General features: G+C 33.1%; 2 protein-coding genes across 3 annotated transcripts in view; one reads left to right on the top strand and one right to left on the bottom strand.

The window, feature by feature from the left end:
• LOC120432313 (sodium channel protein Nach) overlaps positions 1-5,996 on the bottom strand; it is an 11,282-nt gene extending 5,286 nt beyond the window's left edge. The window contains exons 1-5 of the mRNA XM_039597496.2: positions 5,956-5,996; positions 5,787-5,900; positions 5,639-5,719; positions 3,301-3,845; positions 3,118-3,231 (exon numbers count right to left, since the gene is read on the bottom strand). Coding sequence (XP_039453430.1) covers positions 3,118-3,231; positions 3,301-3,845; positions 5,639-5,719; positions 5,787-5,900; positions 5,956-5,996 — 895 coding nt within the window. The remainder of the gene's footprint in view (positions 1-3,117; positions 3,232-3,300; positions 3,846-5,638; positions 5,720-5,786; positions 5,901-5,955) is intronic.
• A 7,942-nt stretch (positions 5,997-13,938) lies between these two features.
• Positions 13,939-56,333, top strand: LOC120432323 (pyrokinin-1 receptor-like). 2 transcript variants are annotated; one of them, XM_039597507.2, is made up of 7 exons: positions 13,939-14,536; positions 19,437-19,575; positions 19,677-19,788; positions 22,127-22,333; positions 29,840-30,158; positions 47,205-47,416; positions 55,492-56,333. In XM_039597507.2, exons 1-7 carry the CDS (start codon positions 14,173-14,175, stop codon positions 56,227-56,229), a joined length of 2,091 nt encoding a protein of 696 aa, XP_039453441.1. In that variant the 5' UTR covers positions 13,939-14,172; the 3' UTR covers positions 56,230-56,333. The 2 variants fall into 2 exon arrangements, with proteins under 2 accessions (XP_039453441.1, XP_039453442.1); XM_039597508.1 differs by having other exon boundaries at positions 55,572-55,741.
• Positions 56,334-60,948: the final 4,615 nt, after the last annotated feature.

Consider the following 60,948-nt stretch of genomic DNA (forward strand, 5'->3'; position numbering starts at 1 on the left):
CATGCAAACATAAATTTGACGTAATTTTTTAACGTAAAATTGAATTTCCGATCGAAAAAAACTTTACCGATTTTTTGATAAAGTGCTCTGTTTTCAAGATATAGCCACCGAAAGTTTGATTTTAGCGAAATATTTGCAGTCTTTCGTTTTTAAAAATAGTGACCATGAGTGACCATTTCTAGAAATATTTTTTTTTGAAAGGTTCAGAAAATTTGCTATACAATTGTCTAAGAGACATTGAAGATTGGACCTCTGGTTCCTGAGATACAGCGGCTTCAAGAAATAGAAACAGGAAAATTGAAGTTTTCTAAGTCTCACCCAAACAACCCACCATTTTCTAATGTCGATATCTCAGCAACTATAGGTCCGATTTTCAATGTTAAAACATGATACATTCGTAAAATTTTACGATCTCATCGAAAAATTATATTTTGATTTTTTTTAATCAAGACTAACATTTTAAAAGGGCGAAACATTGCATATTACGCCCATTTAAAATGCTAGTCATTTATTTATTTTTTTCAAAGTATTCAAAATATTTTTTTTTAACTCGGAGAAAAACTCTTGGGAAAACTTTTAAAAAGCTTGACAGTTCGCTTTGCGTATGGCAACAATTTGAGCTTAAATCGTCTCTTCTGAGGTTAATCATGAAATATCTTTATGAAATTTTCAGCAGTGATTGAAAATCATCTTTTAACTGGATATAAATAAAATCGGTAATATGAAATTTTGTGATTTTCTACATATATGTAACCCCTAAAATGTTGATAGCTTAAAGAGGAAACTTGGAGGAAAAAGATTGTTTCTATTGTTTTTTGCTTGAAACCTTTGATATAATTGAGCTAAATTTTTGATTTCAACAAGCTCTTCAAATTTCTAGAACAGCTCAAAAAAGTACAATGATATCTATTAATTGTAAAAGAAGAAACACATTTTAAATGAAATATTACAGAAACGAATTTTATTGATGTTATTATTTCCTGAAATATTTCAGCTCGAACTTTTCTCCCCTTTTTCATTATACATGTATGAGAACTTCTAGACATAAGAAGAGCTGGCCAAATTGAACATTTTTTTATTTAAAAAAATAATTTTGCTCAATTCTATCAAATGCTATGATCAAAAATCAATCTAAAGTTAAAAAAAAAAATCAAATCACAAAATGAAAAATTATAAATTAAAATTGAAATAAAATTGAAATAAAAAAAGGGGAAGGTGGGTCAAGACGACCATATGGGGCAAGAGGAACAATCGCTCGTACGGCCGTAATTTTTACAATTTTGATTATTTCCAGTATGAGGAATTGTTGCTAGCAATGCAATTAGCCTTTTCTACTACCACATAACCGCCAAAACGACGTGAACGCCACGGGGCATAAGATTTAATGAAGTTTTTTTTTCAAAACCTTTGTTTTCTTATAATATTTGGAAAGTACAAAATAAGGCTTAGGGTTCGTTTTAAGGCTCATTTTATCAAAATGCTATTTTTCCTAGATCAGTAGTGTCCCTTCCAATGACTTGCACCTAATATAAAGTATGGTTTAACTTTTGGTTATTTTTGTTGATAGCTTGTAAAAAATCTTGTTCAGGTGGGGCAAGTGTACCATATGGATTTTTAGTACGGAAAAAATTACGAATTGCTGCAACGACATATTTTATTGCGAAATAAACACATAAAAGTACTTAAAAACTGATAAACAATTTTTTTTTAAATGTCCGAACAAAATATAGTGATATTATGAAAATTTACTATTTATCATCGAAGTAATATTTTTTCCTAAAAACGATAAAATTTTCAGTAAAATATTCTTATTTAATCTAAAAATGAAAGAAACGTTTCAAATACATTCTAATCTGATGTATCTAAGTGATAACAGTTCAATTGTTAGCAAATTAACATGTTGTTTCATGCATTGTTCCTCTTGCCCCAAAGGGTTGTCCGTCTTGCCCCACTTGTTGATTATAACTTACGGAGAATCTAAAAAATTAAAATCATTTTTTTACATTAAAAACAGGATTTTTTAAAAACTTGTTCTATCAAAGTCTTAGTCAAGACTTGGAATAAGATGATTATAATAAAATCCGACAGATTTTTCAACTTTTTAATGGGTTATAACGAGCATTTCCTTAGCTTGTTACACTTGCCCCACTTTCCCCTACTCCTAAATTCCGGTTATCTTTCAGATTTGTTGTGTTGTCGCAAAAAGTGACATTTAATTTGATATGTTAATTCAACAACCATTCGCTACCATTGGTAGGGGAAAAACACGTTTGCTTCCTAGGATTCCTGGAACACTCAATTTTCCGTACCGTCAGTGGGGGTGACTATGGGTCAAAAAACGATACACCTCTCGAAATTTCTTAATAACAAAAACAATTAAAATAACATCGAAAATCTTTCAACGTAGATTTGTTCTTAGATAGTTTACTAACATTTTCCCAAAATATGGTGGATTTTGATGAACACTACCTTAAATGCCAATAGTTTGAAAATTGCCCCAATCTCACCCCTTAGAGGGGGTGACATTGGGTCAAATGAAACTAAAATGATGCTCAAATACAATGATATGGTAAAAACAAGTCATCCAACAGCGTTTCTTGTTCGAGGGAATCGTATTGACACGCTACAATGTTTGAAGTGGAGATTTTCAAACATTTGGGTAGTTTTCGAGCAATTCTAACAAAAATATTAGAAAAATGATTTTTCGAGAGGTCATTTTTGGCCAAAAACGTACCCCAACTTTAGACATCTGCCAAAATAACAGGATTTGTTCTAGGAATTTTTTCAGCGAAGTCATCTTAAGATGTCCCCTACACAACCCCTTTAACAGAATTCAGTTTCATTGAGAATAACCTGAAAAATGGTAAAATCCGTAAAAATTCACTTTGACCCAATCTCACCCCCCAGACCCAATGTCACCCCCACTGACGGTAACAGATTGTATGGAATATTAAACACAACTTCCCTCAACTGACATTGCTGAAAGTTTTGCAAAGCTCCTTCCAGTATATTACTAATTGAAAAGTCTCCAACTGCTGCTGCCGGTTACCGAGTTTGTGTAATTACAATCAGCACTTACTTGAGCCCCGTTCCTAAGAAATCACGTCATTGCCTTACCGTTCAACCGCTTCGGCATCAGGTGGTGCGAGCAGTTACAAAACTCAACTTGTGATGCCAGAAAGCACTCCACGGCACAGGAGGAAAAGCTGTAACTGGCGTACAATTGGGTCCCTAAAGTGGGACGGGCACAAGTAATGATGATAATTTTAGTTACTGAAAATACTGAGTTGCAAAAGTCACCTGAGTCCATCACCTCCCACGGAAACCGACAGTTCCGGCGCGCAACCGGAACTTCCCCCAAGCTCGCTCCGTTCTCCATCTCGACCACTTTGACGATAATCTCCTTGTGCATTCCCCAGAGGACGGTCTCCTTGAGGACGCGGTCGGTGTAGGCAAACGGAACCGAGTACGGGTCGTGCAGAAACAGTTGGAGATCTTCGCGGGCTCGGAATCGCAGCGAACCCGGTCCCGTGTGACGGTTGACCATCAGCGGAGTCGTCGGACCGGTGTTCAGGGAGTTGACGCTGAAGCAGCGGCCAAACTCGGTGGCCAAGGGGCGAAACAGCTCGCAACAGTCGAAACTTTGTCCCAGCCAGGTGCAGTCGGCGAGGAGGGCGGGACAGCCGAGGCGGTAGACGCTGGCCAGGGCGGTGAAGTTGGCCGGACAGGTGGTCGTCGGTGGTAATCCCCGGGCGCAATCCTCGCACGAGTGACACGTGCCACCGTAGAACGCAATTTCACTGATTACGTTGTCCAGGCGGTGGGGGCGGTCGGGGCCGAGGTTGCTGCGTGGAGGTGGGACGGGTTTTTGGGGGGAAGAGTAAATAGAATCTTACTCTAGAGCAATTCCAGCTCAAATCAGGAATTTTTCTTTTTTTGTACCCAACCCTCTCCGATTTCTATGAAATTTCTTAGACATCATAGGTTTATATAAGCCATTTTTGTGTATATAGAGCCAATTGTACTCGAAAATGACATTTGAGAAGAGCGTAGGTTATTTTAATATTTTTGTATTTTGTTTTTAAAAATTACTGTAACTCAAAGCCGTTGCATTATATCAAAAAGTGGTTAGAGACAAACTTGTAGGAAATTTGACGGGCTTCCCGAAAAAAATACACTGAAAGAAAAGTACACGCCACTTCCACGAGATTTTTCAATTTTTAAGTTTAAAAGTTAAGTCACGATTTTTTTTCGTCCAAATTTTTTGAGAAATTAGCCTAAATTGTTACAAAAACACTCACGAAAAATGCAGGATGGTATGTCTCTCCTAACAAAATACAAAAATAATTTACTAAAACTGTTTTTTGAAAAGTGGTCTAAACGTCAAAATTTTTCGAAAACCGATAATGGGAATCGATTCTCCAGTCAATTTTACATAAAAGTCTCGATATTGACCATTGTCCTATGTCCAATCCTTGTGAAGATACAGCGGTTTTAAAAATAAGAATGTTGAAAAAATAGGTTTTTTGATGTTTTTTTTTTTTGCAATTTCTATATGACAGACTTGATTTTTCAGACTCGTAAATACTTTCATCGGAAAGCTCGTCCAATTTCCCATAAGTTAGTCTTTTAAAGCAGCGATTCTCAACGGGGATACCGGGCCTACTTGATTTACATGGTAGGGGGTACCAACCTAGAAGAAGGTTGAGAATCGCTGTTTTAAAGCATTTGAATTGGATGTATGGGCTTTCAGATATGACCTTAATTACATTGTTCATAACTGAGAATAGTATATTTTTTTCAGTGTGGTAGAAACCTGGATAGTAAATAACCTTACGTAAATATAAAAACGAGTCAAATTAAAAAGCTGTCAAAGGCAAACTGATGGGAAATTGGACGTGCTTTCCGGTAAAAATAATTTCAAGTCTGTCATTTAGAAATTGCAAACAACCATAAAAAAAAACTATTTTTTAACATTTTTATTTTTAAAACCGCAGTATCTTCACAAGAATTGGACATAGGGCAATGGTCAATATGAAGACTTTTATGTGAAATTGTCTTGGTAATCGATTCCCACTATCGGTTTTCGAAATTTTGACGTTTAGACCACTTTTCAAAAAAAAAGAGTTTTAGTAAATGATTTTTTTTTAGGACAGACATACCATCCTGCATTTTTTGTGAGTCTATTTGTAACATTTTAGGCTATTTTCTTAAAAATTTTGAACGAAAAAAATCGTGTCTTCACCTTCAAATTTAACTTTTAAACTTAAAAATTGAAAAATCTCGTGGAAGTGGCGTGTATTTTTCTTGCAGTGTATTTTTTTTTTTCAAAAAGTCCGTCCAATTTCCTACAAGTTTGTCTTTAACCACTTTTTGATATGATGCACTGGCTTTGAGTTACAGTAATTTTTAAATAACAAAATACAAAAATATTAAAATAACCTACGCCCTTCTCAAATGTCATTTTTGAGTACAATTGGCTCCATATACACAAAAATGGCTTATATAGGCCTAGGATAACATGTCTCAAAAGATTCATTGGAATCGGAGAGGGTCGGGTACAAAATACCAGAAAAAATCCTGATTTGAGCTGGAATTGCTCAATAACTTTAACGGCAATTTTTCACAAATAACTTACTTTTCCAGCATTTCGGCCATCGTTTCATCGTTCAGAATTTGGCAAACACTCACGGCTGGAAAGGTAGTGTTCCAGTGCAAACTGGGAGACAAAATAACAATTTCAGAAGAATCATTAACCACGAAAAAAAATCCCCCTCCTCTCTTACTAGGCCGTATCGATGGAAAACGATAACGAGTTGTCCAAAAAAGCTCTGACCAAGGATTGAGCCGTGCTGAGCATCATATAGAGGAGACCACCCCCAACCACCAACCAGTACAGCCTGCAAATTTATTCATTAAATTTCACTTTTTTTTTCAGCCAACAATATCATTCACCTTTTTGTATATTTTGCTACCACCACCACCGACACCATCATCATTGACTGTGCAACTGTTTTTGTGCACTTCTGCGGTTCATTTCCGCACGTTTTATTGTGGCAGCAACTCTACGCTGAGGACGATGTTGGTTAGATTGAAAGCATTGATAAGTTTTCCATTGATTGATTTAACGCGCGCTCTAAGCGCCCCGCCTATTCAATGGGGAGTAATCGATGCCCCGTTAAACAAAACAGCTCAATTTGCAGTAATTATGGTGATATTATCGGGGCGTAATGGAGTCATTGGTGCGGAATATTATTTACCTGTAAAGGCTTCGGATTTACTAATGGATCAGATGACGTTGTTTTCATTAATGTTTCTTTTCATCAATTATAATACATAAACCCTATTTCGAACACGGAGAGACCGGCCGGGGCAAATCTAAGAAAATCTTGGTTAATTTAACTAAAAGTATGGGTTAATTTTTTACACAGCTTTTTTTCAACAATGGATTGTTGATTTTGTTAACCCAAAATTGCTGACCACCAGTAACTAAAATTAACTAAAAAAATAGTTGGAATTGCAATTTTTGTTGGTTAAATTGCCGAAAAAAATTCTAGCAATCGACTGCTAGAATATATTTTTCAGAAAATTAACTAAAAATTTCTTGTTTTCAGCTGAAATATTGTGGAATATTCTGTTAAAAACTGGCTGTAACATATTTTCAACAATTTTTCAAAAAAAAATTCGTTATATCAACCGAAATATTTTTGCATGCAGCAAATTATTAGTGGTTTATAACAAAACATTTCTTAATTAGACATAATTTATGTAAGTGTTGATATATATTTTTTTAATTATCTAACGATATAGGCTGGGCCGAATTTCTAGCTATATTTTAACTAAATTCTTACTTGAATACAAAAAATATTCGTACATGTAGTCAATAATTAGCTGTTGTTAGCAATATTTTTATTGAATTTGCAGTAAATTTTATAATAATGCCTCACAAATTAATGCAGAGTTTTTTTTTATTTTAAAGTTAAAATTACTATTAAAAACAAAATTAAAAAGCAATAAAACATTTTTTTTAACTATTGTTATAAAACATGTAAAGTTTGACTAATGTTTTAAAAAATTACATTGCATTAATCTAAAAAAATAATAAAAAAGCATATTACAAATTTCTCGTGAATTCCTTAAAAATAGAAACCGAGTACAATTTTCACCAAGTTTTAAGCTTATTTTTAATATGTTGTATAAAATTTAGTAATGTATTCACTTACCATCACTGTGAAATCATCCGATAAGTCATCATCATCTACAACGGTCTCAGGACACAGAATTTTCACCAAAGTGAACCTTTTGCTGCAAATAGACATTTGGAATTTATTAGTAATTTAATACAAAATTCTTAATTTCGGCTATAAACTGAAAAAAGGAACGTAAATAAATGTAATTATAATGAGGAAAGAAGAAATATCAATAATGCTACTTACCAAGTTTGCATTAATTTAACAATTACTTTTGGCAACACACTTTCACTGCATTTGATTCAATTTATACAACGTACTCCGATTCCTGAAAAAAATATTTTGAGTTTAACTTACCAGTTTATTGAGCAGTCGTATTGCAACGAAACTTTCAAGATAATAATTATCTTCTTTTATATATTTTTATTTTTTGATATTTTACTTCATCTCTATTTTTTATGTTGTCATGTGTACGCATTTCTATGTATTTTATAATTGATGATTCTGAAAAAAATAATGGTTCATTAAGATTTTATCCGTCGTAAGCATGAAGCTTTTAAATGATTCAGTTTTCTAATTAAAATCACAATAGATAAATTGTTGTGTAAAAATAAACCCATACTTACTTGGATTAACCAACATTTTGTTGAATTTGCCCGGGCTGCTCTATCCGTTAAGAGTTGGCCCGCATCTCCCTTCTACTGCCCTCTCTTTCCATCAAACATTCTTATAACGTGTTCAACTCACTCGCATTAGAGGTCCTCATGGCGAAGGTCGTCCTCTTGCTCTTCATAGTTTATCACCTGCAAAGAAGTCATCAACAAACCTACTCTCCAATTCCACCTCCCCAGTTGCAACACTTTTATTTGCCACTTCAACATTAGCCAAATAGTGTTATTTTCACCTTTCACATCCTCTCACTTCATAATTAACAACACAAACTCAACAAATCGACCGCTCTCGTTCGGATCCTGACTTCAAATGACAGACGTAAACAAACCCAAGTTCATCTTTTAAATATTCAACCAATTGTTAATTATATTCAACCAAAATAATTCTTGATTTTTCTAAAACCAAAACTAACAGTCGAGCACGTTTATTCGAGTTCGGGAAATCTGTTAGCTTTTTGCCTGTAGCATTTTCAACAAACAGGTTATTAAATTAATACTGAATTTTGGTTGATTTAACTGAAAATTGGCAGTGACAAGAACGTTTTTGTTGAAATTTACGAAATTAAAATCAACAATTTTATTTGTTAAAAATTCTGGGCACAGTCTCTCCGTGGAAACATCGTAAAAGGGTGTTCTCGTGTAAAAATAATCTCATGAACGCAAAAAATGGTTAGCTTTTTCTTCCATACCAGTTCTTCACGCGGAGGGAATCAAAAAAACATGAACGAACTAACATAAAATTATTAACCAAGAAGAGTTTCGTTCAATTTCAACCAAACTTACCATGAAATTCGCAAAAATGTGTTGTGTTCGAGCAAAAATTTTCAATCAACAAAACATTTAAATAATCTAAAGGGTAGAATGGAACGCCTTGAATACTTCTTGCCATGGTTATAGCTCCACACTTGCCCATTGTTGATCAAATAAGGTAAAGTTATTAAATGAAAGATGAAAAGTTATTTAATATCAGCCTAAATAAGGATGAAACCATTAACACAGAAATATCTAGGTAGTCTTTTGAGTGCAAAACTCAACGCCTCCAGCGATCTAAGCAGACCTTGCTTTGGCCAACTTTTCTCAGTTTTTTTCACTCTCGAGAAAACTTTTCCTTTTAAGGTTTTTTAACTGGGGGAATTAAATTTCCTACAAGAAACTTGCACTTGGACATATTTGAGTGGGAACTGCGCCAACTGCTGGCAAAATTATGAAACGATATTTTTCCTCATACAGTTTCTCGATGATTCGGTAATTTTTTGGGTCCATTTTTCCCACTGTGTCACGGTTTATCTTCAAAATGTTCAAGCAATAGCGCCTTCAATAGATAATGGAAAAAAAATATTTTTTTTTTAAATCGTTACATTCTAGAAACCTGATTGAAATAGCAAATTAAGTTTATTAACATTCAATTACAAATTCAATTCAATTAGTATTTTTACTTGAATTTAACAGTTCAGCTCCAGGATTTTACATTTGCAATTCAGAGATTTGGAGAACCTTTCAATTGAGATCAATTCAAAAGCCTTTGCAGGGAGGGTAAATATTTTTGAAGTTTAGATTTTGCTAGCTGAGTGCTCTTTTAGGGAAAATAAATTTAGACGAAAAATCAATAATATCACAGTTTCAATTACAAATCCTATCGAAATTTGTCTAACTTTTTACTTGATGTATTATGTTAATTCAACAGGAATAAGGTTATTTACAACTCGAATATTTGTGCAATTTATAACACATGTTTCATTCACATTTTGAAACCATGTTTTGATATTAAAATTTTTATATTTTTTTATTTTCATTTTCCATTCGATTGTCAATTCAGTTTTACATTAAAAAGTGTAGTCAAAAACATTTTTGGAAAAAAATCTATTTAAAAAACACTTTTAAAAAAAAAAACATACAAAAAAATAAAAGCTTAAAAGATAAGTTGAGTTGGTTTAAAATTGTTTATTTAAAAATATGAGTTCCTATTTTTTCTAAATACAGCGATTTCATGTCAAACTGGATTTTTTATGGCTATTAGGGTAATCCTATCAGTAATGGGATGGTCCGAACTATTACATTTTTCGTCGAATTTGGCAAAAACAACGTTTTTTTTTTTTCAAAAAATCATATCTCCGGAACGGTTAAACCTAATAAAGAGCACCACAATTCTGAAACGCAACTTCCAAAAAAAATTAGATTATTGCTTAAATTTTCAAGCTATGACTTTTTCGCGTGGCCCGTCGAAAAACCCAGTTTTTATGTTCAAAAATTATATCTCCGAATTTGGTTAGGCCGTTGTTTTAACATGCATTTTACACCGGCCCTGTTGTTTTGCAATTATTAGTTTTTCAAAATATCTAAGTATTGACGATTTTTTTGTCGCCGAATTTTATAAAAAAAAATAAAATATTTACAAACTTTAATATGTTAAAAATGTTAATAAACACAGGGGAATTCCTTTTAAAATGTTTTCAGCTATAATTGTACTCAAAATTTCATGTTCATGTTTTTTGAGAAAATATAAATTTTGTCCCCTGATTTTTGGGACCGACAGTGGGATGCGACATAAACTTTGAAAAATATTTGAATCGGCCTCAATGAATATTCGCAATTTTTGGATATGATTTGTATAATATTACAAAAAATCGTGGAAAAATATTCAAAAAAGTTTTTTACACCCTAAGCACCATACAAAAAAAATACGTGCCTAATTATTTTGGCTAAGGAACTCCCATGCCAAATTCGAGTCAATTTTCATCTGAATTGTCATCATCAAGCTTCCCATGCGCCAGTGCCACCGCACACCGCGGGTTTGGTTTTCTAGCTTCGGCACGAGCCTGAACCCATTATGTGTTGGTATTTTGGTTCATCGTACCAGCGCACCACGACACTCTCGGTTCGTCGCCTCGGTTGTGTGTCTGGCACTCACCCGAGGCATGAACCCAGCGTGCCGTGGTACGCGCCGTGGTATTGAAACCGGTTTGTACCGCCAGCGCGTACCACGGCACGTACCTCGGCTCGTGCCGAGTGAAGCACCTTGGTTCATACGTTGGGTTCATGCCTCGGGTGAGTGCCAGACACACAACCGAGGCGACGAACCGAGAGTGTCGTGGTGCGCTGGTACGTTGAACCAATATACCCTCGGCTCGAGAGAGTCGGGTACGGGTGTAAACCGAACAAAGCAGGCGCAAAGCAAAACCGAGGTACAAGTGAACCGCGTGTACCGCACGGTGCAGGGAAGCTTGGTCATCATCAATTTTTCATCAGAATTTTCAAAAGAAGAAAGGTTTTGCTAAAAAAAAAATTAGGGGCTAGGGGTCATCCATAAACCACGTGGACACTTTAGGGGGGAGGGGGGGTTAACGATTGTCCACGCTCCATACAAAAAAGTTGTCAATAGTCCACGAGTGGGGGGGTTAGATTTTCAAAAAAATGTTCACGTGGTTTATGGATGGTCCCCTAGTTAAGGTTTTGAAAATTGTTTTTTCTCGTACTAATGCAAGCTGACGGTCGTTCAGTAAAAAGAAATCAAAAACAAAACGATCCAGACCTAGATTATAATATTTTTTTACATAATTGGGATTACAATTGAATATAAAGTTTGATAAGTTTTAGTCATATGAAAAAAAAAATAATAATTTTTAAAATGTTTCGATTAACTTTGTCGTGCTGGTAAAACACAACGTATGTCACGGTATCCCGAGCAGGGGTAAATAACACGGGAATACCAAATTTTGGTTTTACTTGGGCAAATAACAGTGACCAAAATGTGCCCTTGGTTGCCCAGTAATAGATGGTAAAATACCATGAAATCATACCAATGTCTTGCATGTGGAAGTGCACAAGGTATTTTCATACCATTTTTAGTGCAGCAGTTGCAGTTAGTGAAAAAAAACGGAAATGATCCATATGCAACAGCCAAATCTACTCACCTGATGATTCCATGTTGTTCTTAGTGATATTCTTCAATACATCGAATGCATTTGTCATTGATGATGTGCTTGAAGTTCTTGAAGCTTCTGAAAAATAACAAGATTGAAAATAAGTGTTATTAAAATGAAACTGGATTGAAATTCACCAAAATACAATAATCTGTCGATTTACTCGTTTTTCAAAGTATTTGGTTATCCTGAATTAGAGAAATTTCAACGTTTAAAAAAAATCTTAGTGGGTACATAAAAAAAATGAAAATCAGCTTTAACATTTTTGGGTTTCAAGTCTTTTTAGCGCAAAATTAATTATCGCGTCAAAATTTATAAAAAATGTCCCATAGTTTCAGAGGAATTTGATGAAACCTTTCAATACCAAAATAATGCCAAAATGTGGCATTTTTTCACAAGTTTCAAGTCATTTCTTTAGGGGGTATATCAAAAATGTTTAAAATCAAGTTTGAAATTTCCGGTTTTCAATGAAAGCATTCGCTTTGAGACATAATTTTAGCACAAAATTAATTATTTTGTTAAAATTTTCTCATGGTTTCAGTGGTTTTTGTTTTAATTCTGTTTTTTGATTCCACATTTTTATCTTGCATAATCCTTAAGACAAATTTTAAGGGTCCAGGAATACCAAAATTTGGTATTGATACCAGAGAAAGGTATTATTACGCATTTCCCTTGTTATTTACCCATGCTCGGGATGGCTGAAGCAAAATATTATAAATCCAGATGACCCATACTACATATATAGTAGAAGGTTGTGTTTTACCTTCCTGATTTAGACTATGTGAGATTCAAAATATTATATCGTTGAAAAATGTTTTTTTTTTCATGAAAAGTACCATGGGAGGAGGCGCCTAGTGGCTCAAGTAAATTTTTGTAATTTGTAAATAAGCTTAATTATTTGTTGTATTTCGAACAGATTTCATTTTTTACTATTATTTACTAAAACATCCAAAAAAAGTAATATTCAATTAATTATATACATTTTGTTCTTCATTAGTATGAAAGAAAACTTTTTTATGATAAACGCATTTTTCACCGATAGAACATTTTGAATTGCACATATTCTCAATCAGGAAGGTGAAACACAACATTCTAAGATTAAATCTCTCAGGAGTCTTCTCGATGCATTATATTTTGCTTCCGTTATACCGTGATGTTCTACAAATTTTCAATGGTGTAAATTGGCTCTTAAAATACTTAAAATTTATTTACTTTGATTTTAATCAAGGTCACACTGATTCGGTAAATACAACATTTGTCGTGATAAGGTGGTTTTTATTAATTTATTTAGGATAAACATAAAATTTCACGGGATTTTAAGGGAAATTTTTAATTTTCGGAGTGATTCAAAGTTTCACGGATTTTAAGCCTTCGTGAAAATTTTCCGGTCCCTTAATATAAAAATAAAAGTATAACCTTGGATAACAAAACATGCCACAAGCCAAAATCTATCGCCTCACCAAATTTCCATTAATTCCATTATTAAATTGAAAGGGTTTTTATCAGATTCCCCCGATCACTCAATTCCAGAAACCATTCGCCAAATTGACACGACATATCGAGGGTCTTTATTGAATCACCGCTGGCGTATCGAACGACCAAATCCAGACAAACACTCTCTGTGCCCAATGACAAGAGACTCAATAAAGTAATTTTTCCAATTTCCACCCATTTCTGTTGCTGCCAGGGCACCCAACGAGGAAATTACCCAGCCTGTATTATCGCCACCGGTAATCTGTTGCTTCAATATTCATGAGCCCTCTCTTAAGCCGCCGAGCCTGGTCCCAGCTCAACGCGGTTCGAGTAAATTAAACCACTTATCATCCATCCATCGCCCATTATTGTCGCGCGTTACCATCAGCATAAGGGCCTTGTAACCGGCGATTGTTGTCTCCGACCAACAGTGACAAAAGCGGCAAATTGATTGAATTTTCAAGAGGGGGACATCTGTCGTCGTTCCGGTGGCCACCTCGCGCGGTTACCCATCTCAACGCTGGCAGCTCCAAACACCAACTGAAGTGACTACGGCGGGATGTAAACATTCCGAGTCAAGGCGAAGGTCGTCCGGCGTGGATCATGCGCACTCCGGATTAGATCGGTTCCGGAGCGGCAGCCGGTTTGGTCGAGATTTGCTTATCAGTTGCCTCCGGACGGCGACCGGACTCAGTCCTTCTAGTGTGCCCGGCGAGGACACTCCGACCCTGGGATTACGGAGACCTCCTGAAGAACTACCTTGAAGAGTGTGTGAAGAGAGAAGTGTTGGTAGACCCATAAAGAAATTGATTAGGGTAATTAAAGCCCATTAAATCATGCCAAAATTGGATTACGCGGCGAAGAAATGGTGAAAGTGTTCCGAGAATAACTGGATACTTGTGCCACCTCTAAGAAACCATGGCCGACCCAGCCGAATCCGGCGGCCTCTACTACGAACGGCTAACAACGGTCGAGTGGGCATTCCTGGAAAGTACGAACCTCACCGACCACCTGCCACCGGCCTGGAACAACCAATCCAGTCCGGAAGACCACCACCACCGGAATGGCAGCGGTGTGCCCTCGCCCATGGATTACGACATTCGGCGGGACCCGCTGTGGATCGTGGTCCCCATTACGATCATTTACTCCACAATCTTTGTGATTGGGGTGGTGGGCAATGTGATAACCTGCGTTGTGATCTCTAGGAATAAGTCGATGCACACGGCGACCAACTACTATCTGTTTAGTTTGGCCGTGTCGGATTTGCTGCTGCTGTTGTTTGGTGAGAAAATTGAAAAATAAAATCATCGATTCAAGTGTTGAAAAACGATGGGAAATGGCGCTGAAGAAGATTGATGATAAACGGGATCGATTTTCCCAGACGCAGACAGATTTGCTTGACAGAGGGAGAAACTCTTCAAAATTTCAATCTCCTTGCGCCGTGCTCGGTGGGGAATGGTTGAAAAATGAACTCGGAAATAATCTTTTAAAAAAGGTTTCCGAGATAACAACACTGAAGAATCATAAATCAGTACGTTGTGCAGAAAAAGTGGAATAACAATAGACAAAAAGGGTCTGATTAAAGAAAAGCTTCTAATAATAAAGTAAATTTATTGAATATTCTAACACGGTGTGTTTGCTAGGCACCATAAACAATAGCTCTTTTCCGACATTTTGCGGAGTACGTCAAAATATTTCTTCAGGAGCATTGTTAAGATTTTTTTCGATTTTATAGGGCTTTTCTTCATGAACATAACCATCAAATTTCTTTAAATAAGACATGAGAGACTCTAAATTACACATTTGACCAATATTTGACAACCAATAAGAACTTTCCGAGCCAAATTCACCAGATTTAAAGAACAGTTTCCAAAACAATTTCCCTTAAAAAAAAGTATCAAATTTTAGTTTAATATAAGCAGAGATATGCCCAATTTCGCTTGAAATAAAGTGAATTGCTTGAAAATTTCTGGATTTAAACCCATTTCACATGAAGAACACAGCCTACTGAGATTTTTTTTAGATTCTAATAAAAAAAATCCATAAATGATGCCTCTGTGCTCTCTTATGCTAACTAGATAGAAATCCAAGCACAGAAGGATCAAAATTTGATATTATTTTTATGTTCTAACAAAATATTATCATCATTACAAATATCTGAGGTCAAATATGTAATTTACAGTCCCTCAAGGAATATTCATAAGAAATTAGACGGATATGTACATGAATCCATCGATTTTCAGCGACTTTCCTGCAGAAAAATCCTCTAAAATCGAGAACACACGATTCAAATCATGTTTAAAATTAAAATCGCTGCAGAAATATGCTTTGTGAGTAGTTTCCATATCCATAAAATTTAAGAGTTTTTTTTAAACACAATTCTTAATGATGGGCCAATTTGGAAGGCGACAAAATCATTGAAAATTATTGGAAGTATCCTAATTTTGACAAAGGACTTTGTCTTAAAACTCTATCTGCGGTGTCAATGCATTTTTTTTCGAAAATGTAGCGTTACCATCGCATGCCATCGGCGTGACATTCTGTTTCTGTTGCGTGGATGCCGTGCCAACTATTTAAGCTAAAAGTTAGCCTCTGGAGGATTTAGTGTCCATCAGACTTTCATCAAAGACGGACCTTACGTTGGTAATTTTATTGCTCACACACACACGCACACGTTGAAAGAAACAGATGGTGCACAAACCTAAGGGAGGTCCAAGAAGATATTGACGGTTGCCATAACGGTCACCGGAATACCGAAATGATTGGGAACAAATTGGTGGGATATCGGATTGGCCACACCCGGAGTGGCCATTACCCTGGGGAAGGTTCTACCGGGAGGACATTTACGGAACCATATAAATTGGGGCAATATGGGTTTCAAAATTTGTGGTTTTCATACTGGTAATGAAAATGGCCATTTTGGCAGGATTGGCCACACCCGGAATGGCCATTGTCCTGGGGAAGGTTCTCCCGGGAGGACATTAATCGAACCATACGACTTGGGGCAATATGGGTATCAAAATTCATGGTTTTTGGTACTGGTAATGAAAATGGCCATTTTGACAGGATTGGCCACACCCGAATTTTTCCGAACCATACTTGTTTTGGCGATATTTTCGTTTTTTTTGGCAATGTATTTCCACAGAGGTGCCAATTATTGAAAACATTAAATTGGAATTAATTATTAATAATTAAATAAATTGGCAAAGAATTAAAAAATATAAATAAAAATGGAATTACTTTTTAGAGTTTTGTACGAAGTTCTTTGTCGTATTGGTCATGTAGAACATAACCACATGCACTTTTTTTTTGATTATTTAATCATCACTTGCGTGTTGTCTTGTTCTGGCCGTTGCAAATTTTTTGTGTTTCTCGACTCTGACCAATGCCGAGGGCGGGGGGGGACATAAACATGCTAAATATAATTTTAAAAACAGGAAAATGAATTAAAAAATGTTTTAAGTTGATTTCACGTCTATTTCAATTAAAATATTGAAATTAAAAAAATCGTCATTAGGACAACTTCAAAAGAGAGGAAGACGGGAGGGGGGCGACATTGAAAAATATTTGCAACGGCCTTATATGGTTAAAAAATATGTGGTACGTACTTCAATTTCCATCGAATATCAAAATATGGCAAAACGTAACTAATCATGCTAAATACGATTATAAACGCAAAAAGTAAATAAATTGACATTTCATGCAAAATTTTGCAATGGCCTTATTTTAAAACTTTTCAAAATGTACTAATTTTTTTCCAAAAAAAAAACGTGTTGAAAAAACAGTAATTTATTTAAACAATGAGTCCCTATGAGCAAAAAAGTTTTTGCCCAAGGGTTCATACATTTTTGGCAGCTATCCATATAAAAATGGTATGTAAAGATTCGAAAATCAGTATTTTGAGAAGTATTTTGTTGAATCGCTTAGGAGTCTTCGACAAATTATTGTTTAGGACCATTCAGAAAACAAATTACAGTCTTACAAAACCAAATTTTAATTATATTTTCTCGCTAAAAATTGAATTCCGATGATCTGTATTTTTTAATTTTCTAAATTTAATTTTTTATATGCACAAAAGCATGGGCAAAAAAGTTTACATCGAGTCAAAAAAAATGTGTTCTACCAATTTTTTGAAAAAGAAAAAACTGAGACAGAAAATGTTTAGTAAATGATTTTTTTTATGCATAAGTAGCAATCAAAAAGTTCTTCAAATTCATTCATTTTATTTTGCAAAACTGCACCATTTTTAAGTTATGAACATTTTCAGGTCAATTTTGGAAAAAAAATATTTTTTTTGATTTAAAAAAGGACCCATGAGTGCTCCCCATAAACAATTTTTTTTTAAAGCTGAAAAAAATCCTGTGAAATCGTATAAGAAACATCTTGTTGTTCCTAATATACAATAGAATTGAAGTTTATTAATTGTCATCCAATCAGCACTAAATGTTCGAATAACGACATCTCTTAAGCTAATGGCCCAACTTTTAATGTCAAAAAGTGAATCATTCGTTAAATTTTCTGATCCCTTTGACAAAAATATTCATTAAATTTTGAAAACAAGACTAATGTTTTGAATTGGGCCAAATGTTGCCGCTGAGATATGAAGTTTTGAATAGCATAGTCTACCCGTAGTTGCTACTCTGTTATTGACCAGGACCTCCAAGAATTGCTCCGTGGACCACAGATGAAGAGTAGGAACCAATCATCACCACTTCGCAACTTTCAAATGTCCCTATCATGCTAGCCAATCACAGCGCCGGCCACGACCAGTGGTAAGACACGGGGGAAGTGGATAGGAATTTTAGTCCGATACTTGAGTGATGAAGACCGCTAAATCAGCTGCGTCTTCGACAAAGTATCACGTGAGGTTTGAGGGTGTTAGTAAGATGGGTGTGAAGCCAGGATTCACCGTGGTAAGTGATGCGGCCGGTCAAATATCTATTTATAGTCATTAATTCTTCGTATGTTCTTGGATTCATTTTTGGAAGCTTTCCAAATTCGGTTCACCAAGCTTTTTGTGGTGAATTCTGGTCGTGTTGAAAGTTCAATATTCGCCTAACAATTATGCAACCAGTGTCCTTGAATTCAACTTGCATTCAATATTGCATTTTCCTTTTCTTAGGTTCACACAGATTCCAATCAAGTTTCTTGGATTCTTATAGCATTCTTAATCCTTCTAGACAGCTAAGCCTCGATGGTCTGGTGGTTAGCATTTTTGTCTGCTGACCCAAAGGACGGGGGATCGAACCCCGCCGTTAGCCAATGAATTTTTCGTTCATATTCAAGTGTTCAGAATTATTCCTTCTTTCCATAATTTCTCGATAGGGGCAGATGGGAATCGAACCCAGAACCTTCCGCTTACAAAGCGAACAGCGTAACCATTCAGCCACGCCTACCCCTTCTGAGATATGAAGTTTTGAATAAATATTAAAGTGTTTGCCTTGATTCTGTTTTTGATCCTCGACTTTGTCCGAGACAGCAAAAAATATATAAAAATTTAAACTACAGGCCAGAATTTCAACATTTCAATGGTAAAAATGTTGGAAAATGCGTTAAAAACCCGTACAGTGAGATATGAAATTGAAAATTTAAATACTTTTAGAAAGTTATCACTTTTTTTGCCATATCTATTTTAATGAAAATACCAATTCGATCTGGAAACCCCATCTCAGTTACAGATTTTCATAAAAAATTTCACATATTTTTCAGATCTTTGGTTCCAAAACTAGAAATCTGTAAAGAGATTGAAAAAGTCGCTAATTGATTAAAAAGGCAAACATAAACGTTGATTACAATCGATTTTACAAATTTTTGAGTGAAGATTTAAAGAAGTATTTTTTGTGAAGTACATTACAGGTATTTAAATATTGCTCATTACCGCATGTAATTATACATTCTAATGGACGAATTAGGAAAATCTTTGACAATGTAAAGCAGACCCGGACATGAACTTTAATTCGATGGAAGAAAATCATTCTAATCCAATTTTGTGTACGCATGCTATTAAAAACCAAACAAAAAAATCACATGCTTCTTGCTATATATTATAAGTTACCAGAGTGTGACACAAAAAGATTAAAATGATAGAAGGGAAAACAACAAACAGCCATTTTCTCTCAAATTCCGATAAAATAATAGTAATTTATTGTGACAGCGACCTTCCCCCATTCCCACCCCCACAGGCGTCCCGCTGGACATCTACTCCGTGTGGTACAAATTCCCGTACCCGTTCGGCATCAACATCTGCATCCTGCAGGGCCTCGCGGCGGAAACTTCCGCCAACGCAACCGTACTCACCATTACGGCGTTCACTGTGGAAAGGTAGGTGCAACAATTTGATTAATGCTGCCAAAATCGGAAGAGGGGCGAAAATCGAAATTTTCCTCTCATCAATTTCCCAACATTTTTTTTTGTCCCACCAGATACATTGCCATCTGCAAGCCGTTCCTATCGCACACGGTGTCCAAACCGTCCCGCGCCGTTCGGTACATAATTGCCGTTTGGATCATCGCCATGTGCCTGGCCGTGCCCCAGGTTCGTTTCGTTTGTTCGATTTGGACTTTATTGATAAACGTATTAATTAGGTGCATAAATTACACGATATCGGTTCGGCTCAGCCGCGGTGGAATTATTGAAATTTACATAAATACAAATTTATTCGTAATCGATGCTGTTCAGGTCCACGAATGTAATTTTTGACCGAATAGATCAAAGTTCGACTTCTAGAAATCATTTTGAATCGAAATTACAATCAAAATTGATCGGCAATTTTGTTACGAAACGCTGAAGCCATTAATTTGAAACGAAAAGTGGGAATCCAACGAAGAACAAAGCAAACCATGCAATTTATCCCTCCCCTTTAGAACCGCTCAATTAAAAAAGAAACATTTTCAAAGAAAACACTACACACGAACAATTTGAGACTTTTTCAGCACACTCAGGTGAACAGGGCAGTATCGTGGATCATAATCACCGGAAAAACTCCCCCACCTCACCTGCTGGCCAAAATCGTTCATCCACGTGACGGGAGAAATTCCTTTCACAATCTGTCAAAATTGGGAAACGATTCTCTGGAATTTCTGTCAATTTTGTCAATTTTGTCAATTTTGTCAATTTTGTCAATTTTGTCAATTTTGTCAATTTTGTCAATTTTGTCAATTTTGTCAATTTTGTCAATTTTGTCAATTTTGTCAATTTTGTCAATTTTGTCAATTTTGTCAATTTTGTCAATTTTGTCAATTTTGTCAATTTTGTCAATTTTGTCAATTTTGTCAATTTTGTCAATTTTGTCAATTTTGTCAATTTTGTCAATTTTGTCAATTTTGTCAATTTTGTCAATTTTTTCAATTTTGTCAATTTTGTCAATTTTGTCAATTTTGTCAATTTTGTCAATTTTGTCAATTTTGTCAATTTTGTCAATTTTGTCAATTTTGTCAATTTTGTCAATTTTGTCAATTTTGTCAATTTTGTCAATTTTGTCAATTTTGTCAATTTTGTCAATTTTGTCAATTTTGTCAATTTTGTCAATTTTGTCAATTTTGTCAATTTTGTCAATTTTGTCAATTTTGTCAATTTTGTCAATTTTGTCAATTTTGTCAATTTTGTCAATTTTGTCAATTTTGTCAATTTTGTCAATTTTGTCAATTTTGTCAATTTTGTCAATTTTGTCAATTTTGTCAATTTTGTCAATTTTGTCAATTTTGTCAATTTTGTCAATTTTGTCAATTTTGTCAATTTTGTCAATTTTGTCAATTTTGTCAATTTTGTCAATTTTGTCAATTTTGTCAATTTTGTCAATTTTGTCAATTTTGTCAATTTTGTCAATTTTGTCAATTTTGTCAATTTTGTCAATTTTGTCAATTTTGTCAATTTTGTCAATTTTGTCAATTTTGTCAATTTTGTCAATTTTGTCAATTTTGTCAATTTTGTCAATTTTGTCAATTTTGTCAATTTTGTCAATTTTGTCAATTTTGTCAATTTTGTCAATTTTGTCAATTTTGTCAATTTTGTCAATTTTGTCAATTTTGTCAATTTTGTCAATTTTGTCAATTTTGTCAATTTTGTCAATTTTGTCAATTTTGTCAATTTTGTCAATTTTGTCAATTTTGTCAATTTTGTCAATTTTGTCAATTTTGTCAATTTTGTCAATTTTGTCAATTTTGTCAATTTTGTCAATTTTGTCAATTTTGTCAATTTTGTCAATTTTGTCAATTTTGTCAATTTTGTCAATTTTGTCAATTTTGTCAATTTTGTCAATTTTGTCAATTTTTTCAATTTTGTCAATTTTGTCAATTTTGTCAATTTTGTCAATTTTGTCAATTTTGTCAATTTTGTCAATTTTGTCAATTTTGTCAATTTTGTCAATTTTGTCAATTTTGTCAATTTTGTCAATTTTGTCAATTTTGTCAATTTTGTCAATTTTGTCAATTTTGTCAATTTTGTCAATTTTGTCAATTTTGTCAATTTTGTCAATTTTGTCAATTTTGTCAATTTTGTCAATTTTGTCAATTTTGTCAATTTTGTCAATTTTGTCAATTTTGTCAATTTTGTCAATTTTGTCAATTTTGTCAATTTTGTCAATTTTGTCAATTTTGTCAATTTTGTCAATTTTGTCAATTTTGTCAATTTTGTCAATTTTGTCAATTTTGTCAATTTTGTCAAACGAGTTGTAAATCTTGTAATTCAAAATTACTCAAATAACTTAAATTACATAATCTTGTAATTCAAAATTACAGATTTCACCTAGAATCGCTCAACTGTCAAACTGTTGAAGAATTTTCCTCCCCCGCACAAAAAAAAAGTGTTTACACTGTATAAATTTCACACACTCATTTCTTGTCGTTTTCGTCCCACTCCAACCCGTCCAAAACAGGCCCTCGCCCTCGTAATCGACGAGTCGTTCGGGACGTGCACGGTGCGGCAGGACCGGCAGCGCCATGTGTTCACCATGTCGGCGGTGATTGTTTTCGTGTTCCCGATGTGTGTCCTCACGGTGCTGTACGTCCTGATTGGGCTGCAGCTGCGCCGGTCCAAGGTGATGAAACGGGGCGTCCAGCTGAGGAGCAGCGTGCGGTTGAAGGTAATTCCGGAGATTACTTTTTGTTACAATTTGGTGAAACTTTTTTTTTAGGCAGACATTCCATCTTGAATGCCGGTCTATGTCAAGGTTATCTCTCGATAACGTCCAAAACAGAAAAGGTCCGGCATAATTGAACTTTTTTTGTTTTTGTACCGGCTTTTGATGAAAGTTTTAATTTGTTTTGTCTATTTCTGTGTCGAAGTCTGACCCAACGTAATTAGATTTGGATAATGATCCACTCAACTTGCCAAGTCTAAAACTATTTCCCAATTTAATTTTCCTCTCAACAGATGGAAACCGGACGCAAAAAAGTGTCCAAATATTAGATTTCTTCACTCCAATAACACCAATGCGTGTCTTTTTTTCCACCCTCGTCAGCACACGTGTGTGCATCGAAACGAAAAAAATGCAATCAGATTTTTCTTTCCGCTTCCCGTATGCCAAAACTTACCAACCAGAGAGTTTGCAGCAACAGACAGCATATATGCAACGTTGCAATCTGACTGAAAGCACAAAGTTTGCAGTGTTATCAGAAAGTATCATTTGTTTTAGGAACACAAACGAATTTCGAGTCGAGTTCAGAGATGAAATGTGAACACGAGCGAAATTCGGAAATTGAGCTTGCTAGAATTCATTCTAAATTTTGCTAGCTTGTCGGAGAGCAATCAAACTTTAATTAAAGTTTATTGTTTTGCGAGTTCAACAAGTTGTTCAACCGTTGATTGTTTCCCATTGAAAATTTATTTCAATTTAATGTTGATTTATGCATTCCACAGCGGTTTGAAGCACAATTTTACAATTTTGTTCAATTTTCAACCCAAGCTCGAGAAAACGTCGAATTTAAAGGCACTGGTAACGTCACCGCAGCTTTAAGTTATAAAAAAGAGGAGAAGAGTGAAAAACTCTCTTCCACGTTTCGGCTATTAGCACTCAATTTGCGTGTCGTTATGTACATGTTTAGAGCTTGCTGTTCACTCCCAAGAGGATCGCAAGAAGCGTGAAATATTGACTTTGTCGCTATGAAATAGATTAAACGACTAAGCCGTGTCAACCATGGAATGGGGTCTACTAGTTTAAGGCTTTTTTATTCATGTCATGTCAACGGGTTTAATTGAATTTATTCAAAGGTTTTACCTTCCTCACCTCACTGAGGAAAGGCTATAAAATCACTCGAAAAATGAACTTCTTAAATAGGCCTCGTAGACCCACCTTCACGTATACATATCGACTCAGAATCAAATTCTTTTCTCGGAACTGGCTCGACCGATTTTGTCCGGATCTGTGTTTTTAGATCCGTCTACAGGTCCCATAGGTCATATTTTTATACCATCATGTTTAGTAAAGTACTTCAAAAGTTATGCTAAAAAAACGATTTTGACTAAACTTCACAAGATTGCAAAAAGGGTGGTTTTTGTAAGAAAGGCCGTCATGCCAAACATTTTTAGAAAGGTATTTTAAAGACCTTTCCAACGAGTCCAAAACATTGAAGATCTGATAACCCTATCAAAAGTTATAAGCACTTAAGTGTTATTTATACACTTTTTTGAGGCCGGATCTCAGATATTTTGATGAAAACGTTGTCCGGATCTATGATGCGACCTATCTTTGGAGAGGTAATAAAAAGACCTTTTCAACGAGAACATATTGGATTGGAGATCTGACTACCCTATCAATAATTATACGCACATAAGTGCTCTGCAATATGAAGATCTGACTACCCAATCTAGTGGTATGAATAATGAGTCATATTGATAAAACACTGATAAACACCGCCCTTTTGTGTCTATTTTGGATAGCACCCTTTATATTTGAGGAAGGCACTAACCACCTAAGGGTGGATTAAGTAACGTTTTTTTATATCAATTATAAAACCATTTGATCTTTTAGAAAATCTTAATTTATACTTAGTGATTTTTCACGCTCAAAAATTTTAAATTTCACGGGGACCCTAATTTTAAAACACTTCATTTCACGGAACATGTTAATTTTTACCTATTTTTTTTTGTTTTTTTTTTAGTCACGTAAGATTGTAAGAACTAATTCTAATAATAAGAGTCGAATAAGAAAACTGGCATTGGAAAAAAGTTTGTGCATTCTCATAAATTGAACTTTTTATGTATTTTATTGAATTCCATATCAATACAATATTTAAGTCTTGGCTAGCCAAAATGATAAAAAAAAAACTTGAATGTTCTGCAAAATTTTTACCAATAAAAAAATATTTTTAAAAGATTTGGGGGGATATTACTTTTCAAAAAGACAAAAAAAATAACGGCAAAAATAATATAATCTGTATCCAAATCTTCAAAAAAAATCAAGATGGGAAAAGAAACTAAAAAAAATACGCCAAGAAAATATTAAAAAATAATCATAGATATTGTGCTCTTTTTTCTTTTATAACAGAGATGATAATTTCCATTGATTTTTACACAGGAAATTTGAAAATTCCACGAGAACCATTAAACCAAATCATCAAATATCGTGAAATTGAACAGGACTCAGAAAAAAAACTACAATGTTCCAAAAAGTCCTGACTTATTTTTTTAATTATGTTGAAATTCTATCTTTAATGTAAAATGGTAGTCTTATTGTTAGTTCATTTTGGGATAACTTGATGATTATTTCCTAAATAGTTCTTATCACAATTTAAAACAAATAAAATTGAAATAAGAAGGTTATTTTTTATGTTTTTAGCATTGATTAGACAAATAATGCCAAATTTCACCGGATGAAATCAGTTGGTAATCACCAACATTTCACGAAATTCACGCTGTCCGCGAAATCGTGAAAATTCACAAACTCTAGAAGAATTCTTGATTGACACGTTCAAGAGTAACCTGAGCCAAACGTGGGACAGTAGGGTGTAATATGGTTGTATTGAAAAAAAAAATAAAGTTGTTCAAATTTAGTGAGCACAGCAACTTTTCAGTTCCTTTTGGGGTTCTAAACAACTTCCTAAAGTTTGGGAACGATTGGTTAAGTCCCCACTTTGCGCAAAGCGATTTAAACCCCAAAGGAACTGAAAAATTTCTGTGCTGAAAAATCGATTTTTTTTATTACACCCTAGTGGGACAGCTGAGAGACATGAGAGAATTCTGCACTAAAGAGTGTTGCTCCTTTGCTCACTGTCTTTACCCAGTATTTCTAAAAAAAAACTTACTTAATTCACCTATGTGGTTGGAGCCTTCCTCACTCATTACCAACAATGGCTGATATGATGGGGTTGTACACAAATTTCATTTATTTTTTAGACCCGGAATAGAAAAGTACATAAATATCACTTAAGAAGACATATCTCGAGACAGGGTTGCCAGATCTTCAATGTTTTAGACTCGTTAGAAAGGTCTTTTGATAACCTAACCAACGATGGGTTGGATAGTGGATCCGGACATAGTTTACATACATTTAAGTGAGATCCGGCTTCCAAAAAGTACATCAATATCACTTAAGTGGCCATATCTCGAGACAGGGTTGCCAGATCTTGAATGTTTTGGACTCGTTGGAAATGTCTTTTGATAACCTAACTAACACAGACATTTGTTCAGTTTTAGATTCTGAGTCGATATGTATATATGAAGGTGGGTCTACGACGTTTTTATACAAAATTCATTTTTAGAGCAGGATTATAGCCTTACCTCAGTGAGGAAGGCAAAACAGTCGAAACTAGAAGTAAATGATCAGTTGGATAGGATTGAAAAGTTTAAATTCACCAAAATTCAATTTTAAAACCAAATTTCGATCTTCAAAATTCATTGGAAAGAAGGACCGATAAAGCATTAGAAAAATTTAGGTCTGCAAGACTTGTTTTGCGCAACTTGCCTAAAAAATCATTTGGATGTGCTTTTCTATTAAAATTAAAATAAATATGCATTAATTTTTGTACTGTCCCAAATAACGTCCCTACTATTTTTAAGTAAAAAAAATTAACGATAATGATAATTTTATGGCTCAAAGCTACAGCGTGGTACAGACCCGAAATGCTATGCTATGCTATGCTAATGATAATTCAATAGTAGAAAATGTACAAAAAACTAATTTCAATAATAATACGAAAATAAAACAATAAAGCTAGAAGGTAACGATAGGAAGTAGAATAAACCAAATAATATCGAAAGCAATCATAAATATTGTTAATAAATATTTAAAATATGCAGTGCAAACATTTAACGAGAAAAGCAAATCATGAGTAGCGCTAGCGATTTTTCACGGCAAAAAAAAGATATTTGGCGGCTTGCAAAAAACAAAACATTCAAATTTCACGGTAATATACCGACACCTTGAAAACCGTTTTTTTATAACCTTAAAAATATGATATTTCAAAACATATATATAATAACAATGTGGACAGATTATTTTAGATACAAATTATTCAATAAAAACTATTTTGTAGGTTCAAGTTTAGTAGAAAACTTTAATGAAATTTTATCAGTAGTTCTCTAGGATTTCGGTCATTCGATTTTTTTTTGTATTTTTTAATCTGACTGAAACTTTTTTGGTGCCTTTGGTATGCCCAAAGAAGCCATTTTGCATCATTAGTTTGTCCATATAATTTTCCATACAAATTTGGCAGCTGTCCATACAAAAATGATGTATGAAAATTCAAAAATCTGTATCTTTTAAATGAATTTTTTGATCGATTTGGTGTCTTCGGCAAAGTTGTAGGTATGGATATGGACTACACTGGAAAAAAATAATACACGGTAAAAAAAATTTGGTGATTTTTTTATTTAACTTTTTATCACTAAAACTTGATTTACAAAAAAAACACTATTTTTAATTTTTTTTATTTTTTGATATGTTTTAGAGGACATAAAATGCCAACTTTTCAGAAATTTCCAGGTTGTGCAAAAAATCATTGACCGAGTTATGAATTTTTTAATCAATACTGATTTTTTCAAAAAATCGAAATTTTGGTCGTAAAAATTTTTCAACTTCATTTTTCGATGTAAAATCAAATTTGCAATCAAAAAGTACTTTAGTGAAATTTTGATAAAGTGCACCGTTTTCAAGTTATAGCCATATTTAAGTGACTTTTTTGAAAATAGTCACAGTTTTTCATTTTTTAAAATTAGTGCACATGTTTGCCCAGTTTTGAAAAAAATATTTTTGAAATGCTGAGAAAATTCTCTATATTTTGCTTTTTCGGACTTTGTTGATACGACCCTTAGTTGCTTAGAAATTGCCATGCAAAGGTTTAATAACAGGAAAATTGATGTTTTCTAAGTCTCACCCAAACAACCCACCATTTTCTAATGTCGATATCTCAGCAACTAATGGTCCGATTTACAATGTTAAAATATGAAACATTCGTGAAATTTTTCGATCTTTTCGAAAAAAATATTTTCAAAAATTTTAAATCAAGACTAACATATCAAAAGGGCGTAATATTGAATGTTTGGTCTTTTTGAAATGTTAGTCTTAATTTGAAAATTTTGAAAATATTGTTTTCGAAAAGATCGGAAAATTTCACAAGCGTTTCATATATTAACATTGTAAATCGGACCATTAGTTGCTGAGATATTGACGATAGAAAATGGTGGGTTGTTTGGGTGAGACTTAGAAAACATCAATTTTCCTGTTTTTAAACCTATGCATTGCAATATCTCAGCAACTAATGGTCGTATCAACAAAGTCCGAAAAAGCAAAATATAGAGAATTTTCTCAGCTTTTCAAAAATATTTTTTTCAAAATTGGGCAAACATGTGCACTAATTTTAAAAAATGAAAAACTGTGACTATTTTTAAAAAAGTCACTTAAATATGGCTATAACTTGAAAACGGTGCACTTTATCAAAATTTCACTAAAGTACTTTTTGATTGCAAATTTGATTTTACATCGAAAAATGAAGTTGAAAAATTTTTACGACCAAAATTTCGATTTTTTGAAAAAATCAGTATTGATTAAAAAATTCATAACTCGGTCAACGATTTTTTGCACAACCTGGAAAATTAAAAAAAAATAAAAATAGTGTTTTTTTGTAAATCAAGTTTTCGTAATAAAAAGTTAAATAAAAAAATCACCAAATTTTTTTTACCGTGTGTTATTATTTTCCAGTGTAGTCGATATCCATACCTACAACTTTGCCGAAGACACCAAATCGATCAAAAAATTCCTTCAAAAGATACAGATTTTTGAATTTTCATACATCATTTTTGTATGGACATCTGCCAAATTTGTATGGAAAATTATATGGACAAACTAATAATGCAAAATGGCTTCTTTGGGCATACCAAAGGCACCAAAAAAGTTTCAGTCGGATTAAAAAATACAAAAATTAAAATTGAAGAAAAAAGACCGATTTCGTAGAGAATTGCTCATATGGTAAATTCAGTAAGGCAAGTATATATTTTTCCTTAAAAAATTGTCCCTAATGCAAATGCAAATTTCATGAAAAATTTCAGCAATGAGAGTTATTTTACTGTCAAAAATATGCAAACTTTAATTTGGAAAAAAGTGTTTAATCTGAGGTCATAAAAATCAAAATATGCAAAACGCCTAAACCATTCGACTATAAGTGCATAAATAAACGTTATGTAAGTGTAAGTGTAGTTGATTGCAATTTTTTTCTTATTAATGTGTTTTTTAGCAAAACACATTATTTTGCCACTTTTCCCCCTCCCAACAATTGGAGGTCAGAAAAAATCATCTAGTAAAATTTGTATTGATTTGCAAAATTATTTTTTTTCTGATTAAAAATTTTTTTTTAGCAAATCACATTATTTTGCCACTTTTCCCCCTCTCAACAATTGGAAGTCAGAAAAAAGCATCAAGTGAAATTTGTATTAATTTGCAAAAGTAATTTTGCTTTTTTGCTTTTTTGCTTTTTTGCTTTTTTGCTTTTTTGCTTTTTTGCTTTTTTGCTTTTTTGCTTTTTTGCTTTTTTGCTTTTTTGCTTTTTTGCGTTTTTGCTTTTTTGCTTTTTTGCTTTTTTGCTTTTTTGCTTTTTTGCTTTTTTGCTTTTATTTTTTAGCTTTTAGTTTTTATTTATTATTTTTTATGTGTCTTTATTTGTTTTCAGTTTTTTGGACATTTCGTTTTTTCGAACATGTTGAATAACCTTAACCAAGGATCACTCAGCAATTGAAGCATTACCACTTTAACCATCGTGCACCACTTTCAACGTGCCCGGAATCGTCGTGGGTTAATCCCTGCAACGATGATTTCTTGACATTGCAAAGTGTTGTACATGTTGCGCGTTGTGATGTGGCTTCAACTACAATCGAATGCATTATTCGAGAGACAAAAGACAAAAGTGTGCAATTCCGTGCCGTACACGGAATGAATTGCTCATCCTTTTTGTACGTGACCTTTCGCAGATCCTTGGCCTTCTTCTGTGCAAAAGGAGACGACTCCGACGGATGTTGCTGATTCCGTTGAAATATCCGTTGCAAACTGCTTTCTCCTTCCCCGGTTGTTGCGTTCTTCCGGTTCTCACACATTTATTGAAGTATATTTGATTGCAAACTTGATTGTCTTTCCTCCCCTCTTCTTGTACCCACCCAACAGCACAGCATCTTCCGGAAGGGTTCCCAGCGGACGATTGTTACCATCAACTACCAGCAGAACAGCAGCGCCAGCAACACCGAATCGCCCCAGCACTACAGCGAAAGTATGCTCACGACGGCGATGCAGCCGGAGCCACTCCAGGCGAAGCTTTCGCTGCCGGCCAATCTGGGGAAAAATACCGACAGCAATCACCACCAGCAGCAGCACAGGATGGTGGAACCGACCAACTCGAACGTTTCCCAGTCCCACCAGGACGGGCGGATTAATTACTCGAACCGGGCCCAGTACCACAGCACCCGGCACGTGGTCAAGATGCTCGGTAAGTATTTGCTGATATTGTAAAACAAAACGCCGTTAAAGTGATGAACTGCCTGCGGTTTCTCAAACTATTAAATTTAATCAACTCAACCTTAAGTTACGGAGCAAATTAAGAAAAGGATTCCCCGGAATGAACGCCACTCTCCAGGAGTTTTGATTAATCCACCAGCTTTGTTAGAGGGATTCAATTTAATTAGCCGCTGGATGCGATGCAAACACAGATTAGATTACTATTTTGTCCAGAATGAAATAACGTAGAGTGCACAATAGGGTGCCCAGAGAAAAAGGCACATGCAGCGAAGTTTTTTTAAGTTATTTTAAGGACCAGTGCCATTACTTGAAGATGAAGCGAACAGGATAAAACTAGATTTTTTTCCAATTCACTTATAGCCTTTCAACTTCCTTTAAAATATTAATTAACACTAGAACGCCCAACGCATGTCCAACTTACACGGACGCCCAAGCCTCCCAAAAAAGGTGGAACGGTAACTTCAACTCGCTGGTTCTCGGGCATAACTCAACCAATCGAGACGATTCTTGTTTCCAGTGATTTGTAAGAATGTCCAGATGATCTTAAAATTTTGCAGAACTTGATTTGAACAAATCTGTAATTTCTGCGACCGGAAACAGCGTTCCACCTTTTTTAAAAAGACTGCCTCCGCGGAATTCTTGGCGAATTTTTTTTTACACGCGAAAAAAAAAGTTGGAACGATGTTGTTGTTCGCAAAAATTACAGATTTGACCAAATTAAGTTCTGCAATGTTCTAGAATCATCTAGACATCCTAACTAATCACTGGAAAGAAGAATCATCTTGATTGGTTGAGTTATGCCCGAGAACCATTGAGTTGAAGTTACCGTTCCAACTTTTTCGGAGCCTTGGGCGTTGGAATGTTAAGGGTCATTCCATCTGAAGCGGAACAGCATTTGAAAATTACCCTCTCCGATCCTGCTCAAATTTGGCATAGCTGTTGAGACTATCAAAACATGCAAAAATCCCAAATTTCATTCAAATCGGACCACCCCCTCCATTTTTATACCCTCCCAAAAAATCGACCTTTTGGCGATTTTTGAGCGAAACCACTATCTTCAAACGACGATAACTCAGGAACCACAAATCTTAGAGAGTCGGTCTTAGACTCAATTTTGAAGGAAATTGGGCGTTGAATCCATTTCCGTGATCAAAATTTAGATTAAAACATTTTTTCTGCCTGTATTGCGCAATTGAAAACTTTAAATGGCCGTATCTCAAAACAGCCCTATTTATTTTTTAAATTTGACCTCACCATCGTATTCCCCGGCCAATTTTACATAAGAATCACTTATCGACAGAAAGGAATATGTTTCGTTCCAGAGATATCGAATTTTAAAGTTTTAGTTATTTGAGATTACCTACATCAGCTACACTCGCCGCATCTGCTAGAAGCACTCGGGCGCGTTGATTAATGACTGCTACCTGGTTATTTATTGAAATAAGATTTCATCCCAAATAATAATTAGCAAATTGGCCCTCAGGACAGAGCAAGAACGACACGTAATACAGGGCACAATGGAATTCCCCCAGAGCTAGCAGGAAATTGCAATTGATCTTGTAAGTAACACTTAAGAAAAAGTGTACGATACATTATCGTGTTAAAAATTAAATCTCGTGAAGCATGATTAAGGAGGAGGATTTCTGGAAAGTATAAAACTGAAAAATGTAAGAAAATCACAAAGATTAATCTGATTTATTGCCTGATGAAGATCAAATTCAGTTATGTTGATTTCGACACGGTCCGAACAATAATCTTTTTTTGTTTGTCAATCATTTCGAAATCTTGGAAGACGATACAGCTACTGTCCACATGTATCATAAGTATATGGTTTTGTTTTTTAAATTAAATGTACCAGAATTGAATAAAATCATCAATTATTTAGATGAAACTGGCTCACAATATAAAAAAGCGGTTTAATATGATCAATCTTTCAAACCGTAAGACAGATTTTGGGGTTTTTGCTGAATGGCACTTTTTCGCTACCGCACATGGTAAAAGCTCTAGAACCCATGAGAATTATTTCATCTACTACAGTCGGCTCTACATTTCTTGACTTTTTTTTTTATTAGGGACTATGAACATATAAAAGACAATAGGTTATAGGACCTTTTCAAAAAAACTCTGGATTTGTTCTCGCTTCAAATAAAAGAAGATATAAAAGAAATAATTTAATAAAATGGGAAGAAATGAGGAATTAGGAAAAATATAAAAATAATAGATAAATAATGATGATTTTTTGAAAATTGCATCGCAAAAACTCTATAACATTTGCAAATAAATATTAAAAGTTCAAATTTACTTTAGATGGAGGCGATGAAATAAATAAATTAGATTAATATCGTTCAACGACACTGAGATCAGGAAAAAAAGTGCATTAAAAATTACCAAATAAACATTCTTTAAACAAAATATCGTATAAAATTATAAAAATAATTCATCTTACACAACACCAGGTAGTAATTATTGATCAGCACGAGTGCTTCTAGCAGATGCGGCGAATGAAGCTGATTTAGGTAATCTCAAAAACTCAAAACTTTAAAATTCGATATCTCTGGAACGAAACATATTCCTTTCTGGCAATGAGTGATTCTTATGTAAAATTGGCAGAAGAATGCGATGGTGAGGTCAAATTTAAAAAATAAATGGGGCTGTTTTGAGATACGGCCATTTAAAGTTTTCAATTGCGCAATACAGGTAGAAAAAAACATCTTAACCGAAGTTTTGATCACGGAAATGGATTCTACGTTCAATTTCCTTCAAAGCTGAGTCTAAGACCGACCTTCTAAGATTTGTGGTTCCTGAGTTATCGCCGTTTGAAAATAGGGGTTTTGCTCAAAAATCGCCAAAAAGTCGATTTTTTGGGGAGGTACCAAAATTGAGGGGGTGGTCCGATTTTGACGAAATTCGGGATTCTTGCATGTTTTGTTACTATATCAACAGCCCTGCAAAATTTGAGCAGGATCGGAGAGGGTAATTTTCAAATGCTGTTCCGCTTCAGATGGAATGACCCATATGGCAAACAAAAACATTTCTCAAAACTCCTTTTTATTAATTTGCTCATAAAATAAATTCACATTCCGACAAGTTTATGACTATTATCTAATTAAATCTTTTTAATCTTAATTGTTTCCCAAATGCTCACAGTTTTAAGCTACACCATTTTTGAATTATTGATATCTTCAATTAGGCAACAATATCAGAGAGTATGGGTATGAGCACACACTTACCTTTTTTTTTGTTTTAAGGCATTTAAATATATCTCAACACCAGGGGCGCCGACTAGTCCAAAATGTTGGGGGGGCACGGTTGTTTTCCGAAATCGATAAGTAAGAGTGGCGATTAGATGTTAATGTTTCTTGTATATCACGAATTTTGATAATTTTATTACGATGTGATACGATTTTTTTTCATCCGGAATTATTTTTTTTTAGAAAATAATAATTTATTAAAACGTGATTGAGAATGTTAATTAGGGGTATTTTTTTATATGTTTGAAAGGCGAATTCCTTCTCATAGGCATATTGTCACTTATTTTCTAGAAGTAACAGTCAATAATAAAAATAATCAGATATTTAGAAATTCAACAATACAAATACTCTAAAAATTAAAATAAAAGTAAAAAGCCAAAATTTAGATCTTCAGAAATAAAAAAAATACATATTTAAAAAAACATCCATTTTTCAAATCTGCAATTTAGAAAAAAAAAAAAACACAAAATTCAATATTCCAACATAAAAAAAAATAGTATAAAAATTCTAGGGTTAAATAAACTCATGGCTTGAAAATGTTACGAATCAAAAGCAGGAAATCAGAAATTTAAACAATCAGTAATTTAGAAATAACAATAAAATTCAATGTTTAAATAAATCGAAAATTTAAAAATAATGCTTTTGACAACAAATATTTTTTTAAAAATTTTAGAATTTAAAAATTTAAGAATTTAAGAATTTAAGAATTTAAGAATTTAAGAATTTAAGAATTTAAGAATTTAAGAATTTAAGAATTTAAGAATTTAAGAATTTAAGAATTTAAGAATTTAAGAATTTAAGAATTTAAGAATTTAAGAATTTAAGAATTTAAGAATTTAAGAATTTAAGAATTTAAGAATTTAAGAATTTAAGAATTTAAGAATTTAAGAATTTAAGAATTTAAGAATTTAAGAATTTAAGAATTTAAGAATTTAAGAATTTAAGAATTTAAGAATTTAAGAATTTAAGAATTTAAGAATTTAAGAATTTAAGAATTTAAGAATTTAAGAATTTAAGAATTTAAGAATTTAAGAATTTAAGAATTTAAGAATTTAAGAATTTAAGAATTTAAGAATTTAAGAATTTAAGAATTTAAGAATTTAAGAATTTAAGAATTTAAGAATTTAAGAATTTAAGAATTTAAGAATTTAAGAATTTAAGAATTTAAGAATTTAAGAATTTAAGAATTTAAGAATTTAAGAATTTAAGAATTTAAGAATTTAAGAATTTAAGAATTTAAGAATTTAAGAATTTAAGAATTTAAGAATTTAAGAATTTAAGAATTTAAGAATTTAAGAATTTAAGAATTTAAGAATTTAAGAATTTAAGAATTTAAGAATTTAAGAATTTAAGAATTTAAGAATTTAAGAATTTAAGAATTTAAGAATTTAAGAATTTAAGAATTTAAGAATTTAAGAATTTAAGAATTTAAGAATTTAAGAATTTAAGAATTTAAGAATTTAAGAATTTAAGAATTTAAGAATTTAAGAATTTAAGAATTTAAGAATTTAAGAATTTAAGAATTTAAGAATTTAAGAATTTAAGAATTTAAGAATTTAAGAATTTAAGAATTTAAGAATTTAAGAATTTAAGAATTTAAGAATTTAAGAATTTAAGAATTTAAGAATTTAAGAATTTAAGAATTTAAGAATTTAAGAATTTAAGAATTTAAGAATTTAAGAATTTAAGAATTTAAGAATTTAAGAATTTAAGAATTTAAGAATTTAAGAATTTAAGAATTTAAGAATTTAAGAATTTAAGAATTTAAGAATTTAAGAATTTAAGAATTTAAGAATTTAAGAATTTAAGAATTTAAGAATTTAAGAATTTAAGAATTTAAGAATTTAAGAATTTAAGAATTTAAGAATTTAAGAATTTAAGAATTTAAGAATTTAAGAATTTAAGAATTTAAGAATTTAAGAATTTAAGAATTTAAGAATTTAAGAATTTAAGAATTTAAGAATTTAAGAATTTAAGAATTTAAGAATTTAAGAATTTAAGAATTTAAGAATTTAAGAATTTAAGAATTTAAGAATTTAAGAATTTAAGAATTTAAGAATTTAAGAATTAAGAATTTAAGAATTTAAGAATTTAAGAATTTAAGAATTTAAGAATTTAAGAATTTAAGAATTTAAGAATTTAAGAATTTAAGAATTTAAGAATTTAAGAATTTAAGAATTTAAGAATTTAAGAATTTAAGAATTTAAGAATTTAAGAATTTAAGAATTTAAGAATTTAAGAATTTAAGAATTTAAGAATTTAAGAATTTAAGAATTTAAGAATTTAAGAATTTAAGAATTTAAGAATTTAAGAATTTAAGAATTTAAGAATTTAAGAATTTAAGAATTTAAGAATTTAAGAATTTAAGAATTTAAGAATTTAAGAATTTAAGAATTTAAGAATTTAAGAATTTAAGAATTTAAGAATTTAAGAATTTAAGAATTTAAGAATTTAAGAATTTAAGAATTTAAGAATTTAAGAATTTAAGAATTTAAGAATTTAAGAATTTAAGAATTTAAGAATTTAAGAATTTAAGAATTTAAGAATTTAAGAATTTAAGAATTTAAGAATTTAAGAATTTAAGAATTTAAGAATTTAAGAATTTAAGAATTTAAGAATTTAAGAATTTAAGAATTTAAGAATTTAAGAATTTAAGAATTTAAGAATTTAAGAATTTAAGAATTTAAGAATTTAAGAATTTAAGAATTTAAGAATTTAAGAATTTAAGAATTTAAGAATTTAAGAATTTAAGAATTTAAGAATTTAAGAATTTAAGAATTTAAGAATTTAAGAATTTAAGAATTTAAGAATTTAAGAATTTAAGAATTTAAGAATTTAAGAATTTAAGAATTTAAGAATTTAAGAATTTAAGAATTTAAGAATTTAAGAATTTAAGAATTTAAGAATTTAAGAATTTAAGAATTTAAGAATTTAAGAATTTAAGAATTTAAGAATTTAAGAATTTAAGAATTTAAGAATTTAAGAATTTAAGAATTTAAGAATTTAAGAATTTAAGAATTTAAGAATTTAAGAATTTAAGAATTTAAGAATTTAAGAATTTAAGAATTTAAGAATTTAAGAATTTAAGAATTTAAGAATTTAAGAATTTAAGAATTTAAGAATTTAAGAATTTAAGAATTTAAGAATTTAAGAATTTAAGAATTTAAGAATTTAAGAATTTAAGAATTTAAGAATTTAAGAATTTAAGAATTTAAGAATTTAAGAATTTAAGAATTTAAGAATTTAAGAATTTAAGAATTTAAGAATTTAAGAATTTAAGAATTTAAGAATTTAAGAATTTAAGAGTTTAAGAATTTAAGAATTTTAGAATTATAGAACCTTAGAATTTTAGAATTTTAGAATGTTGCGTTTGAAAACTTGATGATTGTTTTCGCAAGAGTTTGCGTAAGTTTGATTGTAGATGAAGTGCTATGGGAAAAGTACCTTGGTTTTGTTTTTGGAACAACATGCACAGATAGAAATCTTATGAGCAAATCCGTAAAATCTATGTTGACGACATCTCTCAAATCATTCACCGATGCCTCTGTGCTCTTGTTTTAAGCTTACTGATTTTCCTAGAGAGCACATTGGTATAGATAAAACGTTGTCGATTTAGAAAAAAAGCATCTAAATCCAGAAAATTGTAAACGATTTCTTTCAAAACTTACAAGAATTCTATCCGTGTGTACAAACAATGTTCCATTTAAGTTTTAGATATTATTTTCAATTATTTCCTTTTTTATATATTTGATATAAGAATATTTTTCTTCCAAAATTTCTGGGGGGGGGGCACAATGTATGGGCTGCCCCCCCAGCCAAATTTTAGGGGGGGCAAAAAGTACCGTGCCCCCCCAGAGTCGGCGCCCCTGCTCAACACTGCTTTGGCCAACTAGGCTCAACATTTTGGGGAAGACTCGTTAAACCAGTTCCGTGTTCAAGGCCAACTTTCAAAAATGTTTTTTTTCGCCTCCTTCTTCAAATGGTCCTATGTACATAGGAAACCCATGGCGCGTTGGTTGTTTTCAAAAATCACTCTTGATTTAAAAAAAGTTATTTTTTATGTTTTATTTTAATATTAAAAGATCGTCAGTTTTTATTTTTTTATTTCAAAAAAGCAACATTTCCAAATCGGACTTCGCCATGCACACAGAATATGCCTTAAGAGCATTCACCCCAAATTTCAGTCAATTTGGTCCATCTCTTCTCGAAACATCGTAGCACCCGTAAATCAACTCGATGTTTAGAAAACAAACGCTCACAAAGTTTGACAGCTCGCTTTAGCATTTAACATTCAAGAGTGATTGAAAATCTGTTTTTTTGAGGATTCATAAATTTTCTGTAATATAAATTTTTTGATTTTCTACATGTATGTAACTGTAATCACCGGCACAACATGCCAGGAATCGTCTACGCGAAATGCCATACTAGTTCTTCTAAAAGAGGAGTTAGAGCGGATGCATGTTTGATGTAACCCCTTAACCCTTTCACTGGGTCATATGAGCAACTCTCTACGAAATCGGCCGATTTCGACCATTTTTATTTTTTGTATTTTTTTATTTGACTCAAACTTTGTGGGGGCCTTCCCTATGACCAAATAAGCTATTTTGTGTCATTAGTTCACCCATACAAGTCTCCATACAATTTTGGCTGCTGTCCATACAAAAATGGTATGTAAATATTCAAACAGCTGTAACTTTTGAGTGAATTTTCTGATAAATTTGGTGTCTTCGGCAAAGTTGTAGGTATTGTTGAGGACAAATGAGAAAAAAATAGGTACACGGAAAAAAAATTTGCAGATTTTTTTATCAACTTTTTTTTTACTAAAACTCAATTTCCCAAAATACGTATTTTTTGATTTTCGAGATTTTTTGATATGTTTTAGGGGACTAAAATCCGCAACTTTTGAGCTATAGAGAAACATGGTCAAAAAATCTGCCGCCAAGTTATGAATTTTTGAAAAATAGTGATTTTTGGAAAAAAATCCAAATTTCATGCAAAAACAAATTTGAAGTTATTTTTTAATGCAAAATTGAATTTGCAATCGAAAACTACTGTACAATTTTTTTGATAAAGGGCTTCGTTTTCAAGATATAGCCACCGAAAGTTTGATTTTAGCAAAATATTTGCAGTTTTTCGATTTTTAAAAATAGTGACCATGAGCGACCATTTCTAAAAATATTTTTTTTGAAAAGTTCAGAAAATTTGCTATAAAATTGTCTAAGAGACATTGAAGATTGGACCTCGGGTTGCTGAGATACAGCCGCTTTAAGAAAAAGAAACACGAAAATTGAAGTTTTCTAAGTCTCACCAAAACAACCCACCATTTTCTAATGTCGATATCTCAGCAACTAATGGTCCGATTTTCAATGTTAATACATGAAACATTCGTGAAATTTTCCGATCTCTTCGAAAAAAATATTTTGAAAAAAATTAAATCAAGACTAACATTTTAAATGGGCGTAATATTCAATGTTTGGCCCTTTTAAAATGTTAGTCTTAATTTAACTTTTTTCAAAAGGTTTTTTTCGAAAGGATCGGAAAATTTCACGAATGTTTCATGTATTAACATTGAAAATCGGACCATTAGTTGCTGAGATATCGACATTAGAAAATGGTGGGTTGTTTTGGTGAGACTTAGAAAACTTCAATTTTCGTGTTTCTTTTTCTTAAAGCGGCTGTATCTCAGCAACCCGAGGTCCAATCTTCAATGTCTCTTAGACAATTTTATAGAAAATTTTCTGAACTTTTCAAAAAAAATATTTTTAGAAATGGTCGCTCATGGTCACTATTTTTAAAAATCGAAAAACTGCAAATATTTTGCTAAAATAAAACTTTCGGTGGCTATATCTTGAAAACGAAGCCCTTTATCAAAAAAATTGTACAGTAGTTTTCGATTGCAAATTCAATTTTGCATTAAAAATTGATTTCAAATTTGTTTTTGCATAGAATTTGGATTTTTTCCAAAAACCACTATTTTTTCAAAAATTTATAACTTGGCGGTAGATTTTTTGACCATGTTTCTCTATAGCTCAAAAGTTGCGGATTTTAGTCCCCTAAAACATATCAAAAAATCTCGAAAATCAAAAAATACGTATTTTGGGAAATTGAGTTTTAGTGAAAAAAAAGTTGATAAAAAAATCTGCAATTTTTTTTTCCGTGTACCTATTTTTTTCTCAATTGTCCTCAACAATACCTACAACTTTGCCGAAGACACCAAATTGATCAGAAAATTCACTCAAAAGTTACAGCTGTTTGAATATTTACATACCATTTTTGTATGGACAGCAGCCAAAATTGTATGGAGACTCGTATGGGTGAACCAATGACACAAAATAGCTTATTTGGTCACAGGGAAGGCCCCCACAAAGTTTGAGCCAAATCAAAAAATACAAATAAAATCTATTTCCGGTTTTGGTAGAGAATTGCTCATATATGACCCAAAAATCAAAATTTCCAGAACTTACCTATAATTTTCGTATGGCCATAGCAATCATTTTCCCATCATTAACCTGTTTTTTTTTTTGAAATTCAAACCTGACAGGTTTAAGAGGTTCAAGAATGACCAAATTTATTGGAGACTTTATTTTTTGTATTTATTTGTTTAGATGAAATTTTGTGTGTATTTTAACTCACACAGCAGTTGCCCCCGACCCCTCTTCAATTTGCGCGAAACTTTGTCCTAAAGGCTATGTTTTTTCCCTGATCACGAATCCGAGGTCCGTTTTCTGATATCTCGTGACGGAGGGGCGGTACGACCCCTTCATTTTTGAACATGCGAAAAAAGAGGTGTTTTTCAATAATTTGCAGCCTGAAACGGTGATGAGATAGAAATTTGGTGTTAAAGGGACTTTTATGTAAAATTTGATGGCGTACTCAAAATTCCGAAAAAACCTATTTTTCATCGAAAAAAACACTAAAAAAGTTTTAAAAACTCTGCCATTTGCCGTTACTCAACTGTAATTTTTTTTGGAACAAGTCATTTTAAGGGAAATTTAATGCACTTTTCGAATCTACATTGACCCAGAATGGTCATTTTTTCATTTAGAACAAAAATTTTCATTTTAAAATTTCGTGTTTTTTCTAACTTTGCAGGGTTATTTTTAAGAGTGTAACAATATTCTACAAAGTTGTAGAGCAGACAATTATGTGAGTTGATAGAGAATACCCCTAACCAAAGAAGACATTACCAATCATTAGTTCGTCCTTCATGTCTCCATACATTTTTGCCTTTCTTACTAAAGAAAGGTATAGGTTTTACTTTAAGCCAGGACGTCATTTCCATCTTCGTAAATATGTCGATTCAGCATGAATTTTAATCGGAAAAATCGTCAAAAAATCACACCGCATCGATTTTCGACGCTTCGTCGCCAAGTCGACAAGTTGTCAAGTTGAGCTTCGAATACTGGCGCGAGAATGCTGGCGCATATATTTGCTGGCTCGACTTATACTCGTTTGTAGTAGCTTGTCTACCGATGTTTCCTACAACATGTAAGATATCGTAGCTTTTCGGTTTCTTTTGCCCTGTTTGTTTTTGCATAACTGTCCAATGTTTATTTAAAAACTTTTGTGACATAGGACATTCATCCGGCTACAATCTATTTGTTTTCCTTGGGCTCCGAAAATCGCCTAAAAGTAGACTCAATTTTTTCGTGATTTCGTCAGTTTATTTAACAGGGTTCATTGGATTCCAATAGGAGCTTTCTAAGCTTTTCATCGTTTATATCGTTTTCAAAGTTTTCAATGCTGGCGACGCCAATGGCTTTCTACCTAAGGTACTCGTGATTGAGTGTGTAGTGGTGCGGTTGTAAAAATAGCTATCACTGACTCTGTCACATTCGTAGAAGCTGAATGGCTATCTTCCCTGCACCGTGCGGCACACGCGGTTCACTTATACCTCGGTTTTTCTTTGCGCCTACCGCGGTGTGCGTTGTCACTGACGCATGTGAAGCTTGCTATGCTCGCGTTTGTCATAAACGCTTGTTTGATTAATAATATGTACGATTAAAAATATTCTTTTGGTGAAAATTGCGTTTTTTGTTTCTTTTGGAAATCATATCATTTATAATACTTTGCTTTCATCATAAGACTTTCTTCTTCTTCTAAACAAAGTCAATGTTATGAATTGAAAGAAGTTCTACCATCGTTATATTCTTTAGTAAGAAAGGCTCTATCTCACCCCAGGTGGGATTAAATCGGGTTTTTTAGTTGATAATAAAATTTTCAAAAATCTGTATCTTGAGTAATGATTTTCTGGACGATTTGGTTTCTTCGGCAAAGTTGTAGGCTAAGGACATATCAGAAAAAAATAGTTCAACTCCAGAAAATTAAAAAAAAAATCATTTCAACTTCACACAAATTCAAAACATTTCACAAGTAACAAGTTTTGAGGCACCTCATTTTTGGATATTTTTGAGTTGGCAAAAATGCCATATTTTGAACTGTGGCACCATTTGGTCTGTAATTATTTGGCAGTGTTGCCAATTTTTCGGCAATATCATTTTCACTTTAAAAAACGTATAAAAAATAAAAATAAATTTAATTAATTGCAGATGTAAATTTTCAACCCAAAAATGCTTTTGAGAAATTTCGATATCGTGTCATTTTTTATGTGGGTTTTATACTTTTAGATGTCATGAGCAAGCTTGACCACCGAGAGAGACATCAATACGAAAAGTGGCAGTATAGTTATATTATTATCAAAAAATAGCAGAGGATTTATTAAATAATGAAAGAAAACAAAACTTTCAAATCGCTCCATTTTGACTATTGCGACCTCCGTGTATGTCGAACTAGGTCGAATTGTCTCTCGAATCCGAATTCCGGCCCAAAGAAGTTCGTATAACAAAAATTAACCCCAAAAAATCGAAATTTAGAAAAAAATTTTTTTTTTCACGATTCGAAAGTTGGCCATCATAAGAAAAGTAGCAAAGAAGCAAAGAATGCACTTACAATTGCAACAAAAAAACGTTCGGAAGTGACCGATTTAAAAAAAATGCTATTTTTTGAATAATTATTTCTGAATTTTCCGTCCAAATTGGGTCTGGGACTCCTGGGAACTTCTCATGTTTGAAAGAATAAAATAACTGATTTTTTTAGGGAATGAAAACCCCTCAAAAATAGTATGGAACTTATTCTGTTTCTTTAAAAGAACTGTCACTGTTGCGGCCGATTGCCTCAACCCGGGACGATTTTGATTCTATTTTCGCGGGACTGTAAACCACGTTCTGGCACGGCAGTGAAACACTCGTTTTCTCTAACAAATTTCTAAAACGACCGATTTATTTACATCTGTACTGAACAAAGTTTGCGAACGGAATGAATTTTGGTTCGGTTTCCTTTTTCTCCCCTTCTTTGCGCGCGCTTTTCGTTCGCGCTAAATCTGACGATCAGGTTGCCGTTGCTTTTCGCCGTTGACGTTTTGACAGCGGCGCGGGGGGTTTGCCAATCGCAGCAACCAGTGTTGCCAATTGTCAGAAATTTTTATTTTACGCTTGAAGAGCCTCGGAAACGGACGCGATGGCGAACATTCTCCCGCCCGGCTGCGAAGCTGAAACTCCTTCAAACCGCAAGTCTTCGTCACAAATGACCCGGAGTAACTGGTTCGCTCCCCGTATGGTATTTTGACGATGGCCAGCTTTAAGCCGCCGCAGGACGGTGCAGGATCGTCGATCAGCTCAACGGTTTTTGGTGGAAGCTTGTCTTCGCTACGGACGGCGTCCGACTCAACACCACGGAGCGGGGTGGTGATGTCTTTGAGCTCGTTCAACGATCTCGGGCATTCGAGCCACTCCATCATCATCCATTCTGGCAGTGGGTCTGCCCAGGCGGGGTTGTCGGTGATGACAGAGTACTGTGATTTCGAGCCAGGTGGATCGGAACGACTGCGTTCAAGCTGGGTGAATCTTCTCAAGGCTTGGGACTGGTCGTCGACGGTATTTCTGAACGGAAGTTGAATAACGCAGCGGCTGCTCTCGTCGCTGCGGTGGGTTGGTGAGACAAGCTTGTCGAAATTCTCGGCGGAGGGGGGTGTTGAGTCTGTCAGCTTTTCAACTGATACTAATTCTTCTAAGGCATCTTCCAGGATATCCAGGCGCACATTATTGGAATGGACGATAGGAAGACTCACCTGGTCGAGCGGGTCATAGGTGCCCGTGACTATCCATCCCAGATCTGTCTCTCGGAGCGTGACGGCGCCGTTGAGCAGCTTCACCTTGTCCGACCTCAGCAGATCCCACACGTAGTTGGACGCAATCACCAGGTCAATGTCGTTGGGTTCGAAGAACTGCGGATCTGCGAGGCGAACGCCACTTGGAATTTTCCATCCAGACGTGTCAATTCTCACGGATGGAATAATCCCAGTTGGCTTCTCCGAGATGAGACAGGAAATGCTATCCCGGAAGTTGGTGTATCTTGAAGAGAGGTTCAGGATAACGCTGCTCCTCGCCGGTGTCTTGACGGCGTTTGCTCCAATCAGCATCACGTTGCACTTCGTCAGCGGTAGCTCGAGCTTACGTGCCATCGCCGCTGACAGGATGTGGGCTTGCGATCCGGAATCCAGGAGTGCGCGACACGGGTGCAGTCGACCGTGCTTGTCCACCACGTTAACGACTGCTGTCTGCAACAGCACAGGTCGGGAGGTTTGCAGCAGCCCGCTGTTGCAGCACGACGTCGTCTGCTCCTCGCTGGCGTCGGCGTTCTCGTTGCTGGAACCATTGGCCGCTTGTTCAGTGGCTGGTGGAGGCTTGGGCGCTTGTTCTTTCGGTGAGTCCTTGTGGAGTAGGTTGTGGTGCCTCTCTCCACACTTACACGTCCTCTCGGAGGGACACTTCCTGACCAGATGGCCGGTTCTCAGGCAGTTGTAGCAGGCTCGTGTCTCTCTCACCTTCTTCAGCCTCTGTGGGACTGACATGCTACAGAAGGCACTGCACTTGTAATTCGGATGGTTGCCACCGCAAAGCTCGCACACCACCTCGATTGTGGTCGTGGCCGCAGTGAACACATTCACCGAAGGTTTCGTGGCAGATGGCATCTTAGAGACTGTCGGCTTGACAGCAGATGCCTCTGGGTCGGACAGCTCACATCGCTCGAGAATGTGGCATCGCTTCCTCAAGAAGTCAACGGTCGCTTGATATGTCGGTAGCTCACCCTTCTCAATCGTCGCTTCCCAGAGCTCTCGTGTCTCGCGGTCCAGGGCAGCTGCGAGGATGTTGACCACGATGAGCTCCGACACTCCCAACAGCTCTTGCTTGTGGAAGCGTAGACCTTCGACGTGCCTGGAACACCGCTCGACGACATCTCGCAACTCCGTCGATGACCGCTTTTCCATCTTTTTCAGCTGCAAGATGCCTTGGATGTGGAGATCGATGATCAGCCGCGTGTTCTCGTACTGCTCCTCCAGTTCCTTCCACGCTCCCCGGTAGTTATTATCCTGGATGGTTCGTAGGTCGATCTTCCCTTCCGCTTCACCAACGAGCGCCTTGTCTAGGTGGTACAGCTTGACGGCATCGGAATCGGACGAATTGCGCATCAAGTCCTGGAACATGGCCTTGAACTTTGACCAGTTCTCGTAACGTCCGTCGAACGTTGGGAGTGGAGCACGCAACGCTTGCTGGTGGATAATGACCTGTTGTGCGGCTTGGACAGCCGGAAGCACAACCTGGGCAGGTCTTTCATGCGCGGTCAGCAGCATTTCCAACGCGACCAGCGTTCGGTTGTAGAGCTGCTCGAACTCCAACCACTTTTCCTCCTGCTGTTTGGACACCTCATCTGTCTCCACCAGGTCCAAAATCTTGTCGTGAATTTCGTGACACTCACCGTAGTATTTCTCCACGTTGCGCTGATGGACTCTCAGCTGCGGCGGGGCCACGTCGGCTTCCCGTGGTTGGGCGCCTGCTTGGGCACCTGGCTGGGCGCTTGGTTGCACGGCATGCAAAACTCGCGTGAGCTTTCCCTTCACCAAGCTTCGCTTCTTCGAAAGCGCCTTGATTTCACCGTCCGCCATCTTTGCCTTCTTTTTCTCCCACAGCTTCTTCGGCGTCAGCGGTTTCACTGGGGACGGCACTAGCACTTCGACGACGGGTTTCTTCTCCTCAACTTCTTCTTCGCTTTCCGGTTCCGTGTGCAGCTTCAGGAGCGACCGCCACATAGAGTCAGACCAGCAACGCTTGTGCCGCCTGCACTCTACGGATTGTTCCACTCGTGGGAACCACTACAAAATGGCGTCGCTGCGCTTCTTCACTGCTCACTCACTCCACGAAACTTTCTGGCACTTATTTTGCGGGCTCTTGCCGCCACTGTTTCCGCCGTTGCAGGCCACGGAGTCGCCTTCCGGAAGGATCTTTTCTCACTTCCAGAGCACACACTCGAAATCTTTTTCCGGTTGTATTCTTCCGCTCGCACGATTTTCCGGAATCCACTGAACACTTCACTCGCGGATCCGACCGTCGAATGTCCAAATGTCCGGTACGAATGGACCAAATGTTGCGGCCGATTGCCTCAACCCGGGACGATTTTGATTCTATTTTCGCGGGACTGTAAACCACGTTCTGGCACGGCAGTGAAACACTCGTTTTCTCTAACAAATTTCTAAAACGACCGATTTATTTACATCTGTACTGAACAAAGTTTGCGAACGGAATGAATTTTGGTTCGGTTTCCTTTTTCTCCCCTTCTTTGCGCGCGCTTTTCGTTCGCGCTAAATCTGACGATCAGGTTGCCGTTGCTTTTCGCCGTTGACGTTTTGACAGCGGCGCGGGGGGTTTGCCAATCGCAGCAACCAGTGTTGCCAATTGTCAGAAATTTTTATTTTACGCTTGAAGAGCCTCGGAAACGGACGCGATGGCGAACAGTCACTATTGAAAGAATGCTTTGAAAACTCACAAAAAACTACGGATTTGTTTGTAAGAAAATAAATTTTAAAAATATATTATAAATCAGACTATTTCTACACATGTTTACATGTATTCCATCTAATGTTCAGCAACGAGAAAGACATAATTGTATTCCGATTCGATAACTAAACATTATTTTGAAGCGTCACTTCAGGACGTTTGAAAGCACATAAAATCAATAGTTGAAAATCTAATTATTCCACGACAAACGGTCAATTTAGCCTTTCGTGGTCCAATCCAATCATAAATTTCAACCGCACTGCTTAATGTAAACTTCAAAGGTCTAAAATTAACCAACGCACTATTTATGTACGCCTCCCCCTCTGACGTTCTCACTCGTGGCATAGCATAACGAGTTGATTGACTGTGGTTTCAATTAATTAATTTTGCTATCGATAGCAATGCAGATGACATACACCAGTGCAGCTAGACTTTCGAATGACGCTTTGATTGGATTCGATCTAATTTTGTGTTGACAGAAAAATGATAAAATTTGAAGCCCTTTAAAGAATGCAAATTTTTAACCGGCAAAATCATCTTTCAACAAGCAAAAACAAATTGATCCCGGAACAAACTTGACAGTGCTTGAAATTGAATCCTGGCAGATATTTTCCGTTACTGCGTCGCAGAAACGTGATAGCACGAGCCATTATCCGATCCGGCTTCCTATTTGCCCTAGCACCACTACTGCAAGCTGCAATAAATTTGATTCGAATTTTCATCGGAAATGCGTTCCGGAAAGTGCATTCAAGAACGTTTACTGAGAACAGCAGCAGTTTGGCTTTTGGCATCACGTTTCTAGGGAACACCTCAGCAAAAGTTGTAAGCTCCACCTTCATATACAAATTTCACCTTTCGATTTCTCCAATTTTCCAGTGGCGGTGGTGATAGCGTTCTTCCTGTGCTGGGCGCCCTTCCACGCGCAGCGCCTGTTCGCGGTCTACGGCAACGATCAGAACGGCCAAGAAGCAATACAAATCGCGTTCGAAATCCTGACGTACATTTCCGGCATCCTGTACTACATCTCGACCTGCATCAACCCGGTGCTGTACAACATCATGAGCCACAAGTTCCGGGAGGCGTTCAAGGTGAGTGCGAAGATCGAAGGGAGGGGGAAGGGTTGCCAGCTTTAATAATTTTATTTTTGATTACGTGAAATTGATGTGATTTTGGATTGGATTTCTTCTTTTTCGCACCTCTCTGAAACTCAATCGTTGCTGGAATGGCTTATAAAAATTCAGTATCGATTCTTGTTGCTTCTCATTCCTGGGTGCTAATTTCTCACAAGTTCCAAGCCACCAATTCTTTATTACTCATTTCCTGTACTCCAATCCTGATTTCTTTATCCCTCATCCCTTATTTCTTATTAAGCATTAATTCCTCCTTTTTCGTTATTTTTCATTGCCTTATTAACACTTATTTTTGCTTTTTCTTCATTTACCACGCTTTAAAAAAATATTTTACATTTTTTTATTTCCCATTTTCAATCTAATTTTCAAATCTCTTTTAATTTTTCTCATGATTCAGTTTTTAATATTCATTTCTATTTTTTTTTGTTTTGACCTCTCATTTTTTAAATTCTCGTCCCTTAATTTTTAAGTTTTTATTTCAATATTTTTTCTTCTTTTTTAAATTTCTGAGATTTTATTCCTAATATTTAATTTCTCTTTTTTTAATACTCGCTTTTAAATTCTCATTTTTTATTTTTTTTTCCTTTTTTATTTCTCATTTTTTTCTAATTTTTTATTGCTAATTTTTTATTTCTCATTTTCAATTTCTCATTTTTTATTTTTTATTTCTCTTTTTTTATTTCTCATTTTTTATTTCTCATTTATAATTTTCGTATATTCAATTTATCTCATTTTTTATTTCTAATTTTTATTTTTTCATTATTTATTTTTCATTTCAATTGATAATTATGATTTTTTCGCATTTTTCAATTTTTAAATTTTATTTCCCCCATTTTGAAATTTTATTTAACATTTAGAATGTCTCATTTTTAAATTGTCACTTTAAATTTCTCATTTTTTATTTCTTATTATAAATTTCTCATTTTTATTCTTCATGTTTAATTTTTCCATTCTCATTCTTAATTACTAAATTTTTTTTTTGTTTTGACCTCTCATTTTTAAATTCTCGTCCCTTAATTTTTAAATTTTTATTTAAATTTTTTTACTTCTTTTTTTTTAATTTCTGAGATTTTATTCCTAATATTTAATTTCTCTTTTTTTAATTATCGCTTTCAAATTCTCATTTTTAATTTCCCATTTTTTTAATTTTTTTTTTTTACTTTTTATTTTTCATTTTTTTCTCATTTTTTATTGCTCATTTTTTATTTCTCATTTTCAATTTCTAATTTTTTATTTTTAGTTTCTCTTTTTTTTATTTCTCATTTCTTATTTCTCATTTATTATTTTCGTATTTTCAATTTATCTCATTTTTTATTTCTTATTTTTATTTTTTCATTATTTATTTTTCATTTCAATTTATAATTATAATTTTTTTGCATTTTTCAGTTTTTAAATTTAATTTCCCCCATTTTTTATTTAAATTTCTCATTTTTTATTTCTTATTATAAATTTCTCATTTTTATTCATCATGTTTAATTTTCCTTTCTCATTCTTAATTACTAAATTTTTATTTTTTATTTTTTTTTTCATTTCTCATTAATCATTTCCCAAATTTTAATTTCTAATTTTTCTTTTTGATTTTTATTTTTAATTTACCAGTTTCCATTTCTCATTTTTCATTTCTCATGTTTTAAATTTCAAATGTTAAATTTCTAATATTAAATTCCTTATTTTAAATTTCTGATTTCAAATTTCAAATGTTTAATTTCTAATTTTAAATTTCTGAATTTAAATTTCTAATTTGAAATTTCTGATTTTAAATTTCAATTTTCAAATTTCTTATTTTAAAGTTCTAATTTTAAATTTCTAATTTTTAATTTCTAATTTTAAATTTCTGATTTTAAATTTCTAATTTTAAATTTCTAATTTTAAATTTCTAATTTTAAATTTCTAATTTTAAATTTCTAATTTTAAATTTCTAATTTTAAATTTCTAATTTTAAATTTCTAATTTTAAATTTCTAATTTTAAATTTCTAATTTTAAATTTCTAATTTTAAATTTCTAATTTTAAATTTCTAATTTTAAATTTCTAATTTTAAATTTCTAATTTTAAATTTCTAATTTTAAATTTCTAATTTTAAATTTCTAATTTTAAATTTCTAATTTTAAATTTCTAATTTTAAATTTCTAATTTTAAATTTCTAATTTTAAATTTCTAATTTTAAATTTCTAATTTTAAATTTCTAATTTTAAATTTCTAATTTTAAATTTCTAATTTTAAATTTCTAATTTTAAATTTCTAATTTTAAATTTCTAATTTTAAATTTCTGATTTTAAATTTCTAATTTTAAATTTCTAATTTTAAATTTCTAATTTTAAATTTCTAATTTTAAATTTCTAATTTTAAATTTCTAATTTTAAATTTCTAATTTTAAATTTCTAATTTTAAATTTCTAATTTTAAATTTCTAATTTTAATTTTCTAATTTTAAATTTCTAATTTTAAATTTCTAATTTTAAATTTCTAATTTTAAATTTCTAATTTTAAATTTCTAATTTTAAATTTCTAATTATAAATTTCTAATTTTAAAGTTCTAATTTAAAATTTCTAATTTTAAATTTCTAATTTTAAATTTCTAATTTTAAATTTCTAATTTTAAATTTCTTATTTTAAATTTCCAATTCTAAATTTCTAATTTTAAATTTCAAATTTTAAATTTTTCATTTTAAAATTCTATATTTAAATTTCTGATGTTGAATTTCTTAGGTTACATTTCTAATTTTAAATTTCTAATTTTAAATTTCTTATTTTAAATTTCTTATTTTAAATTTCTTATTTTAAATTTCTTATTTTGAATTTCTTATTTAAAATTCTGATTTTAAATTTCTTATTTTAAATTTCTAATTTTAAATGTCTAATTTTAAATTTCTAATTTTAAATTTCTAATTTTAAATTTCTAATTTTAAATTTCTAATTTTAAATTTCTAATTTTAAATTTCTAATTTTAAATTTCTAATTTTAAATTTCTAATTTTAAATTTCTAATTTTAAATTTCTAATTTTAAATTTCTGAATTTAAATTTCTAATTTTAAATTTCTTATTTTAAATTTCTAATTTTAAATTTCTAATTTTAAATTTCTAATTTTTAATTTCTAGTTTTAAATTTCTAATTTTAAATTTCTAATTTAAAATTTCTGATTTTAAATTGCTCATTTTTAATTTCTAATTTTAAATTTCTAATTTTAAATTTCTAATTTTAAATTTCTAATTTTAAATTTCTAATTTTAAATTTCTAATTTTAAATTTCTAATTTTAAATTTCTAATTTTAAATTTCTAATTTTAAATTTCTAATTTTAAATTTCTTATTTTAAATTTCTAATTTTAAATTTCTTATTTTAAATTTCTAATTTTAAATTTCTTATTTTAAATTTCTAATTTTAAATTTCTAATTTTAAATTTCTAATTTTAAATTTTTCATTTTAAATTTCTAATTTTAAATTTCTAATTTTAAATCTCTAATTTTAAATTTCTAATTTTAAATTTCTAATTTTAAATTTCTAATTTTAAATTTCTAATTTTAAAGTTCTAATTTAAAATTTCTAATTTTAAATTTCTAATTTTAAATTTCTAATTTTAAATTTCTAATTTTAAATTTCTAATTTTAAATTTCTAATTTTAAATTTCTAATTTTAAATTTCTAATTTTAAATTTCTAATTTTAAATTTCTAATTTTATATTTCTTATTTTAAATTTCTTATTTTAAATTTCTAATTTTAAATTTCTAATTTTAAATTTCTTATTTTAAATTTCTAATTTTAAATTTCTTATTTTAAAATTCTAATTTTAAATTTCTAATGTTAAATTTCTAATTTTAAATTTCTTATTTTAAATTTCTTATTTTAAATTTCTTATTTTAAAATTCTTATTTTAAATTTCTTATTTTAAATTTCTAATTTTCTAATATTAAATTTCTTATTTTTAATTCCGAATTTTTAAATTTTCATTTAAAATTACTAATTTTTTATTTCTAATTTCTAATTTCTAATTTCTTATTATAATTTTTTAGTTTTTAATTTCTTATTTTAAATTTCTAATTTTTCATTTTTCATTTTTTATCAAAATATTTAATTTCTAATTTCTTGTTTTTTGATTCCCGATTTGGTTACATTAGTTGTTTAGAAAAAGTAATCCTTATTTTTAATTTCTCATTTCTCATTTTTAATTATTCATTGCTAGCAGGGCTGTGGAGTCGGAGTCGGAGTCGGAGCCGGAGTCGGTGGAGTCGGGTCTTTTTGGGGACCCGGAGTCGGAGTCGGAGTCGGAGTCGTCAAAACTCGAACAGCTGGAGTCGGAGTCGGAGTCGGAGTCGGCAAAATTTTATGAGCTGGAGTCGGAGTCGGAGTCGGAGCTGACAATTTTAGATAACCCGGAGTCGGAGTCGGAGTCGGAGTTATCTAAAATTCAACAAAAAATATTATTTTTATTATTGTTCATAATTTGTTACAATGCAGATTAATTCACAAAACTTCTTATATCTTTAATTGTCGCATGCACTGCGTTGCCACTTTTTTCATTTTTTAAAAAGAGATTTATCAGATGCCATTATGTTTTTGAAGCATTTTTATTGTGATTGGAATGCTTTAATTGTTTTATTCCACTATAATCACTAAATGATAACCTTTTAATCCTCTCTAACCCAAGTATGTAGTATCATAACTTAAAAAAATAATAGACAATATTGGTTTTGTATTCAGATATATTTAATTGATTCTTGACTGCATTCTTTTGCCTATATTTATGTACCTTTTCAGTTCATTCTGAAAAAAGTACTTTACCCCGAAAGCGAATGTCTTGGAGGTTTTAAGTAAATCATTTTTGAGGAAAAAAAGTTACGAGGTACATCAAAAGATTAGAAATTATAATAACTGTTTTTGGAAATCTGAAAAAAAAATTAATGAGAGTATAACTCTTCCATCAAATAATCAACGATTATAACAATCTACTACTTGGAACTCAACATGCGCATTTTGTTTATAACTAAGTGCAAAAAAATCAAAGTGTCACGTTTAAAATATTTGAAACTGACAAAAAGTATAAAAAAAGTTGCAACCAATTTTGAAATAATAATTGAATATGTTAAATATATCGATTATTTCAATGTTTACTATTACTTCGTCCGTGCTATTTCTCTACTGAAATCTGGAAATGTCGATCTTTCGGAAAACTATTTTAATATCATTGCAAATTATCGTTGAACGAATCTCAAGATTTCAGTTCCAAAGGACATAATAAAAAAAATGTTTAATAAAAATGATAGGATTTTTATTTATTTTCCAAATATTATTCAACAGGTAAGATTTTTTCATAACGTATATGTCCCGCACAAATATGACGGAAGGTGATTATCATTGCAAATCAATGTACCTTAAAAAATCTTTTTGAAAGTTAGCTTAAGGGGTCCTTTTGAAATATCTGTGACCTATAAAATATTTTACCGGAGGCGCACGATCATTCATAAAGCTTCGTTTTAGGTGAAGATTCAAGAAGTATCGCGCGCCTCCTTTAAAATATATCGAAAATTTTAAAATTAAAATAAATAAAAAATCCCTGGGTAAAATATTGTTCATGTCGCGGATATTTGAAAAGGACCCCTTATGCGTCCTTTCCACGAAGAAATTTTTCAGGTACATTGATTTACAATAATAATCTCCTTCAGCCATGGCGTGATGTCCATGTACGTCTCAAATAAAAATCAATGGGGTTTTAAAAAAAAATATTCGTTTTAAATTATATTTGAAAATCCAAAGTGACTTTGAGAGTCACTGTGCTACTTATAAATGTCAGCCTAAAAGTGAGCAAATTGAATTTATATGTTAATCGATCATTAAGGCTAGGTTTCTTTTAATGATTGATTTAAAAAATAGCAATTAAATATTTAAATTTATTAGTTTCTAATAAATTAAAGATAAATTTGAGGTTATGTAAATAAATCCTTATTTACCTACAAAATTGTTCTTCTAAAAATGCCTCCAAAACTGTTTTTTTTATTTCTGTTTTAATAACGTATAAAACTGGTAACCTAGAAACTTTTTTCCGTTTTGTGATTCGAACTTATTTTCCTTGAGAAAAATGAATAATCCTATTTATCGTTTTTAAAATAACAGTTTACTAATTAAAAAAAAAATTATAAGATATGTGGAGTCGGAGTCGGAGTCGGAGCCAACAATTTGTTGAAAGCTGGAGTCGGAGTCGGAGTCGGAGTCGGCTAGAGTTGGTAGGCCGGAGTTGGAGTCGGAGTCGGAGTCGGGTGGAGCTGAAAGCCGGAGCCGGAGTCGGAGTCGGAGTCGGCTAAACTCAGAAAGCCGGAGTCGGAGTCGGAGTCGGAGTCGCTTGAAGTATGACCCGACTCCGCAGCCCTGATTGCTAGTTTCACATTTTCAATTTCTCATTTTCTGATTTTATTATTTCCTACTTTTAATTTATCATTGCTCATTCTTCATTTCTACCTTTATATTTTTCATTTCTCATTCTATATTTCTTATTTATTAATCTCGTTTTTCATTTCAAATTTTTAATTTATTTACCATTTTTGAATTCTTATTTTATCATTTCCCAAATTTTGTTTATTATTCCACTTTTATTAATTATTGAACCACATTTATACATTTATTTTCATTTCATATTATTTATTTTGCACTCCAAATTTTTCGTTTCTCAGTCTTCAAATCGCATTTTTTTCTGTTTGGTTTCTTGTTTTAATTTAACACTCTGAATATTACATTTTTTACTTTAATTTTTGATTTCCCATATTTCATTTCACATTTTTCGTTAAATTCTCTGATTTATCAGAAAAAAACGTTGAAACGTTGGTGTTACAAATAAACCACTAAATTAAAAAAATCATTTCTTATTTTTATATTTTATAATTACGTTTCTTTCTCATTTCATTTTCAAATCTCATTTTTCACTTTTCATTTCTCTATTTCATCATCTTTATTTTTTTCTCAATATTCATTCCTTATTTTTCATTTCTAATTCCTGCGATTGAACGCACACTCAAATATATTTTGTTAGCACAAAATTGGAATGCTAAAAAAATGGTTCTTAACTGGAATATACTGATTATTTTGAGAATTTTGAGAAATTGGCACATACAACCAGACGTATTATTTTCGAAATCCTTCAATCAGTATTTTTAACGAGCACGAATAACACAAAACTCACCCCGCCTATTCGAATTCACCACAGCTCGTTTGAAAGCGTTTGACAGTTGCTCGTAGCGAAAAGCATTCACAATTTGATGGCCATAGTAAGGATACATTGATTTACGTCTGATTGTCTGTGATTTAGGAGCTATTCTATGAGATTGATTCTCAACGATAATTGTTTTGCATTTTTGTGTTGGCAGAATCTCTCTTAGTTTTTTTTACGATCTAAGAGTGCATCATTTGTTTGTTCCTACAAATTAATTTATACAATTTTTCAGCTGAAAGAGATGTGAAACTTTTTGTGATGAAGATTCCTGCAATTCTACTCACTTTTCCTCCTTCGCTGAAATGAACTAAATTTGAAATCCCTAATCTGCCAAGGATCAAATTATCCTGTTCGGGATCCAAATATCACTAACAAGCTTAGAAAGAAAACAATAACCTCCTTCCGGGAAGCCTTGATAAAATTAGAAACAAAAAAAACCGTTTCATTGCTCACTGAACCACAATCGCTTCGTCGAACTCATAATTGAAACGATTCAGCCACGTGCTCAAATTGAACCAAAATAGCACCTTTCTTTTCTTTTCATCACCTCTCTCTTTCCTACTCTCACAATTCGTCAACTCAATCTTTCCGCTCGCATGAAGGTGTTTCTAAATCAGGTTTAGATTACTGAATGTTTTAGTCTATTTCGCTTTTTGTTCTTTTACGGTCGCACTCCAAATTAAAATTCGCCAACCGAAACAGCTCCTTCGCGGAATTGGAAGAACAAAATTAATGTTACAATTTCATTTTCTTCTTCTTCTTTTCCTTTTTCTCTTGTTTCTTTCTTTTTTTTCATGGGCGACCACCTTCTGTCTGTCTCTGCGCCGTCCGGCCCAGGACACCCTCGCGAATTATCTGTACCGGCACCATCGCCGTTCTGGCCACGACCATCTACTAAGACAGCGTTCGTTTTCTAGGAATGTCTCGTTGCGCTCAAATTCCAATAACTCGCACTCGGTGGCCACGTGCTCGTCCGTGGCGGTGGCCGTTGGCAACGAGCTGACCACCGGGCCCGATCCGGTGTCGAGTGATTCCACGGCCGGGACGGAACAACCCTTCCGCTATCTGGAAACGTCCGACCTGGCCCGGCTCAAGCGTCCGCTGGTGGTCACGTTCCGGAAAATTCCAACCCATCCGAAGCCATCGCAGCAGGCCGGCACGTGTTGTAACTCACTGGCCACAATCCACAAACAACTGGACAACGTTCCGGCCAACGCTTGCTGCCCAACTTCCGGTCCAAAAGCCAAACACAACGCCCCCGGCAGCACTCGTAAATGGACCAAACTGGTCGGTCGAACGCGTTGGACCGAGAAGAAGCACCACCAAACCGAAAACAGTCAATATTTGCAGGATTTTAGTTCCGTCCTGGTGCCATCGACGACGACGATGAGCTGCTCCTGGCAACGCAGCCAACAGGACGAATACCAAATGTGCACGAAGACCACCACCACAAATCAACTGCGCTCGACCGGAGCGAGTCCACCACTTTTGCAGCAGCATCAAAATCATTATCAAATGCAGCATCCATGTCGATACGATTACTATCCCCAGCTGAGGAACAATACGACTCCCTAGAAGGGGAAAAAGGTTGGGGGGGTGAGAAAAGATACGCACACGCATACTTCTAAAAGCTCAACAAAACAGTCGACGAACGGAATCATAGCATGCCGAAATGGCCGACGAATGAAAGCTCAAACAGAAAGCACAGGATACTGGGGAAAGCTCATGCTCTCGCACAAAGTTTTAAAATCGGAAAATTACCACAGTTTACTGCTCCTTGTTCACTGTTGCTAAAAGAAAACGGAAGAAACGGGACCGTTTGTTGGAGTGGAAATCATGCAAAAAACCTGGTACATACTAATTTTTAAACAAACAACATTCAACAAGATTCAACAATCAATTCTAAACCTTCAAAGTTTGAATGTAGATTTCAGGACCCAATTCTTTTACGATTTAACAAAAAAAAAAATGATTTCCTCAAAGCTTTTTGTTGTTCAACAAAACTTTTAGCTCTGGATGTTAAATAAATTAGAAAAAAATATTTTCTGAAAAAAAAACAAGAAATTATCAAACAAACTTACAAACTTTTCGACGTTTACTTTTTATTATATTTGTAGTTAACAAAACAAAGCGACTTGTGAACTGGGAAATTCTCGAGGCCTTCGATAAACGATGAACATTCGTATATTGTATCCCTCTTGAACTTTGACATACCAAACGAAGCCATTTTTCAATCATTCACTCGTCCATAAAGGCTTCCACACAAATTTTATGTGTGGTCCAGGAATCAGGATTTTTTTTTTTGTAGAAGCAAAATATCGAAATCATGGTCAAAAAACATTTTGACTTCTAATTTTTATTTTAAAAATCAAATTGGGAATCGAAAAGTATTTCACACACGGAAAGAATTTGTAAGCATTGAAATGTTTTCAAGGTCATATTTTTTTCGATTTCTCTTTGTAAATATTTTCAAAATCGACAACATTGTTGCCGAAATCAGAAAAGGAAGTTGACGATTTTCGAAATATTTAAATGTTACAATTTCAACAACATAGAGTTACCTTATTTGCTTACAGAATCCGTGTAACTTTTGATAAACTGCGCCGTTTTCAAGTTTTACCAACATAAAAAAGAATTTCTGTATAAAATTTTCAGTTTTACCTGTAGAATAAGTTCAAGGTTGAACTTTTTTTGAACTTCCCATACCCCTTACGAAAAAAAAAAATATTTTCAAAGATGGTCATGCTTAGGTGGATACAACTAAATCAATTTCAAATCAAAAAGTAAAATCATTTTTTACTGTTTTTTTATCATTTATATTTGACCGTGATTTTGATGTTTTCCGAAGATCATTTGTTTCAAAAACTTGTGATCGCTTTGTGGTATAGCAAAAAAATATATTGAAATAACAAGCCATAGTTTCAGCATTTGCATGGAAAAAGTGTTTTAAAATGCATTTTACACTAGTTCAGATGTTTTGCAATCATTAATTTTCAAAAAATGAAAGATGAAAGACACAGTCAACTTCACTCTTTTCCAACTTTTACACACAACATAGGCAATATGCACTCGCTCCTAACTCCATCCAATTTGCTGATTTTCACTATTAAAACAATTTATTTTGGAACACTTTTGATAGAAACTTACTTGCTCACTTCCTATTGAGCTATTTATCACTTTATTTCACTCGAAAACACTTTTTATGAGCTGTAATTGAACGTCAAAATGCTGATATGCCAAGATGCTGTTTCCTCATCTGCAATGTTTTACTCGAAAACAGTTTGTTGAATAAAAACAATATTGCACTGTTTGTTTCACTGCTTATCTAACATTGTCTTGTGACGGCATCTTCTAAAAAATGGGCGTGGCCAACCATTCTATAAATAACCTTAGGTTTTCTCGCTTTGTTACACAAATGTTATCGGAGAATAGATTATATAACTGATGCTCAACATACATATTCAACTTGACAATGCGTGTTGTTAGGTGGTGTAAATTTGTACATGAGGAATTTAGAGTTTCAAAAATGTTTATGTATTGAAGATTGCAATAATTTTGATTGTTGACCGATTCATTTGTGAACATATCGCTGGTAAAAGCTACAAAAATTATCAGCTTATAGAGTTTATGATAGAGAAAACAACAAATCAAAATCATACCGATTTTCAATATTACTCCGTGGTACGGTAATCGAAATGACAGTTGAAACGGTTTGTTATAACAAAGTTACATAATGGAGTTATAAAAACTGATTTGAAACAAACTTATATAACTTCAATTCCAATGACAGCCTTCGTTGGAATTAAGTTCTTTAGCTAACAAAACAGACAGCAGCCTTCTTATTGACGCTTGGGCCAGCTTGTTTACTATGAAGCCCCGTGGAGAGATGTAAAAGCGCGCCTGGACCTGCCGTGGAGATAACAACAAATCGTCGAAGTCATCGGATCGAATCTTGGGACAGAGGAAGTTCATCAAAAAAGGAAAATTTAAAAGTTCTCCATGCAGGGAATTTCACACTAATCACATGCGCGCCATGATTGTTTTTCTTTTTTTTAAATTCAATTTCGAATTATTTTAAAAGAATCTTGCAGAAACAAGCGTACTTTTTTAATTAGCTTCGTCGTTGACTAAAATTCTAATAAGAAACGTTTGTTTACATGTAAGTTAGTCGACGGTTAGATAGCTGTTTTCAATCTAACTTTCCTTTCCAGTGTGCGCTTTGATTTGACAGCACAGCCGTAAACCACGCCCCTTTTTTTCGTTGAATCTCTTGTTAGATGGCACAGTGTTGTCAAATACATTTGTACAACTTACTCTGATAACTTGCATCTTTTTCTGGCAAGTTATACAACCGAAAAAAGTGCGCTTTTTCCAGTTCACAGGAGTTGTAGAACAAGTTGTGACAACGAGGCGGATTGGTTATACAACCAGTTAGGAAATACGTTCATCTGACAAAGTGTGCTGCTTGGGATGCTCCGTATTGAACTGATTCGCGTTCGAACAAAATCGTCGAAATTTTGTATATATATATATAGATTCTAGAATTCATTAATTCCATGCACGAATTCATGAAAAAAAAATCACGATTTCATGAATGTTAGTCATGGTCTTAATAATAATAATCTTGATTTTTTGTAAACGTGATCATGAATTCTTATTATAAAATGATGAACTTTGTTCACGACGAGATGAACACATTTCACGGAATCATGAACTTTATTCACGTTCACGAGTGTAATCGGTCATGGCAAGTCATGAAAATTTATCAGGGCTTCTGGATTATTCATACCCAATAATCGTAGTTCATAAATTCGTAACGTAAAAATCGCGATATTCGCGTATTCATGCTACGAAAATCACGATTTCTGAAATAGTTTTTTTTTCGTGCTTAAAACATATTTGAAACAGTTAAAAAAAATCGAATTTTCCAAAACAAATGGTTCAACTATTAAAATAAGACCATAAATAAATATTTATTTAACTTTGGGTGAAATCTGAGGGCACATTGTGATTTAGCGGGCGGCTAAATAACATGGAAAAATAGTTGGGCATTTTTAAAATTGTGTTGAATGGAACCATACACTTTACCATTGTTTTTTTTGCATTTTTAATTGAAAATATTTCGAATTAAAAAAAACGCGTTTAAGATTTTATTCAGCATTCGCCGTGCTAGATCATCCCTTTCGAATGCAACTAAATGAAAAAAAAAAAACAAACCCATGAATACTTTTCATAAAATTATTCGTAAATAAAGTGAAAAAAAATTGATATCTAAGACAAAGTGGCATGGATAGTAGGGTGCCCAGAAAAAATAACCCCCTGCTCCACAAGCAAAAATTGTTTTTTTGGGTTATTTTAAGCATCTGTGCAAATTTTGAGCGAAATTGGTTGAGATTAACCCATTGATATCCGAGCCTAAAGTTGGTGAAAAAAATGTTTTTCATACAAAAATGACTTTTTTAAATCGCTAATAACTTTTCAGGATCAAGTTTTACAGCTTTGGTGTGTTCTACAAAGTTGTAAAGCATTAAATTTTCAATAAGAATCTCACGATTGGAAATATTTGGATGGAAGTAGCGCACCGTGGAGACCAAACTGTAAGAAAATTGGGTTTTCCATACATTTTTTCGATTTTTCCCATACAAACTTCACCTTCGAGTATCAATGGGTAAATGTTGACCGAATTTGCTCATATTTGGCCCAGAGTCCTAAAATAGCCCAAGGAACAATATTCAGCTTGTGGAGCGAGGTTTTGAGGAAAATTCCCATATTCTGGGCACCCTAATGGATAGGCATAGCCAACACCTTTTCAAAAGATAAACATCCAAAAATTATTCCTTATACTTCGATTATCCAAAGTTTCGATTATCCGAAGATTAGTATGGGACTTCGGATTACCGAACCATGAAAAAAAATCTCGATTTTTAAAATTTTGCCAAGGCCTTAGGATAATCGAGTTTGGGCTGTAGTTAGATTTCCCAAAACCTTCCCATCATTCGAACAAACCAAATGTTGCCCAAACACTGATGCCAAACAAAATTTGCTTTGGCCAAAAACTGCTATTTTTTTAGAAATTAACAATTTATTTTGCGCTCTGAATCACTGTGCATTTTGTCTTTTTCTCCTAATGGATACTTTCATGATTTTACATTGTGACTATTGATCAGAGCTGATCTATGTAAAAAAGTGAAAAATATTGAAAATATTAACTATTTCGAAATCACAAACCAAAGTGCCCGAAAATACTATTTTATCCTTTTTTGGAATTTTAATTTTAAATAATACAAAAAAAAC

Source organism: Culex pipiens, chromosome 1, assembly GCF_016801865.2.
Source record: "Culex pipiens pallens isolate TS chromosome 1, TS_CPP_V2, whole genome shotgun sequence".
Lineage (NCBI taxonomy): Eukaryota > Metazoa > Arthropoda > Insecta > Diptera > Culicidae > Culex > Culex pipiens.

What these genes read in the sequence shown, in the direction of transcription:
- LOC120432323 (XM_039597507.2), top strand. Translation starts at nt 14,173, where the DNA reads ATGGCCGACCCAGCCGAATCCGGCGGCCTCTACTACGAACGGCTAACA. An exon ending in TGTGCCTGGCCGTGCCCCAG is followed by an intron (nt 19,789 to 22,126) that starts GTTCGTTTCGTT and finishes CGTCCAAAACAG; the next exon opens with GCCCTCGCCCTCGTAATCGA. An exon ending in GCACGTGGTCAAGATGCTCG is followed by an intron (nt 30,159 to 47,204) that starts GTAAGTATTTGC and finishes CCAATTTTCCAG; the next exon opens with TGGCGGTGGTGATAGCGTTC.